Genomic DNA, 72089 nt, shown 5'->3' with positions numbered 1-72089 from the left:
TGTAGAGTCTTCTCTTGTGTTGTTGGAAGAGGGTGTTTGCTATGACCAGCGCTTTCTCTTGGCAACTCTGTTTGCCTTTGCCCTGCTTCATGTTGTTCATCATTTATTATTTCAAATAAATACATTATTTATTTAAAAAATGTTTAAAAAAGACTAATCCACAGATCAATATACATTCATGACCACAGGTAATAGATAATACAGTTGCATTTGAGGTCCATTAAAAATAAAAATAAATAAATAAAACACTGAGGTATAATCCAAGTATCTATATTAAGAGTTACAATGGAATGTTGTCCTTGAAGAGAAACCTTCTGCTTGTTAGAGTCCTCTTCAATTTGTTCAAGTCCAGGGGTAAGAGGAACACCTTCAAGAAGTTGGTTCCCAGGGTCTAGGACACACACATTATGGGACTGTATGACACAAATGACCTTGAGCAGTGCCAGGCGGAAGCCTAACTTCCAAAACCCCAGCAATCACCAAGTCACCTACAGAAAGGGAGAGTCGATGGGCCTCATAATGGGTAAACAGGATTTGAGGAGTTACAGAAAAATAAAGAAGATGCTTGTTAGTCATTGCCAAAGAACAGTTAATAATAGAAGCCTGTGCAGTGAACTGGAATAAATACTAAACTAGAAATTAGAAGACTACCTTCAATGCTGCCCCTGGTTAGTCTTGGGCTTTCAATGCAAGTACTTTTTCCCTTTCTTTTCTTATCTGTTTTACAGAAGCTTTTGTGAGACAGACATAAGCAAATATACAAGAAAATGCTTTTGACGTTACAAGACGTCTAATAAAAGTGTGAAATTATTATTTTGATTATTTGGCTTCCCTGGTGGCTCAGACAATAAAGAATCTGCCTGAAATGCAGGATATGTGGGTTCGATTCCTGGGTTGGGAAGATCCCCTGGAGAAGGAAACAGCAACTGACTCCAGTTATTCTTGCCTGGGAAATCCCATGGGCAGAGGAGCCTCACAGGCTATATAGTCCATGGGGTCTCAAGAGTTGGACACAACTGAGCAGCTAACACACACAAAGATTTTGAAGACTGAGTAAACAGGAGACATATCTAGAAGCTCATGATGTTTATAAATGCACCTCTGTCTGTCTCCTCTAGTGGAGTCTGCATTTTTACAGGGTAAAGATACATACTTTCTGATATGCTTTTTGTACCTAGCTGCTCCCCTGTATTCTGTTAAATATCAAATCAGTGATGACATAATCACAAAGAACTCTAATGCAGGCCTCTTTACAATCAAACTGCACAATGACAATGGTTTCATAGCTACAATCCCTTTGACCCCACTGTCCACATTGGTGACAGTCTAGTTCTTGCCTGGAGAATCTCAGAGATGGCAGAGCCTGGTGAGCTGCCATCTGTGGGGTCACAGAATTGGACACGACTGAAGCGACTTAGCAGCAGCAGACATTATGAGACAGAAATCTAATCATACAATCCTGCTTAAAAATTCCCTTGAACTATCTAATGTCTGAAAAAAAAAAAAAAAGAGGCTCAAATGCCTAAGCATGATATTCAACACCCTTAGCATAATCTGTTTTCTCCCTAACTTTCATCTCCGTACTTTTTTTTGTCTGCCTCAAAAGCATACTGATCTGTTGAGTTCTAGAACTGTGCCATGCTCTCTCCAAGCCTTGCAGTATTTTATGTTCTTCTTCATGCCTGAAATTCTCTATCATTCTTCACTGCATCCCTACCAAGCAAACTCTAGTTCACTCTAACATCTGAAGCTCACATATCTGTTCTCCTTGTCAGCCAAAGGCAGCATTTCATAGCCCTGTCTCCGTGGGCACCCATCACAACTCATGGAATGATCTGTTTATGTGTCAGTGTTCCCAAGGCAAAAAGCATGCTTATCTCTTATCTCCAGTACTCAGCACAGTGTTTGGAAACAGAGGACATACTCACTATGTGTGTGGTGCAGAAATAGAAGAAAAGATTTTCCTTTTTCCAGGTGTAGCACAGAAGATGTTCATGGCAGGGAGCCTGGGAAGGCATTTCCCATGGGTCTCTCAAAATGATTCCTTTGGAAAAGAAGGAAAATGGAGGTACTGACATTTCAAACTTCTCAAATTTGCCCAGCCCTCAAAAGCTTATTTCTTGTGACTTTGACTCTATGAGACTGAATTGGATTTTACCAAATGGTAAGGTAATGGGACCCCACTCCAGTACTTTGGCCTAGAAAATCCCATGGACGGAGGAGCCTGATAGGCTGCAGTCCATGGGGTCGCTGAGAGTTGGGCACAACTAAGTGACTTCCCTTTCACTTTTCACTTTCATGCATTGGAGAAGGAAATGGCAACCCACTCCAGTGTTCTTGCCTGGAGAATCCCAGAAACAGAGGAGCCTAGTGGGCTGCTGTCTGTGGGGTCGCACAGAGTCGGACACGACTCAAGCAACTTAGCAGCAGCTGCAGTCATATGTGTAATAGATGGAGGTAGGTGATTGATATGAAATTTTGGAAAATAACTCTAATATGTCAGAAGGATAAAAAGATGAGTGATAATCACTGCTTATAGTAGTGACTGTAGCTTTCCATAACCCAGACAAATCAAAAGCCTTATTTAAAGAGAGGCTACCTCATACCTGACTCCTTCCCAAACTAAATATTATTGCTGGTAAAGCTAGTATAGTCAAAATATCCAAGGCATGCTAATTTCAGGCTATTTTATCTACTTCCTTTGATTAATACTTCAGAACATTTTTTGTTATATTTGTTTATAAAAAATGTGGATGAATATTATAAAGTCTATCACTAGACTAGAAATAAAAATTTTCAAAAAAATATATATCTTTCCAAGTTTTTTTTTTTTTTTTTTGCTTGTGTGCTTCTGTTTTTTGTTTAGCATTTTTTTTTGTTTGTTTGTTTAGCATCTGTTGCTGGTTTAGCATTTTTTTAAAGTCTATAAGTAGCTCTTATGGACTAAATTTTGCTGTCCCCGAAATTCACTTAGTGAAGCCATGACACTGCAATGTAAAGAAGGTGATTAAATGAAGTCATAGGGCAGGGCCCTCATTCAATGGAAACACTGTCCCCCTAAGAAGGGAACAAGTGAAAGTGCTAGTCACTCAGCGGTATCCTGCTCTTTGCAACTCCATGGACTGTAGCCCTCCAGTCTCCTTTGTCCTTGGAATTCTCTAGACTAGAATAATGCAGTGGGTAGCCATTTCCATCTCCAAGGGATCTTCCTGACCCAGAGATTGAACCCAGTTCTCCTGAACTGCACGCAGATTCTTCACCATCTGGGCTGTCGGGGAAGTCCAAAGAAGATTCCAGATCTCCCTCTCCACACAGAGGAACATTCATATGAGAGCACAGAGAAGGCAAACCAGGAAAAGGCTGCACCAAAAACCAACTCTGAAGGCACCTTGATCTTGGTCTTCTAGAAATGTGAGAAAATACATTTTTATTGTTTAAGGCACCTGATCTGTGGTATTCTTTTGTGGTAGCCTGAGTAGACTAACAGTTCCATGCAATGAAATACACAGGCATAAATGGACATTGCAATATTCCTTAGCATATGCATGTGCCCAAGTAACCCCTCCCTAATGAGGACAGACGGCATTTACAACAACCCAAAGATATTCCCACGTGGCATCACCTCCCCCAAAAACCTGACCTCTAGCTCCCACCCAGAAATCACTGCCTGTTCTGGTTTCCATGACCATAGATTAACGTTTTCCTATAATAGAATGAAATCTTACCAGGTGTACTTTTTTTATCTGAATTTATTATCTCAATATCACAGTTTTGAGATTTATGCATGTCATTCCATGTATTACTTATATACATATATATATATATGTATATCCATATTTATGTATATATAATATCAGACCAGATCAGTCACTCAGTCATGTCCGACTCTTTGCGACCCTATGAATTGCAGCACGCCAGGCCTCCCTGTCCATCACCAACTCCCGGAGTTCACTCAGACTCATGTCCATCGAGTCAGTGATGCCATCCAGCCATCTCATCCTCTGTCGTCCCCTTCTCCTCTTGCCCCCAATCCCTCCCAGCATCAGAGTCTTTTCCAATGAGTCAACTCTTCACATGAGGTGGCCAAAGTACTGGAGTTTCAGCTTTAGCATCATTCCTTCCAAAGAAATCCCAGGGCTGATCTCCTTCAGAATGGACTGGTTGGATCTCCTTGCAGTCCAAGGGACTCTCAAGAGTCTTCTCCAACACCACAGTTCAAAAGCATCAATTCTTTGGCACTCACCCTTCTTCACAGTCCAACTCTCACATCCATACATGACCACAGGAAAAACCATAGCCTTGACTAGACGAACCTTTGTTGGCAAAGTAATGTCTCTGCTTTTGAATATGCTATCTAGGTTGGTCATAACTTTCCTTCCAAGGAGTAAGCATCTTTTAATTTCATGGCTGCAGTCACCATCTGCAGTGATTTTGGAGCCCAGAAAAATAAAGACTGACACTGTTTCCCCATCTATTTCCCATGAAGTGATGGGACTGGATGCCATGATCTTTGTTTTCTGAACGTTGAGCTTTAAGCCAACTTTTTCACTCTCCTCTTTCACTTTCATCAAGAGGCTTTTTAGCTCCTCTTCACTTTCTGCCATAAGGGTGGTGTCATCTGCATATCTGAGGTTATTGATATTTCTCCCAATATATATTTTATACAAATTGCACATTGCTGAATGACATTTCATTATATAAATATATCACACTTATTTATCCATTATCCTGTTAATGGAAATTGGAGGGTTTTTTTTTTTTTCTATTGTAAATAAAGTCACTCTGGATATTCTTACAAAAATCTCTTTGTGTCCTGTGTTTTCATTTCCCATGGGTAAAAATCTAAGTGGAATAATCTGATCTTTGGATGATTGTATATTCAACTTTGTAAGACACTTCCACGAGTTTGACAACTGTACTATTTTACACTCTCAAAAGAAATATATAAGAACTCTGACTGCTTTACATCATCAGCAAAATTTTGGTGTAGTAATTTTAGCTTTTTCTAGAAATGGTATCTTTTGTGATTTAAATGTTAATTTTTTAATGATTATTGATGCTTAACTCTTAATGTCAAGAAAGAAAAATGTGCCTGTTGGCTTTTATGTATCTTCCTTTTTAATTTATTTTTAATTGTAGAAATTCTTTATTCTAGGAAAAAACATCTTTTCTCAGGGACCTATGCAAATGATGTTATCTGCCAGCCTGTGATCTGCCTTTTCGTTTTATTGAGAGTCCTTTGATGAACTGAGGAGCTTAATTTTTATAAAGTCCAGTTTGTTGTATTTTATTATATTTGAGATTGTCCTCAAATAAATTTTTGCCTGCCCTTCCATCACAAAAATGTTTCTCCTAGAAACCTCATGATTTTAGATTTTAAACTTAAGTGTCTGATCCATTTAAGTGACTTTTCATATATAATTAAACCAGTCGATCCTAAAAGAAATCAACCCTGAATATTCATTGGAAGCGCTGATGCTGAAGCTGACACTCCAATGCTTTGGCCACCTAATGTGAAGAGCCAACTCACTGGAAAAGACCCCGATGCTGGGAAAGATAGAAGACAGGAGGAGAAGGTGACGACAGAGGATGAGATGGTTGGATGCCATCACTGACATGAATTTGAGCAAACTTTGGAATACAGTGAAGGACAGAGGAGCCTGGTGTGCTGCAGTCCATGGGGTTGCAAAGAATCAGACATGACTTAGCAACTGAACAGCAATAATGTAGTGTAAACCAGAAGCTGAGATTAATTTTATTCCATGTAAATGCATGCATATATCCAATTGTTTTTGCATAATTTATTAAAAATAATGATCTTCATTGAATTGTTATGTTAACATTTGTTGAAAATGAATTAACAATTATGACTGTATTTGGAAAAATGGATCTGTTGCAAAGATTTGTTTATCTTTATGTCAAATTAACATACTCTTGATTATTGAAGCTTTATGTTGAATTATACTTTGGCCTTTTTCAAAATTGTTTTGGCAATTCTAAGTTTTGGCATGAAAATGTGGCTTACAAATTAATGAAACAAAATCCTGCTGTAATTTGCTTTATGCTGTGTAAAATCTATTGATCAATTTGGGAGGGCTAAAAGAAAAATATTGATACTTCAAAAGCATGAACATGTGTATTTCTGCTTTTCTTTAGATTTTTAAATTTATTTCAGCAAATTTTATAGTTTTCACTAAGGTTTTTCCAGTAGTCATGTATGGATGTGACAACTGGACTGTGAAGAAAGCTGAGTGCTGAAGAATTGATGCTTTTGAACTGTGGTGTTGGAGAAGACTCTTGAGAGTCCCTTGGACTGCAAGGAGATCCAACTAGTTCATTCTAAAGGAAATCAGTCCTGGCTGTTCATTGGAAGGACTGATGTTGAAGCTGAAACTCCAATACTTTGGCCACCTCATGCAAAGAGCTGACTCATTGGAAAAGACTCTGATGCTGGGAGGGATTGGGGGCAGGAGGAGAAGGGGACGACAGAGGATGAGATGGCTGGATGGCATCACCAACTCAATGGACATGAATTTGAGTGAACTCCGAGAGTTGCTGATAGGGAGGCCTGGCGTGCTGCGATTCATGGAGTCGCAAAGAGTCGGACACGACTGAGCGACTGAACTGAACTGAACTGAAGGTGTTATAATTGCTTTACTACGTTCATTTCTATATTACTTATTACTGCATGCCATTGTATGCAATACATGACACTGCAAACAGAGCATGTGCCATTTGTATGTTTGCTGTCTTGCTGCACTGGCCAGGTACTCCCATATATAGGAGGAATGGATATCCTTCACCATTAAACATGATGTTCTGAGTGAAGTCGCTCAGTCATGTCCTACTCTTTGCAACCCTGTGGACTGTAGCCCACCAGGCTCCTCCGTCCATGGGATTCTCCAGGCAAGAATGCTGGAGTGGGTTGCCATTTCCTTCTCCAGGGGATCTTCCCAACCCAGGGATCGAACCCAGCTCTCCTGCATTGCAGGCAGACACGTTAACCTCTGAGCCACCAGGGAAAATGGTATGATGTTACCTATTTACATTATTTACAGATGACCTTTATCATATTTTAAAAGTTTCATTTATTCTATGTATTGCAGAGATTGGTATCAATGTGGGCTCTTTTTGTATTTATTGATGATTGTGCACATTTTTTTTTAACATAGTAGATTTATTTATTTTGTAAGGTTAAATTAACCTTGCCTGCACAGGATAAATATGATCATGGCATATTATCATTTTTGTATATTGTTATTTTGTTTATAATCTGTTGTTCTGGTTTTGGTGTTTTAGCAATCATGTTTTATAAAATAAGTTGTGAAATGTTTCCCTCTCCTCTACTTTCTGAACTAATATGTGTTTTACTTAAAAATGTGCTGAATCCCACCTATGAGGACATTTATGCCAGAAACTTCCTTTGTGGAAAGATACTTAATACAAAGTAACTTTTGCTAAGGGTATAGGGCTCTTCATATCCTCTGTTTCTTTTTTAGGCAGTTTTGGCACTATGTGCTTTCAAGGAATTCTTCCATTTTATTTAAACTAAAGAGTTTAAGGGCATAAAAGTGTTTCATAATCATCTTTTAAGATTATTTTAATTTTGATAAGATTCTTAGTAATGGTATCTCCTTCGTTCCTGATATTGACAATTTGTGTTTTATCTCATTATTACTCTTATTTTTCTAGATTCTTAATATTTCAGTTCAGTTCAGTTCAGTCACTCAGTCGTGTCCGACTCTTTCGACCCCATGAATTGCAGCATGTCAGGCCTTCCTGTCCATGACCGACTCCTGGAGTTCACCCAAACGCATGTGCATCGAGTCGGGGATACCATCCAGCCATCTCATCCTCTGTCGTCCTCTTCTCCTCTTGCCCTCAATCCCTCCCAGCATCATGGTCTTTTCCAATGAGTCAACTCTTCACATGAGGTGGCCAAAGTATTGGAGTTTCAGCCTCAGCATCAGTCCTTCCAATGAACACCCAGGACTGGTCTCCTTTAAGATGGACTGGTTGGATCTCCTTGCAGTCCAAGGGACTGTCAAGAGTCTTCTCCAACACCACAGTTCAAAAGCATCAATTCTTTGGTGCTCAGCTTTCTTCACAGTCCAACCCTCATATCCATACATGACCACTGGTAAAACCATAGCCTTTACTAGACAGACCTTTGTTGGCAAAGTAATGTTTCTACTGTTGAATATGCTATCTAGGTTGGTCATAACTTTCTTTCCAAGGAATAAGCATCTTTTAATTTCATGGCTGCAATCACCATCTGCAGTGATTTTGGAGCCCCCAAAATAAAGTCTCACACTGTTTACACTGTTTCCCCATCTATTTCCTATGACATGATGGGACCAGATGCCATGATCTTAGTTTTCTGAATGTTGAGCTTTAAGACATTTTTTTTCACTCTCTTCTTTCACTTTCATCAAGAGGCTTTTGAGTTCCTCTTCACTTTCTGCCATAAGGGTGGTGTCATCTGCATATCTGAGGTTATTGATATTTCTCCCGACAATCTTGATTCCAGCTTGTGCTTCTTCCAGCCCAGCGTTTTTCATGATGTACTCTGCATATAAGCAGGGTGAAAATATACAGCCTTGACGTAGTGATTTTCCTATTTAGAACCAGTCTGTTGTTGCATATCCAGTTCTAACTGTTGCTTCCTGACCTGCATACAGGTTCCTCAAGAGGCAGGTTGGGTGGTCTGGTATTCCCATCTCTTTCACAATTTTCCACAGTTTATTGTGATCCACACAGTCAAAGGCTTTGGCATAGTCATTAAAGCAGAAATAGATGGTTTTCTGGAACTCTCTTGCTTTTTCCATGATCCAGATGATGTTGGCAATTTGATCCCTGGTTCCTCTGCCTTTCTAAAACCATCCTGAACATCTGGAAGTTCATGGTTCATGTATTGCTGAGGCCTGGCTTGGAGAATTTTGAGCATTACTTTACTAGTGTGTGAGATGAGTGCAATTGTGCAGTAGTTTGAGCATTCTTTGGCATTGCCTTTCTTTGGGATTGGAATAAAAACTGACCTTTTCCAGTCCTCTAGCCACTGCTGAGTTTTCCAAATTTGCTGACATATTGAGTGCAACAATTTCACAACATCATCTTCCAGGATTTGAAATAGCTCAACTGGAATTCCATCACCTCCACTAGCTTTGTTGGTAGTGATGCTTTCTAAGGCCCACTTGACACATTGCAGGATGTCTGGCTCTAGGTGAGTGATCACACCGTCATGATTATCTGGGTCGTGAAGATCTTTTTTGTACAGTTCTTCTGTGTATTCTTGCCACTTCTTCTTAATATTGTCTGCTTCTGTTAGGTCCATACCATTTCTGTCCTTTATCGAGCCCATCTTTGCATGAAATGTTCCCTTGGTATCTCTAACTTTCTTGAGGAGATCTCTAGTCTTTCCCATTCTATTATTTTCCTCTATTTCTTTGCATTGATCTCTGAGGAAGGCTTTCTTATCTTTCCTTGGTATTCTTTGGAACTCTGCATTCAAATGGGAATATCTTTTCTTTTCTCCTTTGCTTTTTGCTTTTCTTCTTTTCACAGTTATTTGTAAGGCCTCCTCAGACAGCTATTTTGCTTTTTTGCATTTCTTTTCCATGGGGATGCTCTTGATCCCTGTCTCCTGTACAGTGTCACAAACCTCCATCCATAGTTCATCAGGCATTCTGTCTATCAGATCTAGTCCCTTAAATATTAAATTCCACTTATAATATTTCACCTTAGATTAGATTATTAATTTTGAACCTATAATTTTTTTCTAATAAAATCATTTCAAACTATAGATATCCCCTAACCAGTACTCAGCTATATGTACAAATTTGTATCTTTATTAAAAATATTCACTGTATAATAGAAATTATTTTTGTATTTATTATATAATTATATTTTTATTTGTCAGTTTTATTTAGTATTAATTACATGCTAAATAGAACTAAATATTACAAATTATTTTTTTATCCTGTGTTATTTTGATGACTTCTTGCTTAAATACCAAAATATCTGACTATTTTCAGATTTTCAAAAGGTTTTATACTACAATTTCAATATAGACAGACTGTATGATTTAATTTATTCAAAATTTGTTGAGTTGTTTTACAGCCCAGCATATGGACTACCTTTGTGAATTTTAATAAGACTTGAAATCACTCCACATTCTACAATTTGGGGGTATTTTATAAATATCAATTAGGTCCAGTTAGCTGATAGTGTTTTTCTGTTCTTTAGTGATATTGTGTCTGCTCTATCAGTTCCTGAGAGAGAAATGATAAAACCTAAAATTGCAATTGTTGACTTTTTTTGAAAATCTAGGGCTTTTGTTTCATTAGCTTTTATCGTGCATTTTAAAGCTCTATTATGGGATGCATTTTAGCATCTTTTATCTCCTTGAAAAACTGACACTTGTATCATTGTAAAATTCTTTTTGTCCCAGGTAACATTACTTGTTTGAAAGTCTACATTATCTGATATTACCACAGCCACTCCGGCTTTCCTTTGATTACTGTTTACAAGAGGTATCCTCTCCTTTTTGCTTTCAACTCACTTATGTCCTTTTATTTAAAGTGTGTTTCATGTCAACAGTACACAATATCTTGTTTATTTATCATCTGCTAATTTCTACCTTTCATTGAAACTTTTAGTCCCTTTACAAATAATTTTTAAAGTTAATATGACTGATTTAAGTCTATTATGTTCTTGCTTACTGTTAGTCTCACCTGTTTTTGTTTCTGTGTTATATTTTATTTCACCGGGACCACAGCCCTGTGATCTCTGTTGGTAAAGCTGGAAAACATTTTCCTATATTTTGTCTACTTTTTGTCATTGTTGCTATTTTTGCAGGCAAAGAATTAGTCCAGCATTCATAATCCATCATGACCAAAAAGGAAGTAATTTCTTTTTTGTTTTGGTATTCAATTATAAATCATCTACATTTCCAAGGACTAACAAATACTCCACAATCTTTAGCCTCTTATGCCAGGAAGAGGTGTGATTTACATGCTGAGTTATCAACTAAGTGAGTAGATGTGGAAAAGACACTTGGATTATGGGCCAGCTTTAGAGGAAGAAACTCTGAGGGGAAAACAGGCCAGAGGTCAGAACAAGCAATGCATCTGGAATCTCAATTTCAGGCAAGCTTTCAACCCCAAACCAACTGTCATACACTTTTTCGATATCTGACTAGAAACTCAGTGCCAAGAACACGAAATACAATTGATACTGAAAAACAGAGGGGAAAAGAAAGCATAACAGACAATTCAAGGAATCTTTCATTAGTAGGGGAGGAAGTGCGCCTGACATGAAAACAAAAGCTGACTGAGATTAGGGTGCCTTAGCTACATGCTTCCAGAAAGAAATCTTGTCAAGTGTGTTTGGAAGTGTGTTAGTTACCCTTTGCCTTGTAACAGATGATGCCAGAAACTTACCAGCTTATGACAATAAGCATGTATTATCTCACTCTGCTTCTGTGGCTCAGGAATCCAGGGAGTGGCTTAGCTAACTGGTTCTGGCATAGGGTCCCTCAGGACACTGCCCTCATGTGTTGGTGAAGGTTACAGTCACAGAGGTTGTTGGCAGGCTTCTGTTTCTCTTTGGTTGCTTGTTACCCAGAGATCCAAGTTCTTAACCCGTTAGCTCTCTTCTTAGGGTACTAAATATTTTCATGATATGGCAGCTGACTTCTCCCAAAGTGAATAACACAGAGAGAAAAAGTTGATGGCATTCTGCTGTTAATGACCTAGTCTCTGAATCACGTGCATCACTTTGGCCTTATTCAATTCATTATAAGTAACACCCCAAGTCCAATTCACACTCAATGGGACAGATTTACACAAGGACAATATGACCAAGAGACAGGAACCACTGGGGATCATCTTCAAGCCTGGCGTCCACATGTGGTGTTAGTATTAAGGGTGTTCTGTTTTTATCTTCTTGGAAGAAAGAGTTCTAGTGTGTGTAGGTTCTAACTATTTAGATATTTATATCAACATCTAGTCTCATCATCTGTACATAGGCTATTCTGACCTCTGAGGCTCTAGTTAAAGACATTTCTTCTGAAATTCCACGTAAATCAAGTATTTTAATTTTTTTAATTATTAAGAGCAAATACACTTGCCACTGAAGGAAAAGAAAGTAAAAGTCCTCTTAAATCACCCCACCTAGAGATAACCTTCCCTGATGGCTCAGTGGATAAAGAATCCGCCTGCAGTGCAGGAGACACAGCAGACACTGGTTTGATCCCTGGGTCAGGAAGATCTCCTAGAGAAGGAAATGCCAACCCACTCCAGTATTCTTGTCTGGGAAATCCTATGGACAGAGGAGTCTGCTGGGCTGCAGTCCATGGGGTTACAAAGAGTTGGACACGACTGAGAGACTAAGCACACAGCACAGAGTTAACCACTATTAATATTTTGAAGAGTATTTCAAACATATCTATTTCCACATAAACATATAGACTATATATTACATACTTCTATGTAATTTTATAATATCCCTGCACCTGCTTCTCAGCACCTGCCTTTTTCACTTGATAATATGCTGTGAGCAATTTTCCATGCCAATAAATATAGCTCTATACCAGCAATTTTGGAAACTGCAGTGTGTTCCATTGTACAGATGCTCTATAATTTGTTCCACTAATCACTTATTATTAGAATATTAACGTTGTTTTTTATTTATGTTTTTAGTGGAGTTGAATGTGCAGCTGTGGGCATGCCCAGCTTAACCCAAACCCAAAATACAGGGCATTCATTTTCCCAATTTTCTTTCCTTTTCCATAGGTTTTTAGAGTTTAGTTAAAATGTCAGTGTTCCAGAATTATTTGTAAAAGATATTAACAAAAAAAAAAAAAAGAGAGAGAATTTCAAGAGGCCAGAATTTGTACGGCAACCTGTGGTTCAGAAAGACTTTCCTATTTTCTGAGTGAAATTAACTTTATTAATTTTATGAGAAGATTCACAGCTCACACTCTCCCCATTCATCCTTAATATGACACATTGAAGACAGAGAGAAACAGTAATCAGAATCATTGAGACGATGAGCTCCAAAGGGCAAGCTTTAGTGTAAAAACACACTAAGCAAGAACCAAACACCTAGGTCACGGTTGAACCTCCACTAATCCATGCTCATTTAATCCCCCCATATAAGAAAAAGAACACTACCCTTATATCATGTAACTAGGTTGACCGTATACTTTATGACCCAAATGGGGCACATTAAGGAATGAAATAAGATGCCATTAATCATCACCTGGTACAACTGACATAAACCAGAACTGCCCCAGGCAAACTGGGACATATGGTCAACCCAAATACATCAATTAAGAAGACTAAGATACAGATGCCGAGATGACTCATCAGCCAGTGCACTAGCTGTGAGTCAAAATGAGCCCTCTTCTTGGCCAGGTCCTTTACTGTGCCATAGATTTCTAGGTCTCTCAATATCTTTGTTGGAGAAGGCAATGGCACCCCACTCCAGTACTTTTGCCTAGAAAATCCCATGGACGGAGGAGCCTGGTAGGCTGCAATCCATGGGGTCACTAGAGTCGGACACGACTGAGCGACTTCACTTTCACTTTTCACTTTCATGCATTGGAGAAGGAAATGGCAGCCCACTCCAGTGTTCTTGCCTGGAGAATCCCAGGGACAGAGGAGCCTAGTGGGCTGCTGTCTATGGGGTCGCACAGAGTCGGACACGACTGAAGCAACTTAGCAGCAGCAGCAGCAGCAAATATCTTTGCATGTTTGTTTTCTGGTCGGTGCCATTTCTAGCTGAGATCTCCTGGATACAATTTTTTATTTGTTGAAAGTGCTTTCTTGGAGATATATTTCTATAGTCTTGAAGTTTTTATTCTTATCCAGATATGACAGAGAATTATTGCTTCTTTACATTTTGGGTATCTTCATGTCCATCACATTCCTGCAGTTTAGGAAATCTGCAGAGGGGTAGTTCATAGGTCCACCACTAGAGAGAGTGCTGGCCAAGATTTTGGGTCTATAGCTGAAGCTCCATGATTTGAGAAGGAACAAGAGGGTGGTGATTTGCTCCCTTAAGTTTCCAAAAGAATAAGATATTCTTTTATAGGACCATAAGATCCTTTACCCCACTCCTGCCTCTAAATTTTACTAGTTGTTGCTGTTATTATTATTATCATTCAGGTTTTTTTTTTTAATTTTAACACCTATTGGAAACTTTTCTACTCTATTTGACTTTTAAATTTTCTTTTCTTTTTTTTATTAAAGTACAATTGATTTACAAAATGGTGCTAGTTTGAGACATACAGCACAGCAATTCAGATATATATTCTTTTTCAGATTCTTTTCTGTTATAAATTATTACAAAATATTATTGATAAATACAGTTCCTTGTGCTATACAGTAGATCTTTTTGGTTATCTATTTTATATAGAGAAATGTGTGTATGTTAATCCCAAAGTCCTAATTTAGGTTCTGGGGTTAAAGCCCTAGTACTGCTACTGCTGCTAAGTCACTTCAGTCGTGTCCGACTCTGTGTGACCCCATAGATGGCAGCCCACCAGGCTCCCCCGTCCCTGGGATTCTCTAGGCAAGAACACTGGAGTGGGTTGCCATTTCCTTCTCCAATGCATGAAAGTGAAAAGTGAAAGTGAAGTTGCTCAATCATGTCCGACTTTTAGCGACTCCATGGACTGCAGCCTACCAGGCTCCTCCGTCCATGGGATTTTCCAGGCAAGAGTACTGGAGTGGGGTGCTATTGCCTTCTCTTGAAAGCCCTAGTAGGATAAATATTAATTTATTATATTAACATATGATTAGCCTACCTGTGGCTTTTAACCCAGAACATCCTACTCTTTTTTCCATTTATTCCCAAAACACCATATTCTTCAATGCTTTAACTCATCATATCATATTATAATTACCTATTACTGTTTCTGATGTCACCTTTATCAATTATGATATTATGAATGTGAAGAATTACTTTATTAATTTTACTCTTTCCGGTACAAAGTTAGTATTTGATTAATGTTAAATATATTAATGAAATAATGAATGAACACATGGGGAAAATGAAAGCATATGACTTGATCCAAGTGGAAAACTGTTTTGGGATGGCAGTCTTGATATGGGATGCTTGTGGTTGGGATATTAAATTTGGATTTTACAATGTCAAAGAAGGAAGGTGTAGCCAGAGAAAGTGAACAAATAGCTGACTTCTTAAGCTTATTTTTAGCTTTTAATCAAATAAAGAGAAAGGGACTCTCTTCATTTCTCTTAGCAGATACCTAAGGGACCATCTCATGTCGCCTAGAGTGTAAGTCATCAATGTGACCCAGAGAACAACTTGTGACAGATCATATTTTACATGTTAATGAAAAGTACACATAGGTAGATCTAAGTATTGCTTATGTTTATGCTGGATTTCTCAGAGATATGAAGGAGATAAGTAAGGTGCAGAAGAGTAAATGACCCAACCTCATCTGATGAATTTTTATTTACAATAAAAGACCATTGGTCTTCCCTGGTGGCTCAGTGGTAAAGATTCTGCCTGCAGTGAAGGAGACTTGGGTTTGATTCCTGGGTTGGAAAGATCCCCTAGAGAGGAAATGGCAACCTACTCCAGTATTCTTGCCTGGGAAATCCCAGGGACAGAAGAGCCTGGCAGGCTACAGTCTATGGAGTTGGAAAGAGTCAGACGTGGCTTAATGACTAAACAACAACAACATTAAAAAGGCCATTAGACATGAGATTTCCTTCTTTGTTTTTACATAATTACAAAACACTGTCAGGATTCCACAGAGTCTTGATTCTATCATTCAGGATAATTTATACTACTCTCTACTGCATGTTATCTACATGTGTTTATATACCTGCAATCATATCAGTGCTTAATTAAAATCTTAAACAGAATGGGATTAAATACAAAACCCTCAGATGCAACACTAGGGACCTCTGACTAGTTTGACATTGATTCATTAATTCTTTCCTCATAATTTATTCAATCACCTATGAATTAAATTATTACTCTGTCATGTAACCCACATTTTTACATCTTCAACATGATGGGATCATGAGATTTTTGTCAAATGTTTTCTAAAATCAAGGTGAAAATATCTATCTATTTCTGAGTTTAACAACCCTGTCAAAACGGTAATACATTTAGTTTGGCCTGACTCATTTTCCATGAACCTGGTGCTATTTTTTTAATTGACAAGTGCTTTTTACATAAGTACTGATTCACTTTGTCATTCAACATTTTTTTTTAATTTCTGGTGAATTATTTTTGACAAGAATTATGATAAATAGTGTCTCTAATAACTAAACTCAATGTTTTGTATCTGTCTACAGTACTTTTAAAAATTAAACAATATTTGCATGACTCTAGACTTCAGGAGTCTAGTTTATTTACCCCCAAATTTCAAGCTAATCACTAACAACAGTTCTCTGATTATCAGCTTCGAGACTTGAAAACAAAAAAATCAGTATACTAAGTAACCATGGGAAAAGTGGGGAGAGATAAATTGGGAGATTTAGATATAAACATTACTATATATGAAATAAATAACTAATAAGAACCTACTGTAAAGCATAGGGAACTCTACTTTTTATAATGACCTACATAGGAAAGGAATCTAAAAAAAGAGTGGTGATATATATTTATAACTGATTTATATAACTGAAGCACTTTGCTGTATACCTGAAAATAACACAAATTGTAAATCAACTATACTCCAATAAAAATTAATTTTAAAAATCAGTATTATAAATGTCATTTTTCTAGCACAGTCTAGACAAATGAAGTCAAGGTCATTGAAAGCAATTCTCTGTTTAATTCTCTTCTGATGCATTTCTCTCCCTTGGGATCTTGTTTTCCCATGCTTTCTCCATTGAGGATGATCTACTAGTTCTTGAGAAACTCAGACAGTGTATTAAAAAGCAGAGAAACTACTTTATCAACAAAGGTCTGTCAAAGCTATGGTTTAACCAGTAGTCATGTATGAATGTGAGAGCTTGACAATAAACAAAGGCTGAGTGCTGAAGAATTGATGCCTTTGAACTGTAGTGCTGGAGAAGACTCTTGAGAGTCCCTTGGACAGCAAGGAGATCCAACCAGTCAATCCAAATGGAAATCAACCTTGAATATGCATTGGAAGGACTGATGCTGAAGCTGAAGCTCCAGCACTGTGGCCATCTGATGCAAAGAATCAACATATTGGAAAAGACTCTGATGCTCGGAAAGGTTGAAGGCAGGAGGAGAATGGGATGACAGAGGATGAGATGGTTGGATGGTATCACTGACTCAATGGACCTGAACCTGAGCAAACTCCAGCATACAGTGAAGGACAGGAAAGCCTGAGCATATCTTGGGTTCTAAGTTGTTTCTTTCACACTGTAACCCATGTTTGATATATGATATTGTTGAAAATGAAAAAAAAAGAGGGGAAAACTGTAGCTTCTTTTAGTATTATCATATTTCTATCTTCCTCACTGTCAGTGATATTATGCCCTTCCCTATAACATTTATGGAGTCACTTTTGTCCATTATACTATGTGGGAATAGTTTTTTTTTTAATTAATTAATTTTTTATTGGAGAATACTTGCTTTACAGAATTTTGCTGTTTTCTGTCAAACCTCAACATGAATCAGCCATAGGTACATATATATCCCTTTCCTTTTGAACCTCCTTCCCATCTCCTGCCCCAACCCACCCCTCTATATAGATACAGAACCCCTGTTTGAGTTTCCTGAGCCGTACAGCAAATTCACATGTGTTAACTATTTTACATATGGTAATCTAAGTTTCCATGTTACTCTTTCCATACATCTCACCCTCTCCTCCTATCTCCCCATGTCCATAAGTCTATTCTATATATCTGTTTCTCCATTGCTGCCCTGTAAATAAATTCTTCAGAACCATTTTTCATGATTCCATATATTTGCATTAGAATATAATATTTATCTTCCTCTTTCTGACTCACTTCACTCTGTACAATAGATCTAGGTTTATCCAGCTCATCACAACTGGCACAAATGCATTCATTTTTATGGTTGAGTGATATTACGTTGTGTTTATGTACCACAATTTCTTTTTACATTCATCCGTCAATGGACATCTAGGTTGGTTCCATGCTCTGGTTATTGTAAATGGTGCTGCAATGAACAATGGGATACATGTGTCTTTTTCAATTTTGTTTTCCTCAGGGTATATGCCTAAGAGTGGTATTGTTGGGTCATATGGTGCTTTTATTCCTAGTTTTATAAGGAATTTCTATACTGTCTTCTATAGTGGCTGTATCAATTTACTTTCTCACCAACAGCATAAAACTGTTCCCTTTTCTCCATACCCTCTCCAGCATTTATGGTTTGTAGACTTTTTGATGATGGCCATTCTTACTGGTGTGAAGTGATATCTCATTGTAGTTCTGATTTGCATTTCTCTAATGATGAGTGATGTTGAGCATCTTTTTATGTGTTTGTTCACAATCTGTATGTCTTCTTTGGAGAAATGTCTGCTTAAGTCTTTTTTCCCACTTTTTGATTGGGTTGTTTGTTTTTCTGGCATTGAGTTATATGAGCTGCTTTTATATTTTGGAAATTAATCCTTTGTCAGTTGTTTCATTTGCTATAATTTTCTCCCATTCTGAGAGTTGTATTTTCACCTTGCTTATAGTGTCCTTTGCTGTGCAAAAGCTTTTAAGCTTAATCAGGTCCCACTTGTTTACTTTTGTTTTTATTTCCCTTATTCTAGAAGGTGGGTCATAGAGGATCTTGCTTTGATTTATGTCATTGAGTGTTCTGCTTGTGTTTTCCTGTAAGAGTTTTATAGTTTCTGGTCTTACATTTAGGTCTTTAATCCATTTTGAGTTTATCTTTGTGTATGGTGTTAGGATAATGAACTCCTTATTGCCAAATTCAGACTGAAATTGAAGAAAGTGGAGAAAACCACTAGACCATTCAGGTATAACCTAAATCAAATCCCTTAAGACTATACAGTGCAAGTGAGAAATAGATTTAAGGGACTAGATCTGACAGAGTGCCTAATGAACGACATGACATTGTACAAAAGATAGGAATCAAGACCATACCCAAGAAAAAGAAATGCAAAAAAGTAAAATGGCTGTCTGAGGAGGCCTTACAAATAGCTGTGAAAAGAAGGGAAGTGAAAAGCAAAGGAGAAAAGGAAAGATATAAGCATCTGAATGCAAAGTTCCAAAGAATAGCAAGGAGACATAAGAAAGCCTTCCTCAGTGATCAATGCAAAGAAATAGAGGAAAATAATAGAATGGGAAAGACTAGAGATCTCTTTAAGAAAATCAGAGATACCAAGGGAATATTTCATGCAAAGATGGACTCCATAAAGGACAGAAATGGTAGGGACCTAACAGAAGCAGAAGATATTAAGAAGAGGTGACACAGAAAAACTGTACAAAAAAGATCTTCACCACCCAGATAATCACAATGGTGTGATCACTCACCTAGAGTGACATCCTGGAATGTGAAGTCAAGTGGGCCTTAGGAAGCATCACTACAAACAAAGCTAGTGGAGGTAATGGAATTCCAGTTGAGCTATTTCAAATCCTGAAAGATGACAATGTGAAAGTGCTGGACTCAATATGCCAGCAAATTTGGAAAACTCAGCAGTGGTCACAGGACTGGAAAAGGTCAGTTTTCATTCCAATCCCAAAGAAAGGCAATGCCAAAGAATGCTCAAACTACTGCACAATTGCACTCATCTCACACGCTAGTAAAGTAATGCTTAAAATTCTCCAAGCCAGGCTTCAGCAATACGTGAACCGTGAACTTCCAGATGTTCAAGCTGCTTTAAAAGGCAGAGGAACCAGAGATCAAATTGTCAACATTCACTGGATTATCAAAAAAGCAAGACTTCCAGAAAACCATCTATTTCTGCTTTAATGACTATGCTAAAGCCTTTGACTGTGTGGATCACAATAAACTGTGGAAAATTCTAAAAGAGATGGGAATACCATACCACCTGACTTGCCTCTTGAGAAACCTTTATGCAGGTTAGAAATCAACAGTTAGAACTGGAATGGAACAACAGACTGGTTCCAAATAGGAAAAGGATTATGTCAAGGCTGTATACTGTCACCTTGCTTATTTAAATTATAGGCAGAGTACATCATGAGAAACGCTGGGCTGGAGGAAGCACAAGCTGGAATCAAGATTGTTGGGAGAAATATCAATAACCTCAGATATGCAGATGACACCACTCTTATGGCAGACAGTGAAGAAGAACTAAAGAGCCTCTTGATGAAAGTGAAAGAAGAGAGTGAAAAAGTTGGCTTAAAGCTCAACATTCAGAAAACTTAGATCATGGCATCTGGTCCCATCACTTCATGGCAAATAGATGTGGAAACAGTGGTTACTCTATTTTTCTGGGCTACAAACTCATGGCAGATGGTGATTGCAGCCATGAAATTAAAAGACGCTTACTCCTTGGAAGGAAAGTTATGACCAAACTAGATAGCATATTCAAAAGTAGAGACATTACGTTACCAACAAAGGTCCATCTAGTCAAGGCTATGGTTTTCCAGTGGTCGTGTATGGATGTTAGAGTTGGACTGTGAAGAAAGCTGAATGCCGAAAATTGATGCTTTTGAACTGTGGTGTTGGAGAACTCTTGAGAGTCCCTTGGACTGCAAGGAGATCCAACCAGTCCATCCTAAAGGAGATCAGTCCTGGTTGTTCATTGGAAGGACTGATGTTGAAGCTGAAACTCCAATACTTTGGCCACCTGATGCAAAGAGCTGACCCATATGAAAAGTCCCTGATGCTGGGAAAGATTGAAGGCAGGAGGAGAAGGGGATGACAGAGGATGAGATGGTTGAATGGCATCACCAACTCAATGGACATGGGTTTGGGCGGACTCCAGAGTTGGTTGTGGACAAGGAGGCCTGGCGTGCTGCAATTCATGGGGTCACAAAGAGTTGGACACTACTGAGTGACTAAACTAAACTGAACTGATAGTGTTAGGAAGTGTTCTAATTTCATCGTTTCACATGTAGTTGTCCAATTTTCTCAGCACCATATATTGTCTTTGTCCCATTGTATATTATTGCCTCCTTTTTCACAAATAAGGTACCCATATATGGATGGGTTTATTTCTGGGCTTTCTATCTTGTTCCATTGGTCTATATTTCTGTTTTTGGGACAGTACCATACTGTCTTGATGACTGTAGCTTTGCAGTATAATCTAAAGTCAGGAAGGTTGCTTCCTACAGCTCCATTCTCAAGACTGCTTTGGCTATTCGAGGTCTTTTGTGTTTCCATATGGATTGTGAAATTTTTTGTTCTAGTTCTGTGAAAAATGTCATTGGTAATTTGTTAGGGATCACATTGAATCTGTAGATTGCTTTTGGTAGTATAGTCATTTTCACAGTACTGATTCTTACTCAGGAACATGGAATATTTCTTCATCTGTTTGTGTCATCTTTGATTTCTTTCATTAGCATCTTATATTTTTCTCTGTACAGCTCTTTTGTCTCCTTAGGTAAGCTTATCCTAAATATTTAATTCTTTTTGTTGCAATGGGGAATGAGATTGATTCCTTAAATTCTTTTTCTGATTTTTCATTGTTAGTATATAGAAATGCAAGTGATTTCTGTGTATTGATTTTGTATCCTGCAAATTTGCTAAATTCACTGATTAGCTCTAGTAATTTTTTGATGCTATCTTTAGGGTTTTCTATGTACAGCATCATGTCACCTGCAAACAGTGAGAGCTTTACTTCTTTTCTGATCTGGATTCCTTTTATTTCTTCTTCTTCTCTGATTGTTGTAGCTAGGACTTCCAGAACTATGTTGAATAATATTGGTGAAAGTGGACACCCTTTTTTTGCTTCTGAGTTTAGGGGGGATGCTTTCAGCTTTTCACCATTTAAAACAATGTTTGCTGTAGGTTTATCATATGCGGCCTTTACTATATTGAGGCAGGTTCCCTCTATACCCATTTTTTGAAGAGTTTTAATCATAAATGGGTGCTGAATTTTGTCAAAGGCTTTTCCTGCATCTATTAAGAATATCATATGATTTTTATCTTTTAATTTGTTAATATGGTGTATCACATTGATTTGTGAAGAATCCTTGCATTCCTGGAATAAACCTAACTTGATCATGGTGTATGAGCTTTGTGATGTGTTGCTGAATTCTGTTTGCTAAAAGTTTTGTTGAGAATTTTTGCTTCTATGTTCATCAGTGACATTGGCCTGTAGTTTTCTTTTTTGTGTGTTGTCTTTGTCTGGTTTTGGTATCAGGGTGATGGTGGCCTCGTAGAATGAGTTTGAAAGTGTTCCTTCCTCTGCAATCTTTTGAAAGTTTTAGAAGGATAGGCATTAGCTCTTCTCTAAATGTTTGATAGGATTTTTCTGTGAAGCCATCTGTCCTGGGCTTTTGTTTTTTGGGAAAATTTTGATCACAGCTTCAATTTCAGTGTTTGTAATTGCATTGTTCATAATTTCTATCTCTTCCTGGTTCAGTCTTGGAGATTGGACTTTTCTAAGAATCTATCCATTTCTTCCAGGTTATCCATCTTATTGCCATATATTTGTTCATAACAGTCTTTTATAATCCTTTGTGTTTCTGCATTGTCTGTTGTAACCTCTCCTTTTTCATTTCTAATTTTGATCTCATTCTTCTCTCTTTTTTTCTTGATAATTCTGGCTAAAGGCTTGTCAATTGTGCCTCTCTTCTCAAGGAACCAGCTTTTAGTTTTATTAATCTTTACTATTGACTTGTGCTTCCTTATTCCATCTGTTTTGATGATCTATCCCTTGGTGTGAGTGGGATGTTAAAGTCTCCTACTATTATTGTGTTACTGTCGATTTCTCCTTTTATGTCCGTTAGTGTTTGTCTTATGTACTGAGGTGCTTCTATGTTGAGTGCATAGATATTTACAATTCTTATGTCTTCCACTTGGATTGATCCCTTGATCATTATGTAGTGTCCTTCCTTATCTCTTGTAATATTCTTTATTTTAATGTTTATTTTGTCTGATATAAAGATCACTACTCCAATGTGGGCATAGTATTTCTGACATGTCATAGATGTTTCTATATCTCAACCCTTATGTCTTACTCCCAGTTACAGTCATTTTAGCTACATGTAGCATCTTGGTATTTCATATTTATTGTGCTGTACATTGATGGCACAGCTGGAGTAAAAGATGATAGCATTATAGTAGTGCTTTGTGTGTGTGAAAGTCGCTCAGTCATGTCTGACTCTTTGTGACCCCATGGACTATACAGTCCATGGAATTCTCCAGACCAACCTACTGGAGTGGGTATCCTTTCCCTTTTCCAGGGGATCTTCCCAACCCACAAGTGCTTAGTGATGAGATTATGTATATGAATCTTCAGAATCATTGGGGCATTCAATTTTATATAGGTCTAAATAATGACCCCAAATCATATGAATTTCTATAAAGTCAAACTCCATGATTTGGAGTACTCCCTGTATTATTTTTGGCAATAGTCCTTAGTAAAAGTATTTGTTTTGCTTTCAAATCCTGCATTTGGTTATATGACAGTGGTTTATTTTAAAATATATATATATTTTTAAAAATTACTATGCAAGAATGCTTGGGGCCACATGCTGTCTACTGAATATTGATTAAGTGCCTACATTGTAGAAATCTGTGGCTTTTCCCAGAAAACTTACTATGAAAAACAGAAATACAACAACAATTAAGATATAAAACAAAGCCAAGAATGAGGACACTTCTTAGAGCCCTAAGGTTATTTTGTTTTGTGTTATTTTTTTCCCTTCCTTTAATTTTTTCTTTTCACATTCCCTCCTAGGAATCTTGTCTCCCCAGGAGAGAAAGTCCTCATTGTTGCAAGAACACTGAAAGATTTACAGAAGAAATGGGCTCTTTTGTTTTTACTCTTTATTCATCTTCTTTCCCCTTGCCAAAACAAACACATTTGCATTCTGAAGTCAACGGCACCAGTCAATTGTGCTTGCCATAGATTAACCTCCGTAAAACTTTTTTTTGTACCCTTTGGAGGTTTTGATGGTAAAACTGAAAAAATCCAAGCTGTCTTCCTTTATCCCACTTGGAACTGCTTGAGAAATTGTGCTGTTGGAGTTAATGCATGCCAGCTAATTTCTTTTGGCTTACTGGCTTTCTGTCAATTCCATCAGTGGTTGAATTTGCCACACTGTGCATATCCTATATGACTTTCTGATGGGAAGTTACTCTTAACTTGCTTCATGTTTATTTGGAGGTTCCACTTGAAATGTGGACTTTTTATCCTCACAATATGCCTGTAATATAGCTAGGGAAGGCATTTGCATTTTCACTTTTCAGACACAGAAACTGATATTTAATTGGAATAAGCAATTTCCTCAGATCACAAGACACCTATTAAAATCAGGACTTGAACTCAGGTTTTATGATTACTTGTCCTTTTCACATTATTTCCTCAATTCAGTGTTAAATTAAAAAATATAATTAATGAGAATCTATTATCCTAAATTGTCTTTTCTGAATCTGCTTCCTTCTCAAGCCACCACCTCATCTCTATCCTTCTCTTTAAATAAATATTTTCTAAAGGGTTGTGCACTCGGAGATAGTATTGGAACAAATATAGTAGTAGAAGCACAGTAGCTTTTGGATCAAAGATTTCAACTCTCATCATTCCCAAATAAAACAAAGAGAAAAACTAGGATACCACGTTAAAACACAATGGACAATTTCTCCAAAAAAAAAACATGTGATAAAGTATCTTCACATACCCCAGGAATAAGCAGATAGAGACAAACTACCAATAACTGTGAAATGGATATGAATGGTGGAAAGCAGAAGGAAGAAAAGCAGGCATCTGGAAGCCCCAAAAGCAGAAAAGTTACAACATCACCACAATTTGTTTCAGTTTATGTCACCAGGAAAATATGCATAATAGATATTTATTAGAGAGTACTCTTAGGTTCCCTGTGGAAGGGAAAATACAGAAGCAACACGGGGCAAGGGGAGAAGTTCAGCTATGATAAGGCTCTGAAGATGGCTTCAGTAATGTCTCCTGGAAGGTTCTAGAGCTGGAATGGACTTTCAGCATTGTTGCAAGATTGTGTATCACCGTTGAGAATGAGCAAGCTCCAGGAGATGGTGAAGGACCAGAATCCCAGCATGCTGCAATCCATGGGATCACAAAGAGTCAGACATGACTGAGCAACTGAACAACAAGGAATAGCAACCATTAAGAATAATATTAGCTGCAGGTTGTTTGGTTGACTTTATACAGGTCACCTGGATATTGTGTATCCTGGACATTATTGTGCATCCTGGATACTATTACACCTCTATATCGATCAGTGATTGACTGTGTAGACGTCCTGCAAAGGCTCTACAGACGTTTGGTGAAGCAGATGTTTTATCAGCTATGGCTATTCTTATAGAGGGCTAATAGTTGATGGTCATCTTTTGCAATATTCCCAGCAGATGGAAGAATAAGACTTTCAGTCCTGGAAGGGAATTTGGCCAGCATTTTAATGAATCTACCCAAAGTACTCACTGGAAAGTGTAAGGCTCATAACCAAAACCAAAAATGTGTTCTATACACTCCAACTTATGCAAAAATGCAAGAGAACCACAGTAAGGAGCTCCCAGCTATCTAAATTTAGTTTGAATTAAAATCCATCAATGCAATTCATGATATCAAGAGAATTAAATAAGAATAAAATTGTTTCAAGAGATATAGACAAAATATTTTATAAAATGCATTTATGTTGAAAACTTTAAACCAATTAGAAACTAAAGTCAACTTTATCAATCTGATAAAGGTCACCTAAAAACAACCTACAGCTAATATCATTCTTAATAGTGAAAGGCTGACTGTTTTTTCCCTAACTTTGAAACAGTGTGCTAACAGGAAAAAAAAATAATCTATCCATACCTCATGCTATATATGTGTATTAAAAAACCCTCAAAATTAATAATAAATATGAATATATCACATAAAGCTAGAAAACTTTTTTTTCTAATTTTTATTTTATTTTTAAGCTTTACATAATTGTATTAGTTTTGCCAAATATCAAAATGAATCCTTTTGAAAGAAACATAGGAGAAAGTCTTTACAACCTTAGGTTATCACCATACCTCAATTAGAGTATGAAATAAGTTGGCAATACCAAGTGATGGAAAAAAAAATATAGAGCAAATTGAACTCTGATTCTGGGTTGATGAGGTAATGAAAATGGTACAGTGACTTTGAAAATCTGTTTAGTAGTGTCTAATACAGTTAAACATGTACTTACAATATGACACAGTAGTTCTACTCATAGGTATTTTCCCCAAATAATGAAAGCATATGCCAAATATTTGTATGTGAACGCTTATTCATAATTGCCTGAAACTGGAAATAGCCCAGTGTGTTTTGACTGGTAAATAGATAAACTATGGTGAATCTATTCAATCTAATTTGTTGTTGTTGTTCAGTTGCTAAGTCATTTCTGACCCCATGGACTGTAGCACACAAGGAAGCCCTATCCTACAAAGGAGTTAGGGAAATTGTGGGGTGATAGAAATGCTCTAATCTCAATTGTGGTGGTGATTACACGCATATCTGTGTCTATCAAATTTCACAGAACCAAACACCAAAAAAGGGAGAGCTTTATTGCTGCAAATTACATCACAGTAAATCTGACTTTGGTGAAGTGAAACAGAGACAAGGAAGAGAAACAGAGAGATAGAGGTACCTATCTTTAAATATTTGGAGACTGGAAAGATGAAGAAGAACTAATAGAGAAGAATGAAGAAGAGAAGAGAGTGAGGTAGGAGAAATGAAAGAGTAGAATCTTTGAAGCCAAATGAAGAAAACACTCCAAGGTGAGGTAGACAAACCCTTGTATTATTACTCATAGTGAGTTCAGTTTAGTCCAGTCACTTAGTCATGTTTGACTCTTTGTGACCCCACAGACTGCAGCACGCCAGGCTTTCCTGTCCATCATCAACTCCTGGAGCTTACTCAAACTCATGTCCATTGAGTTGGTGATGCCATCCAACCATCTCGTCCTCTGTTGTCCCCTTCTCCCGCCTCCAATCTTTCCCAGCATCAGGGTCTTTTCCAATGAGTCAGTTCTTCAATCAGGTGGCCAAGTATTGGAGTTTCAGCTTCAGCATCAGTCCTTCCAATGAATATCCAGGACTGATTTCCTTTAGGATAGACTGATTGGATCTCTTTATAGTCCAAGGGACTCTCAAGAGTCTTCTCCAACACCACAGTTCAAAAGCATCAATTCTTTGGTGCTTAGCTTTCTTTATAGTCCAACTGTCACATCCATGCATGACTACTGGAAAAACCAAAACTTTGACTAGACAGACCTTTGTTGGCAAAATAATGTCTCTGCTTGTTAATATGCTGTCTAGATTGGTCATTACTTTTCTTCCAAGGAGCAAGAGTCTTTTAATTTCTTGGTTCATAGGAAACGTGAGGAAAGAACTGAATATTCACAGATGGACATAGCAATAGTGGGATCACTGGGTAGAGACTGACAAGAGTAGTTTCCTGATATGGTGGATTAACAGTGGGTTCTAGGAAAAAGATGTGTAAAAGGGGAGTGAGTAAATACAATACTCTGAAGAGTTTTACTATAAACACAGTAAAATGAGACAGTAGCCCAGAAGTCCTATGGGATCAAAGATATCATCTTGTCTTCTGACATAACAAGCATGTATAGTTGTTGATATGTATGATCTAAGAGAGAGGAAAAGTAGTTAAAACACAGGACGGGGGGTTATTTCTGAAGCCATATCCTGGAGTAAAGGAGAGGTGATGGGATCCAGTGCAAGGCAACAGTCAAGATTTTTTAGAAGTTTAAAATTAGAGGCAGTGCCTGGAAAGTCTGGTTATCAAGATAAGGCTTATTCCTGTTCACAGTAGCCTATTGAATTTGGTAAGGTTCCTTATTCAAAGGTAAGCTACAGGTTACAAGAAGGGGTATGGAGCCCCAGATATAGGGGAGATGAGATATAGATTGGGGGTTCAAGTCACAGACAAGATGATACTCAGGCCAAACTTGAAACGTGAACCAGGATCAACATAAACAACTAAAAGCAGAACTACCAAATGATCCAGAGAAGACACTCCTGGGTGTTTATCTGAAGGAAACAAAATCATTATCTTGAAAGGATAACTGCACCCTCATGTTCATAGCAGCGTTATATACTATAGCAAAGACATGGAAACAAGCAAATTGTTCCTTGATAAGTGAATGGACAAGTAAATGTGGCATTTAGAGATAGTGGGATGTTATTTAGCCATACGAAGAAGGAAATCTAGCCATTTTCAATAATATGGATATACCTTGAGGGCACTGTGCTAAGTGACATAAATAGAGAAAATGCTGTATAATCTCATGTAAATGTTGACTCTAAAATGAAGAAAACTCATATTGAAACAGGAAAGATTGGTGATTGCCAGAGATTGGGGATAGGAATAGGGAACATGGATGAAGGTGGTCAAAGGTTACAAACTTCCAGTTATAAGATAAATACGCTCTGGGGATGCAGTGCACCATGGGGACTGTAGTTGACAGTATTATATATTTGAAAGTTGCCAAGATACTCAATTTTGAAAACTTTTCATCACAAAGAAAGAAAATTGTAAATATCGAGGTGATGGATGTTAACTAAACCTATTGAGTAATCATTCCATTACATAAATAAAATGATTATATATAAATAATTAGACATATTATAATGTATTACATTATGTATATTGTTACTTATTACATTATATTACTATATAACATATATATATAATCATTATGTTATACATCTTAAATTAATACAATGTTATATGTAAATTATATCTAAAAAAGCTAGGGGAAACCAAAAAAAAGAAGCCTGAGAGAGAGCAAGTTCATTTGGAGGGGAGTGGGAAGATGGGGGTCAGGAAAGTAGGACTTACTCTGAGTAATTGAAGCCATAATCATGCAAACTAACACTACACCCCTGATTTAGGACAGATAATCCTGAATCCAACCTAGCCAAGCTCTTACTATAACTTCAGGCTTGGGGAAGAGACCGTGGGCCTGAGATTTGAAGATTAAACCTGCCTATGGTTAATCAAACTATCACCAACAGCAGTATTAAAAAAAAAAAAAAAAATGTTGACTAGATTCCATTTGTTTTGATGAGCATTTAAAATGTCTCCAAAGTACATGTAGATCAATTTTTGATTTAATAAGTTATTTTATAAAGTATTGAGGGAAAATAACAAAGACAGAAACTGTGGAACCATAACAAATACGTCCTTTTCGAATACAGAATCAAGCCACTCGTAGATGTGGCTTGATTCTACATTTTTAAATCAAGGTGTTTTTTTTTTTGTTTGTTTTCCACTTCCTTGAAACAGCAGAAATTACTGGGGGAAAACATGCAATCCAGCAAATGGGTTGCCTAACTTTTCAGAAATACTAGTAGCAATTATCTCTACTTCATTATAAGTCAAAAAATGCTTTCAGAAAGTTGATATTATGTTTTCCTTACAACTAAGCAATGTTTGTCTTTATTTTACAAATATAGTTAAAGACTCAGAGAACTAACAGTTCTACTTAAAAATATGTGACTCATGACAGTCACAGATAACATCCGGGCTTTCTGACCTCAGGTCTAATAATATCAAAGCCTTAAAATCACCACAATGTCAAGGAGTGTGTGCAAAAAATCCCCAATCCCAGGGCTCTCCCTGACAAATGTTGATTTGGCCAAGTCGAGCTGAGGAGTCTATATTCATCTCCACAGTTGTCCTGAAGTTTCTATATGGATTTAATCTCAACTCTGCCTGGGTCATTCACGAGCCTCTATCCAAAAGGACCTCAGTGCAGACTGTACATGACCTTGGAGCCACTAAGGAAATAGCACCAGCCTTGAGACAAAGGAACATGGATTCTGGCATCGTTTCTGACACCTTCCTACCAAGTGGGTAAAATAAGTCACTTCTCTGAGCTCCAGTTTTCCAGTCTTTATGAAATTGAGCTAACCTACAGAACTGCTCCCTAGGTTAGAACATAGCATGAAAATCAATGCTGTTCCTTATGAGGACTAAAAATAAAGCTTCAGAAATCAGAGTCTGACATAAAAATATACAGGGTAAGGAAAAAAAAAATCACCATTGAAAAGTCACCAACAGAATAAATGGGGTGAAAAGCAAGCAAGCTCCACTATTTATCTTTATGTTCTTTTGATTTCTTTTGGGCTTCCCTGGTGGCTGGTAAAGACTCTGCATGCAATGTGGGAGACCTGAGTTTGATCCCTGGGTGGGAAAGATACCCTGGAGAAGGGAATAGCTAAAGAATTCCATGGATTTTATAGTCCATGGAGTCACAAAGAATCAGATGCAACTAAGCAACTTTCTTTTGGTTTAAATTTCCATTTGAATTCTGGCATGAAATTAGCAATCCATAGAAAACATTCTGAAAAAACTGGTATTCAGAGTTACTCAAGAAGGTTGATAAATTTCACATACACACACACATATGCACACAGCCCTGTAGGCTGTGCTTAGATATATATATATATATATATATATTTTTTTTTTTTGGTTGCCCTGGGTCTTCGTTGCTACATGCAGGCTTTTTCTAGTTGCCCGGAGCAGGGGCTCCTCTCTGTTTCCATGCTCAGGCTTCCCACCGTCGTGGCCTCCCACATTGAGGAGCACAAGTTCTAGGCTGCGAGCCTCAGTAGTTGTGTTACATAGGCTCAGCTGTCCTGAGACATGTGGGATTTTCCCCAACCAGGGATCTAACCAGCATCCCCTGCATTGGCAGGCTGATTCTTAACCACTGGACCATCAGGGAAGTCCCAGGCTGGGCTTATTAACAGACCTCAATGCAAATCTCTGAAACCCAAAATAAACTCCAAGGAGATAATCCCTAAAATTAGCCCCCATGTGTAACCGTCTGCAAAGTGAACTGTGAGCGTCTGTTGTGAAGATAAATGAAAGGGACTCGAATCTAGCTTGGAAGTGAGGCCTTCTCTGGAAGACAGGATGATGGAGAACACGGGGTGCCATCCTGAGACAAGAAAGTTGGGGTGTCACTCGTTTATTCTTTTTTCCCCAGTACTTGAACCTGATGGAGGTCTGTCTCATAGGAGATGTCCTGGCAGCTCCGAACCATATCTCAGACTTGAGTTCTTGTTTGCTCGAGACTCTGGTGTTTTGTGAGCTGAGGCAAAGACACCTGCTAATGAATGATGCAAGAGACATAGGCGGCCCTGGGCTGTGCCTGGCAGGTGGGTTCCTGGTGCGGCGCTGCTGTGAGGATCCTCTGTGCTGAAGGAGAGCACTGAAGGCAGCTAGATTCTTGCCTAGTCTATTATGCATAATCAGTGCCAATCATGCCCTCATGGAGGCCTTCTAAGGGCGTTAAAAAGGCTGTGCTATGACTTGAAGGTAGCACACTTACTCTGGTAGAAACAACAACCATAGCAATTCGTATAGTCATCTCGGTCTCTCTTCAAAGAGAAAAAAAAAAAAAAACTCCTTAATAAAACTGGAATGGAGTCTCCATGATTCTTCCTCATCTGTCTCTCCAAACACAGAAAGATGCAGCTTCTTCATCTGCATTGGGAGCCTCAGCATTGCTGGAGAGCTATGATGGATTGAATCAAGTCCTGGCAAAATTCAAGTGTGAAAAGGCTAACCGCTAGCATCTCAGAATGTCAGTGTGTTTGGAAATGGGGTCATCACTGATGGAATCAGTTAAAAGGAGCTGATACTGGAGTAAGGTGGGGATCTAATTCAATATGACTGGTGTCCTTACAAAAAAAATAAAGAGGAGAGATTTTGGCACAGTGGCACACACAAGGCCCATGTGAAGATGAAGGCAGAGATCAGGCTAATGCATGTACAGACCAGAAATGGCCATAAACGCCAGCAACCTCCAGAAGCCAGGAATGAGGCCTGGAATGGATTATTCCTCGGAGCTGTCCAAAGAATCAACCCAGCCTACTCCTTGATCTCAGACTTCCAACCTCCAGAACTGTGAGACAACGCATTTCTCTTGTTTAAAGCCACCCAAAGTTTGTGGTCCTTTGTTATGACAACCCCAGCAGACTAACAGAATGATCTCCAAAGTGATTGTTCTTAAACATTTGCACATGTGTTTCCAGGACAGTGAAGGGTTGAGGGCACAAGGGTTGGAACCAGACAGAACTGGGTTTTATTTGCAGCTTAACCACTTTCTGGGCTTCCATGGTGGCTCAGTGGTAAAGAATCTGTCTGCCAAGGCAGGAGAGATGTGGGTTCAATCCATGGGCCAGGAAGATCCCCTGGAGCAGGAAATGGCAACTCACCCCAGTATTCTCGCCTAGGAAATCCCATGAACAGAGGGGCCTGGCAGGCTACAGTCCATGAGGTAGTAAGAGTCAGACATGGTTGAGTGACTAAACAGCAGCAACTAACCACTTTTTAACTGTGTAATTCTGAACAGTACACTGTAAGGGCCTCTGCTTGTAAGTTTTGAATTGCAATGGTTAATAGCATGGCCTTGAACTTGAAATAGACTTGGTTACAAGACCTGGCCTTTCACCAGCTAAGTGATCCAATATGCACACTTATGTTATCCAAATGTGCTTCTGTTCTCTTTCCACTTCTGTACACAGTGGATACAACACTACTTCCTGGGGAGCCTGTAAGAATTCAGCACTGCACAGAAAACATATACCTGCTGCCTAGACATGGTTATTGCTCTTACAGAGGCAGTAGGGATTTCCCTGGAGATCATTTCCCTTGTGCTGTCTGGACTATTCTTTTTCTCCAGCATGTTTTGCAGAAGGATGGCCTTCTTGGGAAAGGCTTGCCATCTTGGTTTAGCTGTGTCCGATTATCTCATGAAAGCCTATTCTGAAGTACACGCACCAACCCAAAAGCATATATTAAATTGGCCTGAAGTAGCTTATTTACATGCAGACTTTCCCTGCTGGGCTACATCCTTTGAGGGGGAGACCTTGTTTTCCAATCCCATGTCTTTAGTTCTTCAAAGAATATTTCACTAAATATGTAATGAATGAATGGATAAAGGAATGACAAGGTACTGAGTTGGGATGACTAACCTCTAGGAGGGAGTTCTATCTTCCTGGGTAGCAGTGGGAACATACGTGTGGCTTCTTTGTGATGCCTGGACATGGAACTTTGAGGAAAGAAAGTGGGGAGAGAGTCACCCTCCTAGGGTGGGAAGACTCTGGCCAGAGAGGTGGGGGAGCCCCTGTGCAGTTTGCCCCTTACTTACACCAAAATCTTACCGTTTACAACACCCCACACTTAGGAAACAAGCTCACACATGCTTTCTCATCCATTTGCCTTCTAGGCCAGGAAGACTTTATTTCCCTATGTAACAAGAAAGAAAAGCTTCCCTGGTGGCTCACCAGTAAAGAATCTGCCTGCCAATGCAGAAAATACAGGTTCTACCATTGGGTCAGGAAGTTCCCCTGGAGAAGGAAATAGTAATCCATTCCATTATTCTTGCCTGGGGAATCTCATGGACAGAGGAGCCTGCTGGGCTACAGTTCATGGGATCACAAAAAAGTCAGACATGACTTAGTGACTAAACAACAACAAGGAGAATATTGAAGCAGATGAATTTCTTGGTATCATGTAAGACACACCTGGGACAAGACCATAGTCTTGGTGTCCTGGTGTTCAGCTCTGTGTTACTAAACATTGCCACTCTTACTTCACAAAATTGGTTTCTGACATAAAGTGTTAGGTTTCTGATTGAGGGTTACTGGATAGAATTTATATAAGAGCTACCAGGCATGGGCTTTATCAACTGGTTTTCCTGGGAACAGCATGCCACTGGAAGATAACCTAAGTAGAACTCGTTCAAGTGGGGCCTGGAAGCAAAATCCTAGAGCATACCCTCAAGCAGGGAGTGAAAAATCCTTCAGTGAACCTTAGTCATGATTCTAGTTCTAACATTTACTAGCTGGTTGCTAATTCTCTTGTCTCCCCAAATCTCATAGTTCTCATCTACAAATTGGAAATAATATCATCTGCTCTGATTCAGAGTTCATGACAATCCAGTGTAATGTGAGATATGAAGGGCATCCCAAAAGTTTGTAGCTGACACACAGAGGCTGTTAATCTGGGCTTAATAAGAGTGGGATTTGGAGTCAATACTTATATTGCTTTCTAATTGAAGTACAGTTGATTTACCATGTTGTGTTAGTTTCAGGTGTACAGCAAAGTATACAGAAAAAATAAATATATGTTCTTTTTCAGATTCTCTCCCTTCATAAATTATTGCAAAATATTGAGTACAGTTCCCAGTGATATACAGTAGGTCATTGGTGTTTATTCTATATAGAGCACTGTGTATATGCTAATCTCAAACTCACAATTTATCACTCCCTCCTCCATTTCCCTTTTGATAACCATAAGTTTGTCTTCTATGTCTGTGGGTATATTTATGTTTTGTATTTAAGTTCATTTGTAACATTTTTTTTTAGATTTCACATATAAGCAATATAATATGAAGTCAACTCTCAAACTTAAATTGAGTCTAAAACATCTTCCAAAGCCCTTTGGACAAGTCCTAAGTTGAAGAGCTATTACTATTAACACTATTTTTTCTCACCTGTCTAATGCATCCAGACTTCCCTCCAAGTGCAAGGACAGATCACTTCTTCTCTTGAACACAGAAGGCATGGCTGACTTGTTTCTCGGGAACATGTGGTAGGAAAGTTAGGAATATTTAATGTAGGAATTGGACTCCACTGAGGCAACAGCACCTTTTTGTCTCCCAGGTCACATGCAATTAAGGAACTATTGAGAGGAGCAGAGAAATGGTGGGGTGGGGGGAAAATTCCCCTTTTCTTATTGCCACATTCCATTGTTACCCTTCTTGCATAATCATTATTAACAACATCAATATTACAATGTCATAATTTGTTGCATGCACAGTTAAGTCATACAAAACAAATAGCAAGCAAGGCCCTGGTGTCTAAATCTCTGATTTCTTGGCTCTAATTGAAGTAGCATTTTGTGGGGTGAGCCTTTCAGTCGTTTTTTAGAATCAAGCGATTCAGCACTTTCCACATTTGATTTCACTGCTCAGCCCTATCGCTCAGCTGAATATCAGCTTTATACATTCTACCGTGTTTCAGCTTCCAAGAGAAACTTGACTCAGTTCCTGCCCTGCCCTCATCCTATTCTGTTGCAAGTATCCAATGACTATGAAGGGAAAGGAGGTGCCCCGGTCCTAGAAGGTCAGAGTCAAATGTGAGAATTGGCAGGAGAAGCCAGTGACCGCAGCCGTGGCTCCAGCTGTCTTGCCCACAGGTTCCATAATTAGCTTACAATATAAGAGGACTTGAGTGGTAAGAGGGTGTGTGCACGTGTGTTTTGCACACATACTCTAAGTCTGATTTATAATCTGAAGATAAAGTGTCAGCAGATACTGAACTGAGTACCTCTGGCCAAGCAAAGACTCAAGGTGACTTTTTTTTTTTTTGAATATCAGAACTAGATTATGATTAGGTTGATTTTCTATACCCCTCCCCATGATGGAGTGTTAGAGGGTAAGGGGTGGAGCCGGCATACTGACCAAAGGCCAGACCAAGAGAGGCACTCAAAAGCTATCTCTAAGAAAAGATGTGTGCGTGCTCAGTTGCTTCATTCATGTATGACTCTGCGACCCCATGGACTGTACCCTGCCAGGCGACCCTGTCCATGGGATTCTCCAGGCAAGAATTCTGCAATAGGTTGCCCTGCCCTTCTCTAGGGGATCTTCCTGATCCAGGGATCAAACCCATAGCTCTTGTGTCTCCTGCATTGCAGATGGATTCTTTACCCACTGATCCACCTGGGTGATAGCCAGTGGGAATTTGCTCTTTGACCCAGGGAGCTCTGTGATAACCTAGAGGGGTGGGATGTGGTGGGAGGTGAGAGGGAGGTTCAAGAGGGAAGGGAATTATGTAAATCTATGGCTGATTCATGTTAATGTATGGCAGAAACTAACACAATACTGTAAAGCAATTATCCCCCAATTAAAAATGAATACATTAAAAAAAAGAAGAGGTGTCCCAGAACCTGATCTCTCGCCCCACCCTCTTTGTAGGATCCTGCTTCCTATTTCAGTTACTCTGGTTCTTAGAAGTAGTGGCATCATGTTCCAGAAGCTTCTCCTTGCCTTTAGTTTCAGCACACTGCAAATCCATCCCCCACACCACAGCCAGAGGTAGCTTTTAAACTGCAAATTTGACAAAGTAATTTACTGCTTAAAACCTGTCAGCGTCTACCAGGTACCCTTCAAGCCAGCATTGAAAACCTTTGAGAAGGCTTTCAAATCACTTTGCAAGCCAGCCCAAACAAACCCCCATGCTTTATCTGTTACCACACCTCCACAAAGTGCTGCCAGATTAAGAACAGAAAGGCGGAGAAAAATGGCACAAAGAAAATATACAGAATAGCTTTCTTTACCATATCTGAGTCTATGGAGCTTGGATATAATCTATGTTAAATTTATTGCCTTTCTACCATCATCATATTCAATAAGAAAACCCTAAATGTTCTGCCTTTGCACTGAATCATCAACAATTTTTTAAATATTTTTTTTTTCCTTATATGGACTATTTTAAAAATCTCCAATGAATTTGTTATGACGTTGCTTCTGTTTTATGTTTTGGTTCCTTGGCCATGAGACGGGTGGGATCTTAGTTCCTCCCCCACAGTGATGGAACTTGCACCTCCTGCATTGGAAGGAAAAGTCCAAACAGGTAGACCATCAGGGAAGTCCCTGAATCATCAACATTTAATGGTGGAAAAGACACCAGGTGGATTTCCTTCATTCTTTGGAAAGATCTGCAACTACTTAGTTTTTAGAAATTCAGATTTTTTTTTTCTTCTGGAGTTTATGCCTAATTTTTATTAAATAAAAGTATAAAATTTTGTGTTTGATTCTAAATATACCATGGCACAATTACAGGAAAAGAATGCACAGATATTTTAAAGTTTACATGCTTTAATTAACTAACTCAGCTTAATAGTTAATTAACTTCTCTTTTTAAGACATCTAATTTAAAATGACCCAAAACCCACCCCTTGTCACTATTCTGCATTCCTCAGAAACCTCTGTGATTTTCCATAAGCATGTAGTGAATGCTGGAGTGTTTGTGTCCACATATTACTGGGGCTGAAATGGATTCTGAGTAAACTCTTGATCTGCCTTAGCCAGATTGATTATTTAAGAGTGTTACATCATCTGTATTTCTAGGCAATCTGTTTTCAACTTAAACTCAATTTGGCAAATGTATGTCCAATAAAAAAGAGTGATCCTTGAACTTCAATGGCTCAAGCGGTAAGAATCTGCCTGCAATGCAAGACACTCAGAAGATGTGGGTTTGATACCTGAGTGGGAAACATCCCCTGGAGGAAGAAATGGCAACGCACTCTAGTATTCTTGCCTGGAAAGTCCCACAGACAAAAGATCCTAGTAGGTTCCAAAGAGTTGAACATGACTGAGCACACAAGTATCTTGAACCTCAGTTTAATTCCCCAAGAGAATCAAAAAGCAGAGTAAGAACAAAACAGAGAAAACTGACAACTGCAGTATAGCAAGGGATTGGCAAAGAGCGTATTGAGGGACCAGCTCTGCAAATAGGCAGCTGACAAAGCACACTCTTATAAAATGAACTGTAATAACTAAACTAGCAGAAATGGGAAACTTTCTCTAACTGGTATAATGAAGGGCACTGAAATAGACAGGGGACTGTCTCCAGGACAGAGAAGTCCAGAGCACATAGAAATAAACAAACAGACCTGGAACGATAAAAGGAGTCATGTTAATTCAGAGCAGAGGAAATGCAATTCCCAAAGCAATGCTGCTGTTGTTCAGTCACTAAGTTGTGTCCAGCTCTGCAGCCTCATAGACTGCAGCACACCAGGCTTCCCTGTACTCCACTGTCTCCTGGAGTTTGTTCAAATTCATGTCCACTGACTCGGTGATGGCTTTCTAACCATCTCATCCTCTGCTGCCTCCTTCACCTTTTGCTTTCAGTCTTTCTCAGCATCAGGGTCCTTTCTAATGAGTCGGCTCCTCACATCAGGAAACCACGCTGAGCTAAGGGGAAAAAAAAAAAAATACAAGCTAATATCAGAATTCTGAAACCATGTACAAGCCCCTGTGCCCTTGTCTTTTGAAGTAAGATGCAGACTCAAGAATTAATAACTGGGAAATATAAAGATGTGGAAACAAAGAACAGCTATTGGGCTAAGGAACTAGTAACAATTTAGACTATAATTCTGCCACATAACAGAATCGCCAAACTCCCAGTTTCGTGAAAGATATAGATAAAGGCACACATTCCTGAGATGTTTTTATAGGAACCAGACCCTGCTCCAGATTAAAACTGCTGACCACGAGAACAAAACCCTAGATGGATTGAAACCAGAGGTTGATGATGCTTGAAACTTCATCTTGATGCCAACCAATCCAAGAATGGTCCACAAGTTGATCACACCGTGCTCTTGAATACTACAAAACTTCTCACTGCCCTTTCCAGGGTGGGTTACACTGTCTTCAGGGGATGAGCCCCTATGGCCCTCTTTGCCAGGCAAAGCAATAAAAGCTACCCTTTTCTGCTGCTGCTGCTGCTAAGTCGCTTCAGTCGTGTCCAACTCTGTGCGACCCCATAGACAGCAGCCCACTAGGCTCCTCTGTCCCTGGGATTCTCCAGGCAAGAACACTGGAGTGGCTTGCCATTTCCTTCTCCAATGCATGAAAGTGAAAAGGAAGTCGCTCAGTCATGACCGACTCTTAGCGACCCCATGGACTACAGCCTACCAGGCTCCTCTGTCCATGGGATTTTCCAGGCAAGAGTACTGGAGTAGGGTGTTACTTCACCCAAAACTCTGTCTCCATGTTTCTGTTTGGTACTGTTGAACAGAGGCCAAGTTTTGGCAACAATTTCACAATATACTACATAAGATATGCTGTGTGTGATTATGTTCAAGTTCAGTGCAGAGGATATAGTTCTCACTCTACAGTTATGGCCTTTTCAATTAATCTCTGTCAATTTCTTCATAAAGTCTTACATATTGTAATAGGTATCTACACTTTGCTGAATGAAATAAAAGGTAAATTTTCTGGTCCAGATTTTGGAAATTATAGTGTTCCAACCAGGTACACAACAGCAATTCCACCTTTCCATATAGGGTAAGGTAACATCGTGCGTTTCATTTATTCAGTTTGTTCAACAAGTGTGTATTGAATCCATACTGTGTGGAAAGTACATCCCTAAGTTCTGAGGAGATATTATTAAACAAATCAGAAAATAAATTCTTATCCTAAAGGGCCTCACAAACAATCATGAGGCCAAGTTATACAAAAACAAGATAATTTCAGATTGTGATAAACACTATGAAGAGAATGATGCAAGGTATATTGAAGAAAGTGATGACAGCTAATTTAGAGAATAGTGTTCAGTTCAGTTCAGCGCAGTTGCTCAGTCGTGTCCGACTCTTTGCAACCCCATGAATTGCAGCACGCCAGGCCTCCCTGTCCATCACCAACTCCCGGAGTTCACTCAGACTCACGTCCATCGAGTCGGTGATGCCTTCCAGCCATCTCATCCTCTGTTGTCCCCTTCTCCTCCTGCCCCCAATCCCTCCCAGCATCAGAGTCTTTTCCAATGAGTCAACTCTTCACATGAGGTGGCCAAAGTACTGGAGTTTCAGCTTTAGCATCAGTCCTTCCAATGAACACCCAGGACTGATCTCCTTTAGAATGAACTGGCTGGATCTCCTTGCAGTCCAAGGGACTCTCAAGAGTCTTCTCCAACACCACAGTTCAAAAGCATCAATTCTTTGGCACTCAGCTTTCTTCACAGTCCAACTCTCACATCCATACATGACCACTGGAAAAACCATAGCCTTAGCAGTGTTAGGGAAAGACAATTTATAAAAGAGCATACCGTGAGTCACAGAATGAAGATGATCGCCTGATATCAAGGCTAAGAGGGACTGGATTGAACCCAACAGACTTCTCTCCAGCCCAAAGTGAAAAAGGATGATTGTGATTTCCCAAGAAATGTATAAAAGATAGCGAAGATCAGAGCCAGGAGCTTTGGAATAAAATCACAATATTGACAACTAACATAATATTCTGTAGCACAACAAAGATTTCAAGGAAAGTCCGCAGGTGTTCCATTAACACCTCTTCACACTGGCAAAGTCAGGAAACTGGTAGTATTATCTGCATTTTATAGATAAGGAAAATGAAGCTTAGAGCTGCCCCATGACTTAGGTGAGGTCTAGAACTGGAGTCAGTAAATGACAACCTGAACCCAGTGGGGCCCCTGCTTTTGCTCATAAAGTTTTAATGGAACAGAACTTACTCATTCATTTACATGCTATCTATGGCTGTGTTCATGCTCCAATAGCAGAGCTGAGTAATTGCAACAGGGACTCTGTGCAAAGCCTAAATTATTTACTATCTGACTTGCTACAAAAAAAAAAAAAAAAAACGCCAATCTGTGATCTAGAATAAAAGTTTCCTAATTCTAAGTCTGGTTTATCTTCCTGTATATGGTGCTGTCTGAACTTATTTCATGTTTGTTCATCTTGACCCTTAACTAGTTCATGAGTCCTTCAGAAAGGAGACATAATTTATTTTTGAAATGTGTTTTATTGAAGTATAGTTGATTTACAATGTTGGGTTAGTTTCAGCTGTACAGCAAAATTATTCAGCTTTTTCATTTTCTTTTCTATTATGGTTTATTACAGTATATTGAATATAGTTCCCCACCTTGTTTTATCCATTCTATATAGAGTAGTTTGCATCTGCAAATCCCAAACTTCCGATCCATATAACCCCTTCTCCTCAGCAATCACACTGTTCTCTTCTGTCTGTGAGTCTGTTTCTGAAGAAACGACTGATATTTTAAATGTCGCATCCTGGAAAAAAGGGCAAGCACATCATTGACATTCATTGTCTTGCTTTTCTTAAAAAAATGGGAATGGAGTACTGTTAATTATATATATATATATATATATATATATATATATATATAGGTTAATCCAGATACTCATGCATATTATTTCCTACTTCAATCAAATTACATTACCAGCATTGAGAAAGGAGAAACAGTCTATATTTCTATGATAATAATGACAAATAAAACTCTTAATCAGTGATCTATTTTAAGAAGAGTACTATTTCTCAGTGATACAGTCATAAGAAGACTGAAATGGAAAATTAAAGAAGGTAATTCTGTGTCCTAGAAAAGCAGTTCCTTGAACTCTTAAATATTCAGTCTTACCTAGGAAATTAGTTGAAATACCAAACACTCCACAAAATATGATTAATAATAAGAAACCTTGAGTTCATCATTATTTATTTTATTCCTTCATCAAAAATTATTAACTACTATTCCAGCTATCTGGAAATATATTTTTTAATTATTTTACAGAATTCTAGGGTTGACTATACTCATCTTAGCAGATCTTGCTTCCCGCAGAGTTGCAACTAGTCCAGGGCAGGACAGAAGTTATACAAAGACTTCCTCGTTCAGATGTCCGGTGTTTGATGTTCATCATTAGTTGGAATCACAACTAGGGCTTTTGCTGGAACACCTTGCCATGGCATTGCTCTGTAGCCTCAGCTTCTTCACAGTGTGGCACATGGATTCTAAGGGCAACAGTCCCAGAGCAGGAAATGGACGTGGCCAGTTCCTTATAGTCTGCACAAGATGTCTTTTTGCTACAATCTACTAGAAGAGCAGTCACAGGATCCAGTTCAATTAAATCTGTCAGTCTTTATTTAAAACCTCCACAGTCCAGTATCCAATCTCAATTATGGACATTATTCCCAGATTCAAAATGCATTCACTCACTCCAAGGTCACACACTTTTATCACATCATGGCACTAGATCAGATCAGATCAGATCAGTCGCTCAGTCGTGTCCGACTCTTTGCGACCCCATGAGTCGAAGCATGCCAGGCCTTCTTGTCCATCAGCAACTCCCAGAGTTCACTGAGACTCACGTCCATTGAGTCAGTGATGCCATCCAGCCATCTCATCCTCTGTCATCCCCTTCCCCTCTTGCCCCCAATCCCTCCCAGCATCAGAGTCTTTTCCAATGAGTCAACTCTCCGAATGAGGTGGCCAAAGTACTGGAGTTTCAGCTTTAGCATCATTCCTTCCAAAGAAATCCCAGGGCTGATCTCCTTCAGAATGGACTGGTTGGATCTCCTTGCAGTCCAAGGGACTCTCAAGAGTCTTCTCCAACACCACAGTTCAAAAGCATCCATTCTTCAGTGCTCAGCCTTCTTCACAGTCCAACTCTCACATCCATACATTACCACAGGAAAAACCATAGCCTTGACTAGATGAACCTTTGTTGGCAAAGTAATGTCTCTGCTTTTGAATATGCTATCTAGGTTGGTCATAACTTTCCTTCCAAGAAGTAAGGGTCTTTTAATTTCATGGCTGCAGTCACCATCTGTAGTGATTTTGGAGACCATAAAAATAAAGTCTGACACTGTTTCCCCATCTATTTCCCATAAAGTGATGGGACCGGATGCCATGATCTTAGTTTTCTGAATGTTGAGCTTTAAAGTTCAAATATTTTCATTTAAATAGGCTCCTTGAGCTCAGTTCATTTCAGTTGCTCAGTTGTGTCTGACTCTTTGTGACCCCATGAACCCCAGCACTCCAGGCCTCCCTGTCCATCACCAACTCCTGGAGTCCACCCAAACCCATGTCCATTGTGTCAGTGATGCCAAACATCTCATCCTCTGTCGTCCCCTTTTCCTCCTGCCCTCAAGCTTTCCCAGCATCAGGGTCTTTTCCAATGAGTCAGCTTTTCACATCAAGTGGCCAAAGTATTGGAGTTTCAGCTTCAACATCAGTCCCTCCAATGAATACCCAGAACTGATCTCCTTTAGAATGGACTGGTTGGATCTCCTTGCAGCCCAAGGGACTCTCAAGAGTCTTCTCCAACACCACAGTTCAAAAACATCAGTTCTTTGGTGTTCAGCTTTCTTTATAGTCCAACTCTCACATCCACACATGACTACTGGAAAAACCATAGACTTGACTAGACAGACCTTTGTTGGAAAGTAATGTCTCTGCTTTTTAATATTCTGTCTAGATTGGTCACAACTTTCCTTCCAAGGAGCAAGTGTCTTTTAATTTCATGGCTGCAATCACCATCTGCAGTGATTTTGGAGCCCTGAAAAATAAAATCAGCCACTGTTTCCCCATCTATTTGCCATGAAGTGATGGGACCAGATGCCATTCTGAATGTTGAGCTTTAGGCCAATTTTTTCACTCTCCTCTTTCACTTTCATCAAGAGACTCTTTAGTTCTTCTTCACTTTCTGCCATAAGGGTTCTGTCATCTGCATATCTGAGGTTATTGATATTTCTCTGGGCAATCTTGATTCCAGCTTGTGCTTCCTCCAGCCCAGCGTTTCTCATGATGTACTCTGCATAAAGTTAAATAAGCAGGTGACAATATATAGCCTTGACATACTCCTTTTCTTGTTTGGATCCAGTCTGTTGTTCCATGTCCAGTTCTAACTGTTGCTTCCTGACCTGTATACAGGTTTCTCAAGAGGCAGGTCAGGTGTTCTGGTCTTCCCATCTCTTTCACAATTTTGCACAGTTTATTGTGGTCCACAGAGTCAAAGGCTTTGGCATAGTCAATAAAGCAGAAATAGATGTTTTTCTGGAACTCTCTTGCTTTTTCAATGATCCAGTAGATGTTGGAAATTTGATCTCTGGTTCCTCTGCCTTTTCTAAAACCAGCTTGAACATCTGGAAATTCACAGACCATGTATTGCTGAAGTCTGGCTTGGAGAATTTTGAGCATTACTTTACTAGTATCTAAGATGAGTGCAATTGTGAGGTAGTTTGAGCATTCTTTGGCATTGCCTTTCTTTGGGATTGGGATGAAAATTGACCTTTTCCAGTCCTGTGGCCACTGCTGAGTTTTCCAAGTTTGCTCACATATTGAGTGCAACACTTTCACAGCATCATCTTTCAGGGTTTGAAATAGCTCAACTGGAATTCCGTCACCTCCACTAGTTTTGTTCATGGTGATGCTTCCTAAGGCCTACCTCACCTCACATTCCTTGAATACAGTGCTTTAAATACAGATTTTGGGATTTTGGATTCTTTCAATCTAAAGACCTATAAATGACAAATGACACCTTATCTGATCTCCGTGTTCACTAAATGTACAACGGTGGAGCCGGTACAGAATAGCATCTACTTACGTTCCTTTAGAGCAAGGAGGGTCACCAAGTACATGGAGAAGTTACTGGTCCATAGAAACTTTAAATTCAGCTGGGAAGTTTTCCTTGATGCGTGAGTTTGGTACTTTACTCCCGTTTGGGAATGATTCTCCCAGGCTTTGTTTCAGTACTTGGTTTGTGGTTCCCTCCTCTGAGGCATGTATCATTTTTCATAAGAAAATTGACTTTACAATTAATTAATCTTTTCAATCTGTGTCTTAACATTCTTTTTGCTTTGCATTGCCTCAATTTCCTTATAACCCAAATTATGATGCTTCCATAACAAATTTATTTCAGATGACATGATACTTGCTATATTAGAAACTCCTAAATGAGCCATGAGAAAACTCCTAGAACTCATCAATGAATTTGGTAAAGTGGCAGGATACAAAATTAATATACAGAAATATGAAAAATTAACATGCGGAAATATGTTGCATTGCTATACACTAATGTCAAAATAACAGAAAGAAAAATTAAATAAACAATCCTATTTATCATCACATCAAAAAGAATAAAACATCTAGGAATAACCCTACCAAAGATGGTAAACATCTGTACTCAGAAAACTATAAGATGCTTATGAAAGATACTGAAGACGACACAAAAAAAGATGAAAACACATACCTATACTTTGCTCTTGGATTAGAAGAATTAATATTGTTCAAATGACCAAAGTACCCAAAGCAATCTACAAATTCAATGCAATTCCTACCAGAATACCAATGGAATTGTGAAATAAAATAGTTGTGATTTTTCAAATAAATTTTATGTGGTTTTCTTCCATTGTTGTTGTTGAATCACTCAGTCATGTCTGACTCTTTGTTACCTCATAGACTGCAGCATACCAGGCTTCCCTGTCCTTCACCATCTCCCGGAGCTTGCTCAAACTCATGTCCATTGAGTCATTGATACTATCCAACCATCTCATCCTCTGTCGTCCCCTTCTCCTCCTGCCTTCAGTCTTTCCCAGCATCAGGGTCTTTTCTAATGAATAAAGCAAATCCTGCATCTCTATTAGAAGAACTCTTCCTGACTTCAATTTCCTATGAAGCTGCTGTCAAAAAGTGATCTGAAGATGACCAGAGATCCAACCATTTAATGGAGAGAATCTGCAAACTGTCACCTTAAAATCCATAGATTAGCTCTTATTTGTTTGAAGATTTTTATGAGACACTGCTTAGATTGTTTTCAGGTCACAGAACAGCCTATTCTATATTTGGTCTATGTCCAAAGTGAAAGTCAAAGTGAAGTTGCTCAGTCGTGTCCGACTCTTTGCGACCCCGTGGACTGTAGCCCACCAGGCTCCTCCATCCATGGGATTCTCCAGGCAATGTCCAAAGTTATTCTTTAGAATCATTTGCTGTCTGGAGAGGCTGGGGATAGAAAACAACTTGAATTTGAAGCAGCAAGCCCTGGTGTCTTTACGTTTAACTGTTCTTAAGCTCATTTATTTCTTCTTCCATTTTATCAAGACACTGCATGAAAGTCTCTGAGATCATCAGTTATTGCATTTCCTAATCAATATTTTATATAGGTGCTTGTGTGATTTTTTTTGTGCCACTATACAAATTCTCTTCCTCTAATTTTTAAAAAGATTATTCTTACTTTTCTCCAAACCCTCATTGAAAGATTTTTTGACACATTTTAGGCCTTTACTAGCAGTCTCCTCAAGATTCTTCTAGCTTCTTCTCACTGTTAAATTCCAATGATAACTGTCACATGCTTTTTATTATGGCAGCACCCCTCTTTTGATACTAATATCTATTTCAAGTATCTATTCAGTTCAGTCTCTCAGTCGTGTCCGACTCTTTGTGACCCCATGAATCGCAGCACGCCAGGCCTCCCTGTCCATCACCAACTCCCGGAGTTCACTCAGACTCACCTCCATCAAGTCAGTGATGCCATCCAGCCATCTCATCCTCTGTCATCCCCTTCTCCTCCTGCCCCCAATCCCTCCCAGCATCAGAGTCTTTTCCAATGAGTCAACTCTTCACATCAGGTGGCCAAATTACTGGAGTTTCAGCTTTAGTGTCATTCCTTCAAAAGAAATCCCAGGGCTGATCTCCTTCAGAATGGACTGGTTGGATCTCCTTGCAGTCCAAGGGACTCTCAAGAGTCTTTTCCAGCACTACAGTTCAAAAGCATCAAGTCTCCGGCACTCAGCTTTCTTCACAGTCCAACTCTCACAAGTATCTATTGGGTTGGCCAAAAAGTTCCTTTGTTTTTTTCTGTACAATCTTATGGAAATGACCAAATGAACTTTTTGTTCAATCCAATATTTATTCATCATAACTCACCCCAAAATGTGTGGCTTAAAATAATGAGAATGCTTTTATTATTGTCTTTGAAATTCTGTATATTGACTAGCCTGAGCTATATACACACTATATAGCATTCTCTGTTAACTGGGAAGTACTTACTAGGATCTCTCATATGGGTATAATTAGAAATTGTCTAAATTCCAAGTCATTGCAAAGGCTTCCACACTCACGTGTCTAGCAATTGATATAGCCTGTCAGCTGGGACTTCAGCTGGAGCTGATAGGCAGGTCATGGTCTCACCATGTATCTTGGGCTTCCTTGTGGCATGACTGAGATCTAAGAGCCAGGGTCCCAAGAAGCAGGAAGTGCAAAGAGCCTTTACTTCAGGCTCAGAAGCAGAAGGTACATAGGCCCAACTGCAAGAATTTGGGTGCTGAGTTTTAAAATTTTTTACAAGTCCCTACTATGTTCTAGACATAGGATTATGCACTTTGTATGTCACTTCAGTCATATCCTACTCTATAACTCCATGAGATTCTCCAGGCAAGAATACTGGAGTAGGCTGCTGTGCCCCCCTCCAAGGGATCTTCCCAACCCAGGGATTTAATCAGTGTCTCTTGCATCTCCTGCATTGGCAGGTGAGTTCTTTACTATTAGTACCATCAGGGAAGCCTGTTATGCACTTTCAGTTCAGTTCAGTTGAGTTCAGTCGCTCAGTCGTGTCTGACACTTTGCAACCCCATGAACTGCAGCACGCCAGGCCTCCCTGTCCATCACCAACTCCCAGAGCCTACCCAAACTCGTGTCCATTGAGTCGGTGATGCCATCCAATTATCTCATCCTCTGTCGTCCCCTTCTCCTCCTGCCTTCAATCTTTCCCAGCGTCAAGGTCTTTTCCAATGAGTCAGTTCTTCGCATCAGGTGGCCAAAGTATTGGAGTTTCAGCTTCAACATCAGTCCTGCCAATGAACACCCAGGACTGATCTCCTTTAGGATGGACTGGTTGGATCTCCTTGTAGCCCAAGGGACTCTCAAGAGCCTTTTCCAACACCACTGTTCAAAAGTATCAATTCTCCAGCGCTCAGCTTTCTTTCTAGTCCAACTCTCACATCCACACATGACTACTGGAAAAACCATAGTCTTGACTAGGTGGACATTTGCTGGCAAAGTAATGTCTCTTTATGCACTCTAACGGCTTACAAAAATGAATATGACATGCAGCAACATCTCCATGAGGAGATCACAATCTAGAATGGCTTCACACTGTATTAATTTAATTAAACTGGGCCTTCCCAGAATTCTCCTCTCTATGTGAAGCCACATTCAGAAAGTAGCACAAGGAAAAAAAAAAAAATGAGTGCACTTTGGAATGTAGAAGTGAAACCACAGTTATTATTTTCCACATGTTGGTTTTAGGTGACAAAAACCACTGCAACACTTATATTTTGTTGCCAATATGCTGACTTAATTGCTAGCATGGGACAAATCCAGTGCCTTTATTTTGTGCTAAAATTGCAGCTGCTCTACCTCCTGCTGGATTTCTTGATATTTTTTCAAATCTTAGGCAGGGTAAACTTTCAGCCTTGTGACAAAGGATGTCAGTTTCGTCTTCAGGTCACCCACGTTGTTGAGGCTGGAGGCAGTGACAGATGTAGGTTCCCGTCTGTTCTCATGGACTCCAGTTTTCGTTACGGGGTTCGGCTTGTAATTTTACTTCCACCTTTTTCCCTAACTACTGGCCTTGCTGACCTTCACTGACTTTAGCTCTCGCTGCCAGACATCAAGGCAACTGTCTTCCTTACACTTCATTTCCACTTCCCACAATTGCCTATGACTTAATCCTTAAATTGTATCCTTTTTTTCACATTACTCATAGCAGGGCTGCTTCCCTGAAAGCACCCATATGAATAAAAGCAGAGAATGATAACTTAATTATCAGATTTATAATACAGAATAATATGTATTATCGTGGGAAGGAAAGAGTAACTAGGGAATGAATACAGCTTTCACAGAAGTGACTTTTTACCTGGGTCATTGCATTAACAAATATATTTTCACAAGGCAGAAAAGACAATACTGACGCTTTAGGTAGAGCAAAGAGTACTGCATACATGACTTTGAAGTAACTCACTCTGGAAAACATCACTCTATGCACAGCAGTTGGTGATTTCCTTAAATCACATGCTTTGGTTGTCATTAGGCTTTCTCTACTTACCTTGTTCATGACCTTCCTATCCGGTCAGGAAAACTGGATTCATGACACCTTAGTCACAGCCCCTCCTCCTGAGTTTTATTATTTTTTTTCCAGAAATCTCTAAGGAAGGCTGCTATTTATTTTCAGCCATGGCAAGGTCAGGATGGAGAGTCTTAATAACTTCCTCATAACCACTGAGCTGGCTCTCCACGGCTCTGCTTCATTCCCAGAACTTCAGGCACACCCATGAACAAATGTGTGTATCTTTAAAAAGCGTTTTCTCAAAGGGAACATCAATCATTTCTCAAGCCAAATATAGATCCTTGCTGTTACGGGAAGATTTATACATGAAAATGCAATCCCTGAGCTAGACTCTGTTACGTTACAACTAAGCCCTTAGAAACTGAGCACCAAATGCAATTTCCATGAGCCTCAGTTTCCCTAAGTATAAAATAGAGTTGTTCCTCAATATCCAACTGTTTCCAGGACCCCTGAGGATACTCACATATGTGGATGCTCAAGTCTCTTATATAAAACGGCATAGTAGAGTTGGCACTCCCTGTCTGTGGGGCACCCATCTGTGGATATGGAGGGTCAACTGTAAACAATGGCATCTTTAAGCTGTAGGATTGAGGTTGCCTTTGGTGGTGTTACTTGAATGATGAATACAGTGTATCATTTTGTTCAATGCCAGCATTTGTTTCCATCCATTTTAGTGTTATAGAGAAGGAAATAGCAACCCACTCCAGTATTCTTGTCTGGGAAATCCCATGGACAGAGGAGCCTGGTGGGCTATAGTCCATGGGGTCCCAAGAATTGGACATGACTTAGTGATTAATTACGCACATGAGCTTTCCCATGCACCTACTGGGACTAAATCACCACCACATTTTAGTGTTAGAAAATAAGGAGATTGGCAGTCAGCATTCCACTCTATTTTCTTGCAGGGGTTGTTGAAGACTAGAAATAAGGTATGTACTGTACCTCAAGTAGTGTCTGGTACATTACAGGTGTGCTTACTAAGGATTTAATAGGGTGCAATTAAGGTTGGATTATGTTAAGATAGTAGAAGGTGTAAATCCTGGAGACCCAGGGATAGTTGTCCTGCCTTAGTTAACTGCTTCTCTTTGGTAGGTCATCAGGATATTATAAAGGCAAATAAAAGTCAGGACTGTTACTATTTAGTCGCTAATTCATGTACAGTTCTTTGCATCCCCATGGCTTTTAGGCCACTAGGCGCCTCTGTCTATGGGATTTCCCAGGGAAAAATATTGCAGAGGATTACCATTTCCTTCTCCAGAGGATCTTCCCAATCCAGGGATTGAACTTGGATCTCCTGCATTGCAGACAGATTCTTTACTCACTGAGCCATAGGGAAACCCTAATCTTTTCAAGTTAAAAAAACAAAACAAAACAACAAAAAAAAAACCTAGTCTTTTCTAGTTTAAAACTAGAGAGCTTTTTCCTCCCTGAAATTCAAATCTATGTCTTAAACTCACCATTCAAATTATGGTAAAAAGTTTTGCTGAGCAGTTGTTGTTCAGTCGCTAAGTCGTGTCTGACTTTTTGAGACCTCGTGGACTGCAGCACGCCAAGCTTCCCTGTCCTTCACCATCTCCTGGAGTTTGCTGAGCAGAGAAAGGAAGAAACGAATACAGAGAAGGAGGCAGCCTGAGAAAGTGTATTTGTAGCAGTGTTCAGATCCGGACTTGTCTGTGCCTTCCCATTTCACAAGTAGCAACCTGCATGCAGTATTTACCTTCAAGAACAGAGAAGTCATAAAGCAAGAAATACTTAACATGGCTAGAACCTTTATATTATTATTTCTCTGCCCACAGGGAAACAAAATTTCAAGGAAATACCATGCTTACATGTTTTCTAACTTATATCTGCCTTAAAGCTATACCCTTTGGAATATCAGATTCATTCAGAGATTTTAATTTTAAGAAACTTCCACCCACAGGCTCCAGATGAATAGTAGAATTTATGCATTTATACATAACTTATCAATAATAATCTCATAAGCAGTTTTATCTGCTCTTTTGTGTGTGTGAAACAGACTAAGGCAGTTTGCTGTTAATCTCATTTCTGATAACTGTGTGACCTTGAACATTGCTTCTTTGTGATACACAGTTTTCACATCTTTAATAGAGAAGGTGGACCAGATAATTTGTTAAGACCCTCTCAGCTTCAACATCATAGTAGATAGTCTCATTATCTATGTGTCTTTAAACTGCTTAAGGAAAAATTTAAAGGGCAAAGTTTTATTCTTCAGGAAATGATTTTGCATCCCACTTTTTAGTTAAAAAAAGTCTCTGCTGCATGAATTTAACAGACACAAAATCTTGGTGATTTTGCTAAAGCTAAAAATAGAGTCTCTGACAAAAAAAGGAGAGTCACGTTGTTTATATATAGGAAGCCTTCAACTCCAGGGCTTGTTCGGTCAGAAAGAACAGCTTAAACTGAGAGGCAGAATCAAAATAAACCTATTTAACTGGTTTGGCAGGAGTCCAGTGCAAGATTGAGAGCTCTTGAGTCAGCTAAAAGAATGGTGCAGAGATAAAGAATTAAGAATTACCTAATGTGCTGTGAGCAGGGTGATGCGTCTGCTTAAATAATGACCCATTTCATAGGAGAAGAGAGTGAGGCTTAGAGGAGATCTCTGTCTGGCCCACAAGTCACAGACAGAGGGGGAGACTGGCATCAGAATCTGTCAATACTTGTTCTATTTCTTTCCTTCTCCCCTGCTTCTTGCAGTCATTCTGAGGCAATCACAAAGCTTTCTGTTTATGCAAACACTTCCTTTTACTCAATTGATAGTAATCATAAATGTGGGACTGAGATTTGAGGAGCCATAAATGCAGAAGGAGTCTGGGAGAGAGGCACCACGTTGATCAATGAATCAATTAATAAAAGAATGTGTTCAGCAGAGACTATACACAGGATACTCTGAAATGGACTTAGGAGAAACACAGAACTTGGTTTGAAAATACTTCACTCCTGTAAGATCATAGTTAATTAAATATCAGAACTGAACAGTGACCAGAGAAATAGGTAACATTCATTTCTTTAACATTTACCAAATATACTGGTATTTATTTCTGGGGAGTGGTATTTCATGAGTTTGTTTGTTTGTTGCTTTTTTAAATTTGTAAGGCAATAATGAAATGCAAAATTTCCAAAGATCAATTTATTCAAACTTCAGGACATAAAGGCATGACCCGTTTATTTATTGGGATTTATTTGGTAGTATTTTTTAACCTACTTTGTTTTCTTAGAGCAATTTTAAGTTTACAGAACAATTGAATGGAAAATACAAAGATTTGTCATATACCTCCTTATGACTACCACTCCCCAAATTTTCCTAATAATATATAATGTTTTGCAATGGTGTGGAACATTTGTTACAACTGGTGAGCCAGTACCGAAGTGTTATTATTAGCTGAAGACCTTTGTTGACATTAGGGTTCACTCCTTGTGTTATACATTCCATGAAGTGAAGTGAAGTCGCTCAGCCGTGTCTGACTCTCTGCTACCCCATGGACAGTAGCCTACCAGGCTCCGCCTTCCATGGGATTTTCCAGGCAAGAATACTGGAGTGGGCTGCCATTTCTTTCTCCAGGGGATCTTCCCAACCCAGGGATCGAACCTGGGTCTCCTGCATTGCAGACAGATGCTTTACCGTCTGAGCCACCAGGGAAGCCCTATATATTTCATCGGTTTTGATAAATACACATTGGTATATATTTACCACTATACTATCGTATAAGATAGTTTCACTGCCATAAAAAGCGCTGTGTTCCACCTATTGATCCATCCTACCTTCTCCCCATACCAGACCCTACCGACCACTTTTTACTGTCACTTTAATTTTGCCTTTTCCAAAACTTATATAAACTGTGATATATAAATTGATATAAGTGTAATCACACAGTATGAAGCCTTTGTCAGATTGGCTTCTTTCACTTAGCAACAGGCCCTTGTTTCCTTCGGGTCTTTTCATGGCTTGAGAGCTTATTGCTTTTTATTTCTGAATAATATCCCATGATCTGGATGTACCACAGTTTATCTATTCACCTGTTGAACCACATCTTAGTTGCTCCCAAGTTTTGACAATTATGAACTAAGCTGCTGCAAACATGTGTATGCAGGCTTTTGTGTGGACACGAAACTTCAGTTCATTTGGATAAGTACCATGAAGCACAGTTACAGAATTGTTTAGTAAGACTATATTTAGTTTTTTTAAAAAAATCTCCAAACCGTCTTCCAAAGTGGCTGTACCATTTTGTATTCTTGTTGCTGTTTAGTTGTTAATTCATGCCTGACTCTTTGTGACCCCATCGACTGTAGCCCGCCAGGTCCCTCTGTCCATGAAATTTCCCATGCAAGAATACTGGAGTGCATTGCCATTTCCTTCTCCAGGGTATCTTCCTGACCCAGGAACAGAACCCATGTCTCGAATCAGCAGGTGGATTCTTTACCACTGAGCCATCAGGGAAGCCTGTTTTGTATTCTTACCCAGAGTGCATGAAAGCTCCTTTTACACCAGATTCTTGCCAGCATTTTGTGCTGCCAATGTTTTGGATTTTAGCCCTTCTGATGGATGTGTAGTGCTATGTTATTGTTTTAATTTGCAACTTCCTGAAGACATTTGATGTTGAACATATTTTCATGTGCTTTTTTCCATCTGTATATCTTTTTTAGTGAGGCTTCCAGATCTTTTCCCTATTTTAATGGGTTGTCTGTTTTCTTATTGTTGGATTTTAAGAGTTCTTTGTATAGTATGGATGTAGTCCTTTATAAAATATGTGTTTCAAATATGCTTCCTCAATTTGTAGATCATCTTTTCATTCTCTTAAAAGTATCTTTGACAGAATTAGATGATCTACAAACTGAGGAAGCATCTTTGAAACACATATTTTATAAAGGACTGGAGATCCAACCAGTCCATCCTAAAGGAGATCAGTCCTGGGTGTTCATTGGAAGGACTGATGTTGAAGCTGAAGCTCCAATACTTTGGCCACCTGAAGCAAAGAGTTGACTCATTTGAAAAGACCCTGAAGATGGGAAAGATCGAGGGCAGGAGGAGAAGGGGATGACAGAGGATGAGATGGTTGGATGGGATCACCAACTCAATGGTCATGAGTTTGAGTAAACTCCGGGAGTTGGTGATGGACAGGGAGGCCTCGGGTGCTGCAGTTCATGGGGTCTCAATGAGTCAGACACAACTGAGGGACTGAACTAACTAACTAACTAACTAAGGTTAATTAAATCACTGGCTCATGGTTTTGATATTGTAACTAAAATATCATCTCCAAACCCAAGTTTCTCTACATTTGTCCTATGCTATCTTCTAGGAGCTCTATAGTTTTGCATTTTATATTTTTGTGTGTGACCCATTTTGAATTAAGTTTGTATCTAGATTCATTGCTTGGTATCAGTTCAATTCAGTCATTGAGTCATGTCCAACTTTTTGTGACCCCATGGACTGAAGCCATCGGGCTTCCCTGTCCATCACCAACTCCCAGAGTTTGCTCAAACTCATGTCCATCAAGCCAGTGATGCCATCCAACCATCTCATCCTCTGTCATCCCCTTCTCCTTCTGACTTCAAACTTTCCCAGCCTGAGAGTCTTTTCCAATAAATCAGTTCTTTGCATCAGGTGGCCAAAGTGTTGGATGTATATATTTAAAGTATTGCTTGGTATATAGATGCCCAGTTGTTCTGGTGCCATGTTTCATAAAGACCATCATTTCTCTATTAAATAGCCTTTGCTCCTGTGTCAGTGAACAGTTGACTATACTTGTCTGGGTCTGTTTTGAGCTTTTTATTTTGTTTCATTGATTTATTCATCTATTCTTTTGCCAGTGTCACACTGCCTTGATCACTATAGCTTTATAGGGAGTCTTGAAGTTGGGTGATGTCAGTGTTACAACTTTGTTCTTCTCCTTCAATGTTGTGCTGGCTATTCTGGGTCTTTTGCTTCTCTATATAAACTTAAAAATCAGCTTATTGATATCTACAAGGTAACTTGCTGTTTTTTTTTTAATTGACATTATGTTGAATTTATAGATCAAGTTGGGGGAAATGAACATTTTGAAAATATTGAGTCTTCCAATCCATATATATGGATTATCTCTCCATATAGTTAGATCTTTCTTGACATGATTTATTTCTCAGATCTAAAGATGAATGTTGCATCTATAGATTGCATTTTAAATTTACAGAACACAAACACACATACATGATCCTTGTTGTAATTATTAAAAAGCCAAAGTAAATATACCACAAGATATAAGTTCTAATTAAACAGCCATAGAGTATAATGGATATACTATAGAGTATAATATTATATATATATATATATATATATATATAGTAATACTTAGATATAATAAAAATGAGTCAGACCAAATTCTGTGAGGAGCTAATGGAAGTGACACTAGCTTCTGCAAGATGAAGGTGTATGAGAATTTCATTAACTAGAAAATTATCAGAGGACTTTTATAGACCAAGTATGTGTGTGTGTGTGTGTGTGTGTGTCCAGGATGAAATGCTATTCAAAGGCATTCTGGAGACATGAGGGATTGGGGTCGGTTATAGATTAGAGATATCACTTTTGTTGAAGGGGTGTCTTTAATCTAAAGGAAGGAAAGTCTCCAGCAATGGAAACACAAGGTAACTGGTGAGGCAGAGTTAATGAAGTGTCAGATTTGCACAAGGACTGGCAAGATGAGTTTGCTGTTGTGAAGGAAGGCAATCATTGGCAAGGCAAAATAGAAAATTTAAAAAAAGTATGAGAGGATACCCTCTGCTTTGGAAGCAATAGCTCTATTCTTGACCCATGTTTGCATTGCTGTCCCTCCGTAAATATCTCACAAGGCTCACCCTCGGATAATTCACTATGCTACTCATTCATCCAATCACTCTGTGACTGATACCATACTCTTTCTAGATGCTGGAGCATACAGATGTGAACAAATCTATGAAAGTGTCTCCATAAAGTATTCAAGCACTATATATTGCTCCCTTTGTCAACCATCTGCCTCAAATTACCTGACTCCACACTGTAGGTCTCTTTAAATGCTTTGGCCTTATTATTCATTTCAATATGCAATTCATATTTCATTTTTTGTTTGTTGATCTATACCCCATCCTTGCTCTTTATTAAAAAAGTCGGCTTTTCCTTAAAAAATAGATTTTTTAGTTATTTATTTAATTATTGAGTTGCTTCGGGTCTTATTTGCAGCGTGTGGAATCTGGGATTGAACCTATGTCTCTGGCATTGGAAGGTGCATTCTCAACCACTGGACCACCAGCGAAGTCCCCACAACTCAGCTCTTGTTTCAGTGTTTTGATTCAAGAACATATGAAACATTCTTTTCCATCCTTAGCACCATCAAATGCTAAGTACTGAGGTTCCATTCCTCATGCCTTAGGTCACCTCCCAATTTCCCAAATAAACTCTTTCACTCAGAATCTCCTATCTCACTCACTCCTATCTCACTCCTATCTCCTATCTCACTCACTTCTGGGTGAACTCAGTGTAAAACCCATCTTTCTGGTGACCCCAGAAAGCACTAGTAGAAGAGAGGACAGGTGAATAAAGCAGGCAGGGAAGCAAATGGATCTCTTTGGGAAGAGAGGTGTGTTTTCTTCCCAGGGGATCTGAGACACACCTCCCCACTGTGGACAACCTGGGCTCAGCTTTGCCATGGGACCCTAGAAATAAATTCAGGAGAAGAGAGATTGCAGAAGGCCTTTGAAGCTACAGGTATCTCTATCTTTAAGGGTGAATCGCTCATGGTATCTCGTGTTATGATTTTTCATTGCTTTTCTCTGGGGTTAATATACTGTTGACAACATTGAATCTTGCCTCAATTCTATCAAAGGAAATAAAACCTAAAAAAAATGAAAATACTTGAAGATTTTCCTAAGATCAGAAATCAAAGAGTTAAAGGCTAATGTTGTCTTCAGGAGCCTCCAGGCTATGACCCTGAGTCAGACTGAAGTGACAGAACAGATCTTGAGTGAAAGGACCCAGGTGACAGGAACTACAGGAAGACTGGACTTGCCACTGTCCTCCTACCTGCTCCTGTTCAAAGCTGAGAGCATCTGGAAGAGATCTAATAATGGGATTCTCGACATATCTTTATCCATGATGTTGTCATGAGAAACCGCTACTCCTCCACCAGAATGTGGCCTCTAGCTTCCGTGATCTGCAGTTATACACTTTCTATAGTTATTCTATTTATGAGTTTTCTCAGGGGAATAGTGACTGGACCATGGGAGGCAGCTGGGGGGTGGGAGGTGCTATCAGGCATGATATTAAAATCAGCTATCATCTTAACCTGGACAATTAGTGATACATAGAAGTCCAGGTTGTCAGAGCGTCTAAAAATCGGTCCATAAATAAGAAGGCCTTTGTGTCTGGGTTGAGGTTAAGGTAGACATTGAACACTTGGAAAGCAAGCTAGCAGTGACTTGAAAAGAAGGGCCTGAACCCAGTTACTCCTAAGAAGGGGCAATAATATTAGTACTTACCCCCATATGAGAAGGATACAAGCAGCATAAGTGACTCCCGTCGCAATCAGGATAGATTCAATAATTATGGGGTAAGGAGATCAAGGGGTGAAGAGGATCTGTAAGATCATCCAGGAGCAGCACTGGAGTGAGCTGACGTGAGCTGCACAGTGCAGGGGTACCAAGTGTTAATTGTCTCTATTAACTCTCAGCATTATTTCCAGAAGGCAGTGTGACAACAACCTTTGAGCATGCGTGCCAAACCTTCTCAGGAAGGAATTTTAACTCAGGCTGTGTGTAACCAGAAAACATTTTTTAACTTCTCTGTACCTGAATTTCTGAAGGTACAAAAGAGTATCTCAGCTTGTGACACATCCATGACAGAAATTCAAATGAGATATTGAACAACCTGATTAAACATGGACCAGAGACCTTAATAGTTACCTCACCAAATGGGAAAAAAAATTATATATATATATATATGGCACATTAGCATATAAAGAGATGTTCTACAGCATATGTCATCAGAGAAATTCAAAATAAAATATGCAAGCAAAAAAACAGTTAGATACTACTACATATCTATTAGAATGGCTAAAACCTGGAACACTGACAATACCAAATGCTGATGAGGATGTTGAGCAACTGGAACTTTCATATGTTGTTTGTGGGAATACAAAGTGCTACAGACACTTTGGAAGATAATATGGTAATTAATCGGAGAAGGCAGTGGCACCTCACTCCAGTACTCTTGCCTGGAAAATCCCATGGACGTAGGAGCCTGGTGGGCTGCAGTCCGTGGGGTCGCTAGGAGTCGAACACGACTGAGCGACTTCACTTACACTTTTCACTTTCATGCATTGGAGAAGGAAATGGCAACCCACTCCAGTGTTCTTGCCTGGAGAATCCCAGGGATGGGGGAGCCTGGTAGGCTGCCATCTACGGGGTCACACAGAGTCGGACATGACTGAAGTGACTTAGTAGCAGCAGCAGCAGCATGGTGATTAATTACAGAGCTAAAACAAAACACAGTTTTCCCATGTAATCCAGCAACCATGCTCCTGGCATTTACACAAAGGAGCTAAAATCTTACACCCACAGAAAAACTTCACACAGATGTTTATAGCAGTTTTACTCATAATTACTAAAATTTGGAAGTAAATAAGATGCCCTTCAAGGAAATCATAAAGATTAGAGCAGAAATAAATGAGAGACAAAGAAAACAATTGTGAAGATCAATGAAACTAAAAGCTGATTCTTTGAAAATATTAACAAAGTTGATAAACCCTTAGCCAGACTCACCAAGAAAGAAAAAAAAAAGTGAGAAGACTCAAATCAATCAAATTAGACACGGGAAAGGAAAAGCTACAACTGACTCCACAAAAACAGTAAGGATCACAAAAGACTACTATGAACAACTGTATGCCAATAAAATGGACAATCTGGAAGAAATGGATAGATTCTTAGAAAGGTACAGTCTCCCTAGACTGAACCGGAAAGAAACAGAAAATATGAATACATCAATCACAAGCACTGAAACTGAAATGATGGTTGAAAACCTCACAACAAATAAAAGTCCAGGACCTGATGGCTTCACAGGCGAGTTTTATAAAGCATTCAGAGAAGTTAACACCTATCCTTCCAAAACTGTCCCAAAAGAATTGCAGAGGAAGGAAAATTTCCAAACTCATTTTATGAAGCCACCATCACTCTGATACCAAAACCAGACAAAATTATTAAGAAAAAAAAAAAGAAAGAAAGAAATTACAGGCTAAGTATAAACATAAATGCAAAAATCCTCAACAAAATACTAGCAATCTATGTCCAACAATACATTAAAAAGATCATGCACCATGATCAAGTCAGGTTTATCCCAGACATGCAACAATATTTCAGCATCCGCAAATGTCCTTCAGTAGTGAACGGATAAAGAGGCTTTGGTATATCCAGACCTGGGATACCATTCAGAAATAAAAAGAAACTAGCTATCGAGACGGCTCTTTGGAACCCCACGGACTGGAGTCTGCCAGGCTCCTCTGTCCATAGGGATTCTCCAGGCAAGAATTTTGGACTGGGTTGCCATACCTTCTTCCAGGGGAATCTTCCCAACCCAGGGGTCGAACCCAGGTCTCCCACATTGTAGGTGGATTCTTTATCAACTGAGCCAGGAGGGAAGCCCAAAAAGATATGGAGGAACCTTAAATACATAACTAAGAAAAGAAGCCAATCTAAGAACACTCCATACTGTATGATTCCAACTATATGACATTCCAGAAAAGGTAAAACTTAGGAGCCAATAAAAGATCAGTGGCTGCCAGGTTGAGGGACAAATAAGTGAATAAGCAGAGTACAAAGGATGTTTAAGGCAGTGAAACTACTCTGCATGATGCTCTAATGATGGATATTTGTCACTATACATTTGAAAAAACTCATAAAATGTACAGCACCAAGAATGAGCCTCAAGGAAAACTATGGGCATTGGGTAGTTCTTATGTGTCAATGTAGGTTCATCCTTGATTAAAAAAAAAAAAAAAGTGACACTCTGGTAAGAGATGTTGATAATGGGGATGGCTATTCATGTATTGGAGAAGGAAATGACAACCCTCTCCAGTATACTTGCCGGGAGAATCCCATGGACAGAGGAGCCTGGTGGGCTACAGTCCACGGGGTCGCAAAGAGTTGGACATGACTGAGCAACTTCACTTTCACTTATTCATGTATGGAGGCAGGGGATTTATGGGAAATCTCTGTACCTTCCTCTCAGTTTTATTATAAACTTAAAACTATTTTAGAATAAAGTTTTATTTTTTAACTTGTCTTTTATCTATTTATTTTAATTTTTTTTTTTTTTTTTACTTTACAATATTGTATTGGTTTTGCCATACATTGACTTGAATCTGCCACGGGTGTTTTAAAAATGTCCCCAAAATGAGATGTATAGCACATTCACGAATCACTGCAGACAATAAGTAGAAGCTCCCTCACAATCATACACAGTAGTCATTCTAGTAAAAATGAATAAAATCTCTCTTTAATAATTTGATTAAAATGTTCCTTTCGGGAGGGGGGCGGAACTTACCTGTGACACAGTGAATAAGAATCCACCTGCCAATCCGGGGCACAAGGGTTGGTCCCTGATATGGGAAGATTCCGCATGCCATGAAGCAGCTTAGCCCATGTGCCACAACTACTGAAGCCCAAACACCCAGTCTGTGGACCACAGCAAAAGAATCCACTGCAGCGAGAAGCCTGTTCACCACAATGAGGAGTAGTGATCGTCGCAACTAGAGAAAGCCCAAGCACAGCAACAAAGACCCAATGCAACCAAAAAAAAAAAAAAAAACTGATTAATTTTAAAAATCTTTTTTAAAAAGTGCTAAAAAAAGCTTTTTTTAAAGATTCATTTTTTTTGTTGTTGCCTATACACCAAGTATCCTCATTAAATGCTTAAAAGGAAGAAGGAACACTTGGATTGTGCAAACAGCCATTATTTTGCTCAGAATTTATTAATGCACACAGGTAACTGCTTATTCTTGTAGAAAAACTTTATTCTGTCAGAGAAACAGAAGGCTCAATTCAAGGAAGAATGTCTCATTCAAAAAGAAAAAAAAGTGACTAATTTGACATTTTAGGAATGGACAGAGTTTGCCTGTAGTGCCACAGATTTATATTTAAAGTTGCTAAAGGAATAATCCTGCAGTTTACAGATGGTGTCAGTGGAGATATTTGACGAAGGATAAGATGTCCTTTGAGAACGCCGAATTCTGGGTGATGTAGTCCATCCCTCTGCAGACTTGACCCCTAATGAGGCACAGATGACATTCCTTTTCTCCTTGCTGCTCCTGAGGCTTATGTCAACCCAGATAGCTGGTTGAAATTCCTCATTATATTTCCTAATTTTAATAAGAATGCATCCAGCCCAATTCCTGTGAGCACTTAAATTCACTGCATTCTGGGAGAAATTAGGAGAAGTCAATCTTTCTATATTCATTGCCCTGAAAATGAAACATGCAGCTAGAAGCAGTATATTTTTTTTTCTGGCAGAAAATAATTTTATGAATACAACTCAGTCTAAATTACAGAAAGAAAGAGGATCTATAATTAGTTTTCCAGTGCTATTGTTGTTACTGAGAATATAGGTTTCCCCCTTTAAAAAAAAGCAATTACAAAAATAATTGTGTTGAGAAATGAAGTTGCCTGTTGCAGGTAAGGTGGTCCCTCTTTCACTGAATGCCAATCACTTGATTTGCTCTTTTGCTGGAAAGAGTCAAAGAAAAAGAGAGAGAGAGAGAGAATAAAGAAGAAAAGAAAAAGAAAGACAAAGCTGTTTTATGATACTGTAGTGGTTGCTTTAGGGAAAGGCCTTCAGGAAGGCTCTCAATTGAAGTTCACTGAAAGTTTAATTGAAGTTATTAAATGCCTGCTTTTGGACAAAAAGACTGAGCAGTAGTTTTTGAGTTGTGGGCATGGGCAAAATTTTTTCTCTTGCTGTTACTAGTTTTACCATCGTTGTTGCCATCCTCCTCAAGAAAGAGTACAGGGATGCTGCTTTGACAACGAGGTCAGATTTTTGTTTGTTTTGATTATTTGTTTTGATGAAACATATGAAGAAAATATTAACTGGCCAAATTTTATCAAAATTCATGAAAATATATACATCCATGTCTATATGTATGTGGGTGTATGTGTGTGTTTGTATGTATATGTGTATAACAGCTATTAGAGGAATTACTAAATTTTATATTCTTCAAACTGAGGCAAAGGTATCATCTTCACTTTGAGGTTGTTTACTGGGAAGCCAAAACCTTGTTCTTCTTCCACAAATCATTCTTTAGGTAGGAGACATTTTGTAACTTCAAATTCTTGAACTACTAAAGCGTATTTCACTATCAGACCATGCTAAGCCTTCGCAGTCACAGAGTTCCAGAATATCTATTTGTGTATGAATAATTCAATGTACTTTGAAGAAATGCTCATGAATGGTTAATGAACAAGAAAATATTTGCACGGGGTAGATCTGAAAGATGGATTGAAGGGGGGATTATCTGTTCATTCACAGGCTTGAATCCAGTGATAACTCACAAATCAATGAAAAGAAACTGATACATTAGATAGCTGGGAAGGAATCCTCTCCATCCACCCAGTTTGGTTTACGAGTGAAGAAAGTAAAGGTGTGTGATTAAACATGAACATGTGGATTTTGAAGACTTTATACTTTCAAATTGTGGTGTTGGAGAAGACTCTTGAGAGTCCCTTGTACTGCAAAGAGATCCAGTCAGTCAAATCCTAAAGGAAATCAACTCTGAATATTCATTGGAAGGACTGATGCTAAAGCTGAAGCCCCAATATTTTGACCACCTGAAGCAAAGAGCTGTCTCATTGGAAAAGACCCTGGGAAAAAAGATGCTAGGAAAGATTGAAGGCAAAAGGAGAAGTGGGTGGCAGAGGATGAGACAGTGAGATAGCATCACAGACTCAATGAACAAACTCAGGGAGATAGTGAAGGATAGGAAGCCTGGGAGTGCTGCAGTCCATGGGGTCACAAAGCGTCAGACACCATTTAGTGACAGAACAACAACAAAAATATTTCCATGCCCAATTTTTCCTCTGTTATCAAGTCTCTGGATGAAAATTTTATCTTAAAGAAAACCAATATTAGAAATTCTACAGCAAAGATACTTGAACGAAAGTACTCTAGTCCAAGCACTGAAAATTGGATGTTTAAATTTATTTGGGAAAATCACTTTTTTTAATTTTCTTTTTGGTAAGTGCCATTAATCCAAGATCTAACTTCCATAGCGCTAATGGTCACTGTGTCTGGCAGGCTGTTTGTGTTTAAAGATGTTTATGCAGCTGAACTTGGAGTTAAAAATTAGTGATACACCCCTTTTTCTTCATTCCCCCACCTCCACCCCGTTTAACTCCAGTCCAAGACTGACCGAGCTCATAAATCCAGGGCTCTACAGTTTCCCACTGAAACACACTGACTTCCGTAAATACTCTTTAAGGACTGATGCTGACGCTGAAACTCCAATACTTTGGCCACCTCATGTAAAGAGTCAACTCATTGAAAAAGACCCTGATGCTGGGAAGGATTGGGGGGAGGAGGAGAAGGGGACAACAGAGAATGAGATGGCTGGATGGCATCACCGACTTGATGCATATGAGTTTGGGTGAACTCCGGGAGTTGGTGATGGACAGGGAGGTCTGGTGTGCTGCATATCATGGGGTCGCAAAGAGTCGGACACGACTGAGCGACTGAACTGAACTGAACTGATAAGCTTACAGTGCTTTTTCACATGCATTGTCTAATTTCATGCTCTACTAACATGAAAGAAAGTAAAGTCGTTCAGTCGTGTCCGACTCTTTGCGACCCCATGGACTGTAGCCTAACAGGCTTCTCTGTCCATGTGATTTTCCAGGCAAGAGTACTGAAGTGGGTTGCCATTTCCTTCTCCAGGGGATCTTCCTGACCCAGGGATTGAACCCAGGTCTCCCACATTGCAGGCAGACGCTTTACCATCTGAGCCACCAGGGAAGCCCAAGTAGCATGATGTACATATTAACTTAGCATTATTTTTAGATTAAATATATTAAGTTTAGACAAATTTGCTCAGTCTTTAATTGGTAAAGCTCAATTTGAAACCAGTATCTTTGATTCTAAATCAGTTTATGTAAAAAAATTCTCAGATTCAGTTATCTAGTGAGTAAGAAGATGAAATGTATACCCATTTTCTGGTATCATTTAGAAGATATATCATAGATGGGCGTGTGTGTGCGTGTGTGTGTGTGTGTGTTTATTTTTCTAATAGCAATGAGAATCTGCTTAATAAGTAGTTATATTTACCAGAATTCCAGAATAATCAAGAAAGGATCTCAATTAAAATATGTATATATCTTATTTAGAGGCTATGACTTAAACTGTATTACCAGAGAATTAGAGAAGGTATTAACTCCAATCCTAAGGCCATGCCCACCTAAATGAGTATGTCACTTTAACCACAGGATCACAGTAAGAGGAACAGCAGAGAGATTTTGAATCCAATTGTGATATCCATCAAGCAATGGGACAGAGGAGTGGGATATTTAACAAGACTCAGGAAACAAGGTTTATGAATGATGAGGTGAGATTTTCCATGAGCACTAAGTCCTAAAAGTGTTCTTTTTCCACCTGAAGGCAACAGGGTTTGTAACAATCCCCATAGGAGACACCTTGCAGAAAGTAATCATGGGATTTTTGCAGAAGGCATGCTCATGTGAAAGGATTGTCACAACTTCTTTATTTTCAGGATGTGTGAAATAGCAAGTAAAACATAAACAGCGAATCATAATTGTGATAGATTGCAAAATGGCTGCAAAATCTTTCTGTGCCTGAATGCACTCCGCTTTGCTCTGTGACAGACTCCTTTTCTTCATCATGTGAAACTGAGTTGGCCATGTGACTTGCTTTGGCAAATGGGGTATTAGCAAATACCTCAATGAGCCATTTAAAAGCACTTGTGAGTAGGGCTTGCTCACTTGCTGTTCCTGGAATCCTAAGATTGCCATATGAAGGAGCCCAAGCTGGCCTGTGGGATCCAAGTGCCTTCTCCAAGCAAGGTATCCTACTGACAGCCAACTAGCTACCAGAAACACCAGTGAGACCATCCCAGGCCCTGAAACCAGCTTGGCTCACAGCTGACCAATGATGCATGAAAAAGTCCAGCAGAGATCAAACCAGAAGAAACATCCATCCAGCCCACAAGATTGTAAGATTGATAACGTGACTCTCATTTCACCTTTCTAGTGTTGAGGTGGTTGTAATGCAGCATTAGCTAACTGACACAACACTGAAAGAGCAACCCATGAAGACTGAGCCTGCAAAGCAGAATGTCTTGGTTATTTAAAAAATATCTCAGAGAAATCACAAGCAGAATGATTGGGAAAATATTGTATTTGATCCCTGACACACAGTAGCAATTGCGTCCTGCAGATTGCTTCTTATGGTGGGCAATATCTCAGTGAATGACAGAAAGAGCTGACTACAACCCAAACTCTGCCTGGTGGATAGAGAGGCTCTCTGACCTTGCTGTTTCAGTTTTTGGTTTTTTAATCTAAAGATGGAATTTAAAACTTTTTTTCTCATGACATCAATTATTCAATATGCCATCTGATGCATTGTATATGCTCAGTAAAATAGCGGTTTTAGTTTTGGTGGTGACAAAAATGCAGATAAAACCTACACACAAAGCATCCTTACATGAGATGGTCAAAGGCCACCACGGGATACAGCTGCACATTTGATGTGTTTGATCTGATAGGGGAAAGAGTTTGAGAAGGACCAGCCTGGGACAGCCTGGGGCTATGGAGCAAGAGATTGGGAATAATCAATAAACAAAATAAGGAAAGATGATGACGATTTAATGAAGATGTTGCTGTTGCTGTTCAGTCACTCAACTGTGTCTGACTCTTTGCAACCCCGTGGACTGCAGCACCCTAGGTTTCCCTGATCTCCACTATCTCCTGCAACTTGCTGACTCACATCCATTGAGTCAATGATGCCTTTCAACCATCTCATCTTGTTATTAATATCAGAAATACACTGAAACAATATTCATGTTTTCAGAATGTGGAAACTTTCCTCCATGCAGGTATACAGATTTAAGACCACAGACACTATAAACATTTTTATACTAATATTTTTGCTAACAACTTTTCAAAGGACTCTCTTGTTTTCCATATAAATGTTTCCACTAAGATTTCATGTTAGGGAATTAATTTAATATAAAAATAATATTTATCAAAGGAATGAACCATTCATGAACAGATTCTGATGAGAAAACATTTCTCATTAGAAATTATTTCTAATGAGAAAACATTTCTTAACAATTAAATAAACAAGTAAATAAATACTGTATATTAAGCATTACTATGAGCAAAGCAAGTGGAGGTGACAAAATTCCAGCTGAGCTATTTAATATCCTAAAAGATGCTGCTGCTAAAGTGCTGCATTCAACCTGTCAGCAAATTTGGAAAACTCAGCAGTGGTCACAGGACTGGAAAAGGTCATTTTTCTTTCCAATCCCAAAGAAGGACAATGCCAAAAATGTCCAAACTACTGTATAATTGCACTCATTTCACATGCTAGTAAGGTTATGCTCAAAATCCTTCAAGCAAGGCTTCAGTGCTGCAGGAACTGAGAACTTTCAGAAGTACAAGCCGGATTTTTGAAAAGGCAGAGAAACCAGAGATCAAATTGCCTCTGTTGAATCATAGAAAAAGCAAGGGAATTCCAGAAAAAAAATCTACTTCTGCTTCCTTGGCTTTGCTAAAACCTTTGACTGTGTGAATCACAACAAAATGCAAAATTCTTAAAGAGATGGCAGTACCAGAGCACCTTACCTGTCTCATGAGTAACCTGTATATGGGTCTAGAAGCAACAGAATCTAACATGGAGCAACTGACTGGTTCAAAATTGGGAAAGGAGTAAGACAAGGCTGTACATTGTCACCCTACTTATTTAACATATATACAGAGTGCATCATGGCAAATTCTGGGCTGGATAAATAAGAAGTTGGAATTAAAATTACCAGCAGAAATATCAATAACCTCAGATATACCCATGACACGACTCTATTGGTAGAAAGTGAAGAGTACCTAAAGAGCTTCTTCATGAAGCTTAAAGAAGACAGTGAAAAAGCTGGCTTGAAACTCAACACTCAAAAATCAAAAAAATCCCAAGATCAGTTCAATCACTTCATGGTGAATATGATAGAAAGGGAAAAGTAGAAGCAGTGACAGATTTTCTTTTCTTAGGGTCCAAAATCACTGCAGACCATGACTATAGCCATGAAATTAAAAGATGTTTGCCCCTTGGAAGGAAAACTATGGCAAAACTAGATAGTGTATAAAAAGCAGAGACATCACTTTGGCAACAAAGATCCATATAGTCAAAGGTATGGTTTTTCCAGTAGTCGTGTATGGATGTGAGAGTTGGACCATAAAAAAGCTGAGCATTGAAGAAGAACTGATGCTTTGAATTGTGATGCTGGAGAAGACTCTTGAGAGACCCTGACCCTAACCCTAACCCTAGTCCCAAGGAGACCCAACCAGTCAACCCTAAAGGAAATTAACCCTAAATGTTCATTGAGAGGACTAATGCTGAAGCTGAAGCTCCAATACCTTGGCCACCTGATACCTACAGCCAACTCGTTGGAGAAGACCTTGATGCCAGGAAAGATTGAAGGCTAAAGGAGAAGGAGGTGCCAGAGGATGAGATGGTTAGATAGCATCACGGACTCAACAGACATGAATCTGAGCAAACTTAAGGAGACAGTGGAAGACATAGGAGCCTGAAATCCATTGGGTCACAAACAGTCAGATGCAACTTAGTGACTGAACAGCGACAACAGCATATTTTCTATCACGTGCATAGTTAAAGGTTAAAAAAATTAGTTATGAGACTTCTTTAAGAAAAAAAAAATTAATGTTATAGATATCTTCAGGTTTCCCAGGTCACACAGTTGGTAAAGAATCTGCTTGCCAACACAGGACACACAAGACACATGGGTTCCATCCCTGGATTGGGAAGATTCTCTGGAGTAGGAAATGGCAACTCATTTCAGTACTCTTACCTAGAAAATTCCATGGACAGAGGAGTCTTAAGGGGCAACAGTCCATGTGGTCACTGATTTAGCCTTGATTGACTGGGCCCAGGCTGGCTAGGTATCTCAAAAAGAAAACACACACACACATGAGAAAGAAAAAAGAACTTTTTTTTTGCTAATAAATAAATCTATATATAGATATAGATATATAAACATTATGATAAAAAAAGTCTTTTAAAAACCTGTTCAAATGAGTAAATTATACTGCAAGAAAATTTTGGAAATTCTTAGGCTCAAAATGAAGCCAGAATCTTGAATCCTGAGTGATTATCAAGGAAATTAGTAGCCACCCCAAACCATTATTTAATCGCTGGTAATTTTGAGACTCCTATTGAGTACAATTTATACTTGGGAGAAAGGCAAGAATTTGGGCCTGAAAAAAGTGAGCAACTCAAATAAAAAGGCTGCACCAACCTAGGATTTATGGGCCACATCCTCAGTGAACTTAGAGATGAGAAAAAAATTCAACTTGAATGCAAATATGACTTGCCCTTGGAGTGAGTAAAAACAGAGAGAGAGAGAAAATAATTCTTTTATCCCTCATGCAGTAAAAAAGTTTTCAAACTTGAAAAAGGCTATATAATATTATTATACCAGTAAGACTTCATAAATAACTACTATGAAACATGAAACAGTAAGAAAAAGACTGATGAATTTAATTGCATAAATTATTGATATAAATTTACTTTATCAAAATACACAATCACAAAACTAGTCAAAGAGAAGAAAAAAGACATGGGATGGTTACTTACCACACATACAATCATTATATAGAATTCCTAGAATCAGTAAGGAAAATAAAACAAGTTACCTGTTAGAAAAATGACCTAAGTCACTGTGCTAAAAATGAAAACACAGCAGACTGGAAAAAAAAAAAATAAGAGCAAAGATGATCAACCTCATTAGTAGTCTGGGAAAAGAAGCTAAAATTCACAATGAGATACCATTGTATGCCTCTTAAATTTGCAAAACATTTAAAAGTCTGACAACTGCAAGTTTTGGCCTTGCTGTAGAACAATGGGAGCCCATATATCCTAGTGATATGAGTGTAAGTTGGTACAATTGCTTTGGAAAGCAATTCAGTATTATCTATAAAAGTTTAATAGGCAGGTATACCATGACTCAGCATTTCACTCCTAGATAAGCTTTGCATGGCACGTCATAAGCGATATATACAAGAATGCTGTCAACCACAAATTGGCATTTGCCATGGGCACTTCTATGGGGTCGCACAGAGTCAGACTCGACTGAAGTGACTTAGCAGCAGCATGGGCACTTGCCATCCACCTTTATAAGAATTAAATCATGTACTGCTGCAGGTGCTGAACTTCACCCCTGCCTAAAAGGAATCCAGAGTGGGAAGCAGAAATGAGGCAGTCTTTGCTCTGGGAAAACTGGCAGGACAGGTCTTTAGGTAGATATTCTTAGGAGCTGATTTTATGAGCCCAATTCTTCTATCCCTCATATCTAGAAAAGCACTAAAATCCTTCATGGTGATGATTTTTTTCTCGTGACTAGCAGAAGTTTCATGAGACCAGCTGGAACTTTCTATTAAAAAATGTATTCTTGATTGCATGTACTCACCCTTTACCAAAATCACATAAATACTGTCCTTCTTCCCTATCTCTTTGGAGCAGTATTTCAGGACTATCTTGGGTGCTGTCTCCCTGGCTGCAGTCCTCATTCTGCCCCGAACAAAATAAAACACAACTCTCATTCAGAAAACTAAGATCATAGCATCAGGTCCCATCACTTCATGGCAAATAGTTGGGGAGAGTGGAAACAGTGAAAAACTTTATTTTTTTGAGCTCCAAAATCACTGTGGATGGTGACCACAGCCATGAAATTGAAAGATGGTTGCTCCTTGGAAGAAGAGTTATGATCAACCTAGACAGCATATTAAAAATCAGAGACATTACTTTGCCAACAAAGTTCCATCTAGTCAAAGCTATGGTTTTTCCAGTAGACATGTATAGATGTGAGAGTTGGACTGAAACCTGAGTGCTGAAGAATTGGTGCTTTTGAACTGTGATGTTGGAGAAGACTCTCGAGGGTCCCCTGGACTGAAAGGAGATCTAACCAGTCCTTCCTAAAGGAAATCAGTCCTGAATATGCTTTGGAAGGACTGATGCTGAAGCTGAAACTCCAATACTCTGGCGACCTGATGTGAAGAACTGACTCCTTGGAAAAGACCCTGATGCTGGGAAAGACTGAAGGCAGGAGGAGAAGGGGACGACAGAGGATGAGATGGCTGGATGGCATCACCGACTCAACAGACATGAGTTTGAGTAAACTCCAGGAGTTGGCGATGAACAGGGAGGCCTAGAGTGCTGTAGTCCATGGGGTCTCAAAGAATCAGACACGATTGAGTGACTGAACTGAAATGAACTCAACTCTCACTGTGCATTTTTTTTAAGTCAACAATGCCCTTGTCTATATTGTTTGTAATAATAAATGCAATATGAAAACAGAACAAAAATTGTGGAATAGACACAAAAGGGTCTACATAGCAGAAAATAGCTAATTAGATTTATATCCATCCAGTGGATTAATCTCACAGACAAAATTATGAGTTAAAAAGGAAAGCTATAGAGTAAATTCTGGAGAAGGAAATGGCAAGCCACTCCAGTATTTTTGCCTTGAAAATCCCATGGACAGAGGAGTCTGGCAGGCTACAGTCCATGGGGTTGCAAGAGTCAGACGTGACTTAGTGACTAAGCCACCACCAGCCATAGGGTAATTTCAGGACAATATTTAAAATTCTAAACAATATAAACCCCACTGTATTGTTTTAAAAACAGATAGAAAATGACAGCTCACACTGATGGATTATGCCTTTCTGAATAGGAAGGTTTTATTTCTTGAGAGGTGATAATACACACATATATTTACAATGTTGTCCCTCATAAAGGTTTCATACTTATGAAATATTGAATAATCAATTTTTTAAGCATGAACTTGAAAGGCACACACCAGTCATAGCAAATTCATAACAGTTATTAAACCTAAGGAAGGGAAAAGAGACTGTATCTCTTTATGGGTATCAGGGAAAGAAATTTAAAAAAATTGAGGTATAATTGATATATTACATTCATTTCAGATGTACAACATAACAATTCAGTATTTGTATATATTGTGAAGTACTCCTGACAGTAAGTCTAGTTAGTATCAGTCACCATATAGTTACAACCTGTTTTTCTTTCTTGGGATCCATGACTTTTCCTGTTGCCATTCATACTGGAACACAAGTGTCTTGCACTCATCTAAATTAGCCACCCAAGCATTGTGGTGTGGCCTTGCTTTAGTTCTCTCTGCAGTGCTTATTATTGTTACATTGATTTGTGTAAGTATTATCTCACCCTTCCTCTGGAAGGTAAAATCACATACACAACTCTGACAGTGCACCTGGGTTGTCTGTTTAAGAACTCCAAGTGTGTTTACTCACGTAAGACAGCCCTTAAAAGTATGGGCCTCTATTGTCCCCATTCAGTCACTTCAGTCTCTCAGGCATGTCTGACTCTTTGCAACCCCATGGACTGCAACACACCAGGCTTCCCTATCCCTCACCAACTCCCGGAGCTTGCTAAAACTCATGTCCATTGAGTCGGTGATGCCATCCAGCCATCTCATCCTCTGTCATCCCCTTCTCCTCCTGCCCCCAATCCCTCCCAGCATCGGAGTCTTTCCCAATGAGTCAGTTCTTTGCATCAGGTGGCCAAAGTATTGGAGTTTCAGCTTCAACATCAGTCCTTCCAATGAATATTTAGGACTGATCTCCTTTAGGATTCTTTTTTTTTTTTTTTTAATTTTACAATATTGTGTTAGTTTTGCCAAACATCGAAATGAATCCACCACAGGTATACCCATGCTCCCCATCCTGAACCCTCCTCCCTCCTCCCTCCCCATACCCTCCCTCTGGGTCATCCCAGTGTACCAGCCCCAAGCATCCAGTATCGTGCATCGAACCTGGGCTGGCGACTCGTTTCATACATGATATTATACAGGTTTCAATGCCATTCTCCCAAATCTCCCCACACTCTCCCTCTCCCTCTCCCACAGAGTCCATAAGACTGATCTATACATCAGTGTCTCTTTTGCTGATTCTTTTAGGACTTTCTTTTATTATCCCCATTATTCAGATTAAAAAACAAAACAAAACAAAACTGAGGCACAGATAGACCAAGTTCCCTGCTGGAGGATGCCAGTGTGAG

At 39.0% G+C, this 72089-nt stretch overlaps 1 long non-coding RNA gene across 1 annotated transcript; it reads right to left on the bottom strand.

Annotated features, from left to right (window-relative positions):
- Nucleotides 1-37530: 37530 nt before the first annotated feature.
- On the bottom strand, nucleotides 37531-50340 carry LOC139183553 (uncharacterized). The gene is made up of 3 exons (XR_011567048.1): nucleotides 50209-50340; nucleotides 40758-40906; nucleotides 37531-38072 (listed from the first exon to the last, which is right to left on the bottom strand). It is a non-coding gene; the product is annotated as an uncharacterized lncRNA (long non-coding RNA).
- Between the last annotated feature and the right edge of the window lie 21749 nt (nucleotides 50341-72089).

This window comes from Bos indicus, chromosome 6 (genome assembly GCF_029378745.1).
Source record: "Bos indicus isolate NIAB-ARS_2022 breed Sahiwal x Tharparkar chromosome 6, NIAB-ARS_B.indTharparkar_mat_pri_1.0, whole genome shotgun sequence".
Classification (NCBI taxonomy): Eukaryota; Metazoa; Chordata; class Mammalia; order Artiodactyla; family Bovidae; genus Bos; species Bos indicus.
The sequence above is the reverse complement of the archived record's forward strand: the minus strand, read 5'-3'. Positions and strand labels throughout refer to the sequence as shown.